Source organism: Chanos chanos, chromosome 9, assembly GCF_902362185.1.
Source record: "Chanos chanos chromosome 9, fChaCha1.1, whole genome shotgun sequence".
In the NCBI taxonomy this organism is placed as follows: Eukaryota; Metazoa; Chordata; class Actinopteri; order Gonorynchiformes; family Chanidae; genus Chanos; species Chanos chanos.
In genome coordinates, this window is record NC_044503.1 from 29,562,399 (window position 1) to 29,632,144 (window position 69,746).

General features: G+C 39.0%; 3 protein-coding genes across 3 annotated transcripts in view; all 3 read right to left on the reverse strand.

Moving 5' to 3' along the window:
* LOC115821035 (tripartite motif-containing protein 35-like) overlaps positions 1 to 498 on the reverse strand; it is a 5,773-nt gene extending 5,275 nt beyond the window's left edge. The window contains exon 1 of the mRNA XM_030784781.1: positions 442 to 498. Within this exon, the coding sequence (XP_030640641.1) occupies positions 442 to 498 (57 nt within the window). The remainder of the gene's footprint in view (positions 1 to 441) is intronic.
* Positions 499 to 1,422: 924 nt separating this feature from the next.
* LOC115821598 (tripartite motif-containing protein 35-like) lies at positions 1,423 to 10,711 on the reverse strand. The gene is made up of 5 exons (XM_030785408.1): positions 10,307 to 10,711; positions 5,861 to 5,956; positions 5,473 to 5,736; positions 5,136 to 5,235; positions 1,423 to 1,970 (listed from the first exon to the last, which is right to left on the reverse strand). Exons 1-5 carry the CDS (start codon positions 10,709 to 10,711, stop codon positions 1,423 to 1,425), a joined length of 1,413 nt encoding a protein of 470 aa, XP_030641268.1.
* A 16,731-nt stretch (positions 10,712 to 27,442) lies between these two features.
* LOC115821599 (tripartite motif-containing protein 35) lies at positions 27,443 to 58,065 on the reverse strand. Its single transcript, XM_030785409.1, has 8 exons — positions 57,661 to 58,065; positions 53,183 to 53,278; positions 52,828 to 53,058; positions 52,671 to 52,693; positions 40,341 to 40,459; positions 39,150 to 39,697; positions 31,359 to 32,196; positions 27,443 to 27,576 (listed from the first exon to the last, which is right to left on the reverse strand). Exons 1-8 carry the CDS (start codon positions 58,063 to 58,065, stop codon positions 27,443 to 27,445), a joined length of 2,394 nt encoding a protein of 797 aa, XP_030641269.1.
* Positions 58,066 to 69,746: the final 11,681 nt, after the last annotated feature.

Genomic DNA, 69,746 nt, shown 5'->3' on the forward strand with positions numbered 1-69,746 from the left:
CATCTTTCCGGGGGCGAAATTGAATTGTCAACCCGTTGTGCAAGCCCGAGACCTGAGGCCGGAAAGTTCCTTAGAAGCCCCCACCCTGGGCATCCAGAACCTCCTTCAAACTGTGACAATTTTAGACATCATGAAAAAAAACCATTTCTTTTCAGAAATAAAACATGTAAAATACACCAGCAGTGTGGAATCTCTTGTAAGAAGAATTAGATCTTTAAGAGACAAAAACTGTCGTTCTAATGTCAGACAGTGAACAATGAAATCTGCTTTATTTATTGTCGAAATAAAGCTTCTCTTCGTTTTGCACTGTTATTCTGCCATCTGCTGTCATAATTAGGTATGACGATCATATGCTCTATTTTGTAAAACACAAAAACACAAAATCACATGCAGTTGTAGGAAGCCATAATGCACAGTGAACAGTCATCTCAAAACAGACACCATCAGAGACGAGAGACTGGAGTGCCTAAAACTGGATTTTGTGTGTACAGTAGACATGAATACTCAACCACAATGTCTAATGTGTCCAGTCAGAGAATACCCTGGATCCACAGTCAGTGCTGAGATAATGTGATGGAGTATTCTGTAAAGGACACAGACAGATGGACAAGACAGAGCTGTTGACTTTGACCTTCACTTACTTATCTTACTCTTGGATCTCAGTGTTAACAGACAGACTGATTAAAACTTTGACCTTCACTGACTCATCTTATTCTTGGATCTCAGTGTTAACAGACAGACTGATTAAAACTTTGACCTTCACTGACTCATCTTGCTCTTGGATCTCAGTGTTGACAGACAGACTGATTAAAACAGGAGCCTGTGAACTCTGATCATTCTGATGTTCTTGGTTTAACCTGCAGCAAATCACTCAATACAAAGAACTGATCCAATGACAACATAATGAAGGATTAATAATGGCTTTATTCAGACTCATCACACACTATAACATACACAGTGTGTTTACAGTACAGTCAGTCAGACATACAGCACAATTACTGTCCAAATCAAACACATACATTACACACAAATCCAGTCAATGCAGGTAACATTATCAATGTGTCAGATGAGTCTTTACATAACTGATATGCTTACTACACATAATGATTGAAATAAAGCCATAACCCCTCAAATAAATAAATAAATAGAAATAAATTTCACTTTAAATCGAAGAAACTTTTCCATATTTTCAGATAGTTAACCTTGATGAGGAAAATGTTCCTCATTTCAGTTCAGATATGTACAGTCATCTTAAACATAAAGAGAGAATAAGGAACCTCCTACATTATAATGTATGATGCGTGTGCTCTTAGAAATACGAAACTGATCATACTGACCTATACACATTTTTAGAATTAGACTTCACAAACTGATGATTTAAAATGATGATTATAAATGCTCATTGATTATTGTACATTTGAACTAATTGTGTTGTTCCACTGTTACACAACACTTCACTGGTAAGACCCTCAGAGGAGAGAGTTTACAGTGACTGTAGAAGAATGGAAACATTCTCTCAGTAAAAGTGTGTGTGAAGGTGTGCAGGTGTGTGTTATTTAGAGGATCAGAGAATGAGAGTTTTCCTCTGTCCCAGTCCAGTTCCACTCTGATCCTCTGGAGTTTATTATTCACTGTCAGTGGAGTCCGTGACCCACCTAAGGCCTGTGACTCACACTGACCATTCTTATAGCGAACACGGCAGACACCAGTGTCAAAGAATGTCTTTTCCTCTTTCGTCTGGTTTGACTCTGTGGTCACACCCAAGGACCAGAATGTACTGTTCCCAACATCAACATCCCAGCAGTGTGTCCCTGAGTTAAAGCCCTCAGAGCCCAGGACACATGGATACCAATCAAATCTCTCTGGATTACTAGGAATCTGCCGTTTGTCATCACTGAATCTCACACTGGTCAGATCCTCAGACAGGATGAGATCTGGTGGTGCAGTGTTGGGGTCCAGAATCACAGGAGCTGAAGAGAGAGAACAGAGGCAAAGAGAGAGATTAAATATTCAATATATTTACATGTTCATAGTGTTACTAATTTATCTTCGCGGATTACTGAGCCTCCCATTAGTGAAGAAAATACAAAGGACAATGAAACCAGTATATTCATAGGCGAGAATGAAACCAGTCCTAAAAACAGAACCACTCATAGTGACAATGGCTTGTATTATGACAAAGTCAAGTGTGTAAATACATATAAACTACAGTGATGTCATTACTGAGAATACTCAATCAAATGTGTTAAAACATATGCACAGTTCTGTGAGAATGTGATGGTTGAGGAATGTGCCTGCAGGAATATGTCTGCAAGCTCAAATAAAGAAATATTATTGATCTGGTGTGACCTTTAGACCTGCTGTAACCTCTATATAATCAGGAGCATCTTTCACTGCTTGTACTGTCTGTAACCTTGGGCGACAATATCTTAGATTAGACAGTCAAAACTGATGAAAGGATGTCGGGCCATGACCATCTGTCACACTGTAAAATTATGTCTGTATTAAAGATAAAATCATATCAGACAAAGGGAAATTGCGAGAGAGCATTTGGGGTTCACTCTGCAGTTGACCTTCGAGAAGATGTTGTGTCAGAGTTCAAAAGGTTAGACAGACTAATTCCACCCCCACATCATGCCACCTCTAAAGTTGTTTGCGTCACTGTATAAATACTTTGTACTTCTCTCTGTTCGGAGACTGTGCTCATAATTGACAAGAGTGCACTCTCCCATGATCGTGCTATTGGAATGAAGGTAAATGATTCATCACACCTGAAGTTTGTTGTCTCTGAGACTTAGCAACTCTCCATAAGGAGACTCCAAACTTCCCTTACTACTACTACTACTACTACTAGACAACAACAAGAAGTAATACAATCATAATGTAAAAGAAAACACATTAGCAGACAAAACAATGACAACAAAGGCAGGATGAGGGGGATGGCGATGATGAGGAGGCTGACAGGGAGGGATGAAGAGGACAGAGGGGGGCAGGACATACCTGGGAGGAAGACAGCCACACTCATACAAGACAGTCACACATAAGCATAAGAGACACACAAACACAGAAGATGAGGGGGAAAGGAGAGCATTAGTGGAGTATCAGGACTTAATAAAGCAAATAAAGAAAGTAGTGCATAGATGCATCAACTCAGCGAAGCTGATGGCTGTGGAAGGCACAGGAGGAGCGGGGTCATGCAGGACAAGTAGGGCCAGGGAACACAGGGCAAGGGCACAAAGTCAAGCCGCCGACCTAAAGATGAGAGTCACATCTATGGAGCGAGAGAAAGACATCAACCACTCCCACAGAAACACAGGAGGACAGGTTAGTTATAGAGAACAACACGGTCAAGACAGAAAATAGAGGGGAGAGAGAGGAGAGAGAATCTGTGAGAGACATCTAAACCAGCAGAAACTAAACTAGACTATGACAGGAGAGCCTACAGGCAGAGACTAAAGGCTGATTTATACTTCTGCATAGGCTCTATGCGGAGCCTACGCCGTAGCCTATACGAGTGGCCTACGCTGTTGTGAGCATTTATACTTCTGCGTTGGTGTGTCTGCGTTGCTCTGTAATTACATCGCCAAAATGCCAAACAGCAAACGCCAAAACCCACGTGCTGGTTACAATAGGTAAGAATATCGTCAGCATAACAATGAAAGCTAATGTTATAACTATGAATAATGTCACTAAGAGGGAGCATGTAAATAGAGAATAGGAGAGGGCCAAGGACTGACCCCTGAGGAACACCATAGCTCATGCTATTCAGAGGTCACAGTATTATAGTGGACATACTGCTTCCTGTCAGGCAAGATTTAAACCAAGGGAGCACAGGCCACGAATGCCAGTTTGATTTTCCAGGCGCTTTAACAATATGGCGTGATCGACCGTGTCCAGTGCTGCACTCAGATCAAGTAAAGAAAAAAATAGAGGTGTTACTAGCATCCATGGCTAATAAAAGATCATTAGTTACTCTAGTAAGCTCGGTTTCAATAGAGTGACAACACCTGAAGCATTTAAGTAGAGGCCTGATCACAGCTGTTTTAAAAGCGGAGTGTAAAACGCCAGATTTAAGTGACATATTTAGAAGGTTTAGCATTTCTGGGCCGAGAACCGAGAAAAGCTCAGTGTAAAGTTTAGGGGGTAGGGGGTCAAGCAGCCAAGAGGCGGGAGCAGGAGAGTTACTTGAAAAATAATTAGAAAGTGTTCTGAGAGGGCAGCGGAGTAGGGAGAGATGACTATTTGAGAGACATCTATTCCATAAGCTAGAATAAGGTCTAAAGTGTTGCCATTAAAATGAGTGGGTTTCTGGACATGTTGGTTAAAACCAAAAGTGTCAATGATAGCTGTGAAAGCTTTATTAAGGGGATCAGAACTGTTGTTGATGTGGATATGAAAGTCCCCCAGTATAAGGATTTTATCCACTCTAGTTATAATAACTGAGATAAATTCAGAGAACTCATCTAGAAAATGACTATAGGGCCCCAGGGTGCGATAGATGGATCACTACTGTGAGGAAAGATGAGGTAATGCAATTAAATAGGATGCTATGCCATCACAAGTCACGACTAGCTGGCGAGCCAGAGGGCTAAACAACCAGATTTAGGGATGGGTACTAACTTTGGCTGGTACTAGCCAACTATCTTGCAAAGCAAACTATGCCTGTATTTCTCAAATGCAGTTAAGTGTGTATAACTAATTGCATTTCATTTTCACATGTTTGAAAAAGGGATTGTCTATGTGTTGTATTAGTTGTGTGTGTGTGTGTGTGTGTGTGTGTGTGTGTGTGTGTGTGTTTGTGGTACTAGTTGTATGTGTGTTGCAGGCTATTAGTTGTGTGTGTTGTATTAGCTGTATGTTATGAGTTGGGTTTAATCTGGTCTAACGTTCTGAGATTCTCCTCTAATCTCAGGTGTTACACCCTGAGATTAAATTCACACTGTTCAGTTATATTTGAGATTTGTGTTTCTGTTGATATATATCTTACCAACTGAATATGATTTTATTTTATGTAAAGACATTAGTCACATTTCTATGGTGTGGTGACTGTATTTCCCCTAATAACTCCAGTCTGGTCTTTGACCACTACCTTGCCAAAACTAAAAAAGTATAAAAACTACAAAAAAAACCCTCACTGTATTGAACAATGTCCTGCATCTTCTCCCACACTCTGAACTTCAGGTTGCCCAGGTGCTTTGCCACACTGATCAGTGCTCCTGAAACAGTCTCTGGATCCTGCAGTGTGTCAAGTGTGCATTCAGCTCTGGAAAAAAACATGACACAGTCAGAAGTGACAGACATTTGGGTTCAAACTCAGACCAACAAAAACAGGACATTGGAATTTTACCTTTTCACTATGGTCTTGAAGTCCTGCAAAAGGGCAACAGTTTTAAATGAATTCATTAGAGGTTTTTTATAGTATTTATACATTAATGTTTTTGTGGTATGTCTTTTCACAAGACTGAATGAGACAGGGAGACAGAATGTGTGTGTTTTGGTTTTTACCTTTAAGAGTGATGTGTCATCATTTCTTATCACATTTTCTATGGCTCTGACCGTCTGTGAGAGAGATGATATTTCACTGTTTATCTCCGCAATCTTCTCCTTCATCATCTGACTCTTCTGCTCCTCTTCCTCTCTCAGTGCAGTTATCCTGGCTGTCTCTTCATCTCGTAGAAACCGGTGAAGCCTCTTAAACTCCTCCTTAATCTTCCACTCTGTGTGTGCAGTCTGGTTCTGGAGAAGACACATTAGAATAAATTACAGTGTGTCCCATTCACAGAGTTTTCACACTTTTATTTAACCGTGCATCATGTAAAATCTAAAATTTCTATTATAAGCATCAGTGCTGTATTCTCACCTTAATATGGTCTGTTGTTTTATTCCAGTTTTGTTTCATGTCTTTAAAGATCTTCAGTTTGTCCTGTAAGGGCTTCAGTGCAGTCAGAAGTTCCTCCTAGAACACATCACTGTTTTAACAGAGCTGTTTGACCTGTTACACTGGTATTTATTGAAGATACAATCACTGAAAAGTGAAATGTGGAGTTCTTAATGATTAGAGGAGGTGGAATGTACAGAGGACACAGGCTTGTCCACATCTACAGTGTGGTGATACCTGGTCTGGACTCTGTCCCACTCAAAGGCCCAGTCACATACAACGACTCATTAAATAACAGTTCACTAATAGAAGTTACCAACGAGATCACTTCTCACTACATTATGAGATATGAGATTGGCAGGCCTGTAGTGTTGTAATCAAACAGAAATCAAACTTCTACAACTGGGATAGTTGTAACTTCACCACATTACAAAGTATCAACACTACATAACAATAAGTAACTGATTCTTTGCATTTATGCCCAAATATAAATACATACAGACATATTGTTGTGCCAGTGGTATAGGGAAATTCTGGTTAATGGTTCACTGTGAATATTAGACTTCAGACTAATATCACTTAGCAGTAACCATAACCTTATTTCTGAGCCTGAACCCGGTGAAATTACAGTTATTCTGAAAACCTCTATTTCTAGCCTAGCGCTCTGATGGGGTAACAGCTAGTCAAAGGTTTACTATCAACACTTGAAATACATATAGAAATTGTCCTTTAGAGAATGAATTGGGCATTTTACTATCTTATGCATTCAAGTTTTTACATTATTCACTAAAACTACTGTTACTAACATTATAATGTAGTAACTGGCATATAACCTAATAACGTATTACATAATGCGCAAAAACTTATGTTATATGTAACTTATATGTTACATTATGCGATCAGCATTTTTCTTAAATTATAGGCATATGATTAAATTACGTGTTTTTATTAAATTTTTTACATTATGTGCCTATATTACATTATGTCCAGTTATTACACTATTTGCAGTGGTTACGTTATGAGTTGCTACAGGCCGGGAGAGTCTCTTAGCGTCGCGGATCTTCTGAAGTGGTGAGGTTGGGCTGATTCTTTGCAGAGACGAGCAGGAGAGATCAGACAGGCTACATTATGGTTGGCACAACCGGAGCTCAACTGAGGTTGACTCCTTAGTTTGCTGCACAAAGCGGCACTGATTAGAAACACCTGTCGGCACTCTCCTTCTTTCTCCTGTTTTTAGGAATTTGTGAAGTTTCAAAACTTGGGATACTACACACACTATACACACACGGTACTTAACATGATAATAGAGCTTTGCGAATAGGATTTGGAAAGTTGGGTAGCCGTGGTGTAGAGCTTAGCAAATCAGGCTCATAACCGAAAGCCTTTTGTTTCAATTCCCAGGACTGACACCCACGACTGTGTACCCTTAATGATAGTAAACATTGCTGAAGAGCCCAATATCACTATTTATAGTCCCAAAGGGCTTTACATGTGTATAATGAAGTTAAATCAGAATTATAGTATTCATAAGTTAGAGAAAATAGATAAGGCTCAGTTGCCAGTGGACTTTTTAACTTTTAACCATTAATTGTCCAGAAGCTTGAGAGCGAAGGGTACGAGGGGGCTTATAGGGTGTAATTAAGTCAGAGAGGTAGGCTGGCACAAGCCCATGTAAAATTTTATATGTTAATAAGGGGACCATAAAATCTTCCCTTGCATGAATTGGGAGCCAAGGAAGGGAAGCCAGGACTGGTGTAATGTGATGAAACTCCCTTGTTCTGGTTAGAGTTCTGGCAGCAGCATTCTGGACCACCTGAAGACCACTGGTAATAGAGGCCGACAGTCCAGAGTACAGAACATTGCAGTAATCGAGGCAAGATGTGACGAATGCCTGAGCAATGGTTTCTGCATCAGCCATACTAAGAAAGAGCCTAATTTTAACGATGTTACGTAGGTGAAAAAGGGCAGTTTTGGGAGTGTTTTTGATATGAGTGACTAGCGAGAGACTAGAGTCAAAAATCACACCAAGGTTTTTAGCTGCAGAGTTTTGAGAGATGATACAGTTCTCAAAATGTAAGGTAAGATTGGTAAAAAGACCAATGACCAGCATTTAAGTCTTGCCTGTGTCAAGCATCAGGAAATTTGAGGACATCCAACCCTTAATAGCACAAAGACATGCCTCAAGGTTAGCCAATTCAGAGCGGTCATTGTGCTGGATAGGCAAGAAAATCTGATTATCATCAGCATAAGAATGAAAGTTAATGTTGTAACTACGAATAATGTCACCCAAAGGGAGCATGTAAATAGAAAATAGAAGAGGGCCAAGGACTGACCCCTGAGGAACACCATAGTCAAGCTCACGGTATTCAGAGGTCACATTATCATAGTGGACACACTGCTTTCTGTCAGACAGATCAGATTTAAACGAAGAGAGCGCCAGGCCACGAATGCCAATTTGATTTTCCAGGTGCTTTAACAATATGGTGTGATCGACCATGTCCAGTGCTGCACTCAGATAAAGCAGAATAAGAACAGAAGTAGCACCAGTGTCCATGGCTAATAAAAGATCATTAGTTACTCTAGTAAGTGAAGTTTCAGTAGAGTGAAAACGCCTGAAGCCTGACTGAAATATTTCAAACAGATTGTTAGAGAGCATATGGGCTATCAGCTGAGCAGCTACAATTTTTTCAGTTATTTTAGAAAGAAAAGGGAGATTGGAGATCAGCCTTTAATTATTTAAGGCTTCAGGATCAAGGTTCGTTTATTTAATTAAAAGCCTGATCACAGCCATTTTAAAAGCAGAGCGTAAAACACCAGATTTAAGTGGCATATTTAGAAGGTGTAGCATTGTTGGGCTGAGGACCGAAAAAAAGGTTAATGTAAAGCTAAGAAGGTAGGGGATCAAGGAGGTAAGACACTGGTTTACCAGAGTGCACCAATTTGGACAACTCCTCTAGGGAGATGAGGTTAAACTGAGTTAAAGGGTGCACATCAAGATTAATCTCAGGCGCATTGATGGAGGGCGTGCAGGCGGTCTGATTTAATTAATTAATTTGAATATCACGATGACTTAAGTCTATTTTTGGCGAGAAAAATCCCCAAAATCGTTAGCAGTAAAAGGGCTAGACTGAGCGGAGTGATTCTGGGTAAGTTTAGATACTGTATCAAAAAGGAACCTGGGGTTACTTTTGTTAACATTAATTATTTTCGAGTAAAACGTGCATTTGGCTGTGTAGACAGCCGTGTACAATCTATAAGGCTGTCGTGCCAGGCGAGGCGAAAAACCTCTAGTTTAGTTGCCCGCCAGTTTCGTTCCAATTTCCCACACATCTGCAGCGCGCAGGTTTCATTATTAAACCAGGGTGTTGAGTGTTTACGCCTATTTTTAATAGTTAGTGGTGCTACGATATCTAGTGCATAACGGAGGGTAGAATTTACTGTCCGTCAAGTCGTTCAAAGACCTTTGCTGATCATTGAAAGAGTTGAGAGCAGCAGGAAGCAGATCAGCGAGCGCAGCAGTCGTGGAAGCATGAATGCGACGGCAGCTGCGAACAGTGGTAGAGACAACTGGCGTGAACGGGAGAGTTACTTGGAAAGTAATAAGAGAATGGTCTGAGAGGGAAAGGTACTTAATCCCAATGCCCCCCGGACGCAAAGAACGCTGCTCATGCGTCTGGTGTGTGTGATCACTACTGGTGTATTGGATGGGTTAAATGCAGAAGACAAATTCACTGCTCACTGTTCACAATGTGTGTGTGTGAGATTTACATTTACATCCTTCTTTTTAACCGGATGGACCTGTTCCAGATTTCATGCTGTTCCATATGTCATACGACACTGGCTGTAAACTTTCCCTTGAGATCAAAGTAAGATAGAAGTATTTAGCTCCAGTACATTTTATTTTGCGTTGAATTTATTTTCTTTTGGTTTATCAACTTGTTACAAATGAATAGATTATTGGTGGTACAGTTTAATATGCTCCCTAACATTATAATCATTCCTACAGTGTTTCAAATCACCTTGAGATACAGTATTCTTCCCTCGCTCTCCCTCCCCCCCTTTCTCTTTCTCTTTCTTTCGCTTGTTCTTTCTCTCTTTGTTTGTCATTAGGTTAAAAAAGGCAGAGTTTGTAAAAAAGGTAGAGCTTGCAAACCTTCAGCTCATGCATTCCAAACTGACATAGCCATTAGTAGCAATATGCTAGTTTTTTATTGTTTGTCTTTTAAGTAAGGTTAGATAGGAGAACATGTGAAACATTTATTAGCCCATGTATTGCAACATAAAAAGTCTCTCCTCCAGTTGCTGCCCGACAATATTTACTGAAATGCACACACACACACACACACACACACACACACACACACACTTTGTCCCCCTCATTTTTTCCTCCTTGTGAGAAAATTGAATATGAACAAGTAGATTTCTTACCCTGTATTCACAAGCTGCTTCATTAATGGAACAGAATTTGTGATTTATGTGTTTATCTGAGGTCTGACACGCCTCACACACAAGCTGTTTATCCTCCAGACAGAAGAGTTTGAGTTTCTCACTGTGGAGACTGCAGGTCTCCTCAGATCCCACTGAAGATTCCTCAAAGCTTTTCTGTAAGAAAGTCTCACACAGGTTCTTTAGAGCCATGTTAGGTGGAGGCAGGTCTCTTGAGGATTTTCTCTTACAAACTGGACACTCCTTGGAATCTTTGTTTTTCCAGAACTGCTGCAGACAGTCTTTACACATACTGTGACTACAGGACAGGAGAACAGGATCACTGTAGATGTTACGGCACACAGGGCAGGAGAAATCCTCTTCTGATAGCAAAGCTTTGGAAGCCATTTTCTCAGACAGGAACACTTGATCTTCTGTATTGTCAGTGTCGACTGTTACATTCCTTTAGTTTTGTTTTTATAAGTCCTGTATCGTGTGAATGAGTCCTGTATCGTGGAACTGAAAAGACTGAACTTTACTTCCTTCTCTTAGGGAGGCTCCTGGAGAGTGGAGTTTAAATGAAGATTGTGATTAGCTGCTGTTCTGAATGAGCGTAATGACTGAATATGTGTCTATGGTGAATATTCTCTTAGTCTGCTGATGGGTCATGTTTAGTCAGCTCTGTGTGTTGAAGTCAGTTGAAGTCAGTTCTCATCCCAGTCACATCAAACCAACCAGTGAGTGACCGGATCAGAGTTACTAGAGAGATTTGGTGTGAGGAGTTGATAAATTTCCTAGCTACTGTAATCTGAGAGGGTTGCATCTGTAACAGTGGGCTGACTTATGGATAGCAGTTGAACAGGTTAGATGGAGGAAATACCTTACAACTCAGGATGTGAAAGTATGAGGAACAAGTGATCAGATTTACAGCAGTTTGACGAGTTAAAAAAAAGCACGTCTTTGTCTTGCTTATGAAATACACAATGCTAACACTCAGTAGTGCTTTTTCTGACACGACTGGTGTAATTAATTGAGAAAATGATGTCAAACAATCATTTCGCCAACAATATGAAATTTGGATTGAAAAAAAGAGCAGGTTGTCTGTCATGTTGTAACAAAGGAGAAAAACTCAGACCAGTGGTCACATATGAATCCCCAACACCCTCTCTGTGCGTTTGACACTCACATTAATTCACTTATCAAACACTTTTGTTCAGGGCAAGTGTTCACAGTTTGGTTGTCAACTGAAACATCACTTTCACCATTGTGTGAATCTGGTCGGTCTGAATGATTAAATGGAAGAATCAGTTTAACCGTCCTCAATGAACAACCTCAGACTGTTCAGCCTAGATCACAAAACTGTCGTGTAAGTCTGTGCTGAGTTAAGTATACTGTGATCAAAAGATAATGCGTGAGAGGTCGACAGTATCTGCTTGGTCTGGTCTGACTGGTTACTTTAGTTGCAGTTCATATAGAAATATTTGTTGTTATCTGTGATTCTTTCTCACAAACTTCAACTCCTCAAAACTGGCAAAGAAATTTCAGATTCACAGACCTATCAGTTAAATCAATCTTGTCAGTGTTTGAAATAAATGAAACAAAATGGAAAAGTCTAAAAATGAAATGTTCACTACATTCACACAGTTAACCTTAACTGACTGTAAGGGTGGCAAGCTGATACAGTGCTGTGCAGTGAGTAAACCTCACTCCTCGACACCCCAAGGGGCGCGCTAGCAAGCAAGAGTTTTAGCCTCCTTGCTAATGTGCCTGACTTCCTTTCCTGAGGTCGCAAGTTCGAGTCTAGGGCAGGGCTGCGTTTGTCTGTATAAACAATGGAGATTACATGACCAAACCATATATCCTAATGATAGTGTATAATGAACCTAACCGACCAAGCCAAATAACCTAAAGACAGATTATGAGCAGATTATTTTAACATGTCTCAGTTAAAAATCACTCTGTGCTGAGTTTGTACCAGTGCAGGTGACTGTTTTTTAAATGTGTGTGTTGGTGATCCAGCACTGGGGTCTTTCTTTCACCAACAGGGTCCTGTCAGTTCCATATCTTTATATTTGGGTTGGTTCCTGTCATTGTCTCTTCACCCTTGTCAACACAGGAAATCTCTCATTGACTTTCCCTTTGTGTGCAGAATAAACGTATGAGAGGTTTGACTAATCTAACTCTCTTATTTATTTTCTCATTACGCTGGCTGATCATTTCTTTATGAGGATTCACATGAGTCAGTTTTTCATACAGGAAGGTATCTCTTAAAAGACTGGTTAGGCAAACAGGGCCCAGTAAGAATTGAACCTTTGGCTATTACTCAGTCTACAGTGAGGGAGACATCACACTTCATGAAGTCCTGACCCTCACGCGTGTGTTAGGTATAAGAAAAGACTGAAGTCAGAGAGCTGCCTGGAGCAACGTTTTTTCTGACTGAAGCACTGTAATTGCAGTAGTCATAGTAACCACTGGCAAGTGGTTAGAAGGATGGATAGAAACTGATATATGTGATGTTACATCACGTAATCAGGAGAGAACGTTTTGTGGTTTCTGATCGTGGAAAAAAAAAACCTCTTCACAGGAGAAAAAAGAAAAATAAAATAATTTATGACACATTTCTTTAGGGGTAGCCTCTGTTATTCGGTATATTGAGGTGTACAGCAGATTACATGTTGCGAAGTTTTGAACACTGTTAAAATAAGGACATTTACAATTTAAGGACATTTGGAGTGTAAAACTTTATCATTTTGACAGACATGAATATGTTGTTTTACAGATATGGATTGTTTAATAACTACAATCATATTTATGATCCAATGAGGAGCCAGTGAGACAGTTTAGCAAGAAGATGGCTGTGATAGATCATTTGAGATAAAGTCTTTGAGAAAAAGCATGTTTTTTTCTTTTGATTTTGCTGTGTATCATTTAATTTGAGTGCTGAGTGCTATAATGTAAATTTAATCTTATCTGTACAATATAATTTTAGACAACGAAAAGATTCAGTCTGTGTTTCATGAAAATGTGAAATCAACACTCTTAAACCACATACACTTTTAAATCAGACATCACAAATTTAAATGTCACATTAATACAATGAGGAGCCAGTGAGATGGCGGAACAAGAGGAAGGTTGTGGTAAGGTGACTTGAGATGAAGTCTTAGGAAAAAAAAGCTATGATTTTATTTGACTTGATTTTGTATCTGTTTGACTCTGTGGTCACACCCAGGGTCCAGTATGTCCCCAACATCAACATCCCAGCAGTGTAGTGCTGGTAGTATACTTTTTTTCTCCAGTGTATGAAGTCAGGCAGAATGTCTGTTAGAGGAGAAAGAAACAGGTTGTCAACTATGGCCTATGGAGAGACAAGCTGTTATTCCCTGAGACTGTGTTTTAATCAAATGTGAAGTGAAATTTCGCTTCGCTTTCCTCGAGCTGGTTTGATCACTTGCCTGAAAAATGAACAACTGAATTTTGTGCCATGTCACAGCAAGCATTTCTGATTACCTCCAATCAGATTACACACAACCAAAGAGGTTTCTGGGAAGGGGTCATAGTTTCTAGCGTTGTTCCGCTATCAAAAGTGTGTGAGAGAGTGTGTGTGTGTGTGTGTGTGTGCGCATGTGCGTGCGTATGTGTGTGTATATGCAGATAAAAGCACCACTAACACTGTGTGTCTATATGTGCTATGGAGATGATAGGACACTTAACCGAAACCAAACGACCTGTCGGTGAAAATTCAAGAATATTTATTACAATTATTAAATAGCAGCTAAATAACTAACTAACTAAACCAATAATATTAAATATCTTTGTTCAAGTAATTAAATCCCATTAAATATTAAAATGGCATTAGTTAGATAAAGCAGGGAAATGGACTTAACATTTACGACAACAATAAACAGAAATAGCCTAATGCCCACTCACTCTCTCATTCACTCTTTCAAACTACAACTACGGTAAAACATCTGTCGATAAAGATACAAAGTATAACATCCTCTAATCAACGTTAGTAATTACAGTATACAGTTAATGATTCTTCTCGCAAGTGAGTCCGTCCAATATGTATTGGCCCGTGGTCCACAGAATATCCGAAGACAGGCAGGTATGTAGTAAATTAAAAAAAACAAAACAAAAATTGGAACCCAGTGCCTTGAAAGTCTCTATGACTTGTAGAGAGAGGAATCACTGGTAGATGTCTGTGGATGGCAGGGCAAGAGGGTGACAGTGCCCGCGTCTTTGGTTGCCACGGGATGGACTCCAGCAGCTCCTTCCACCGATGTTGTCAGCCAGCGGCCCCGTCTCTCGCTCAAACAGCATTTCCATGGTCTATAGTGATCCACAAGCACTATATAAATATATTGTAAAAAAAAAAAAAAAAAGAAAAGAAATGGTTGAAAAATGTATTTAAAAAGTGAACAATTTACATAACATAAATAAAATTGTTACAATATAATGTTAATCACTCTATATGGGATTAACTATAATGGGATTAACTATTATGACAACAGTGATGACAATTAATGTACAGAAAAACAGTATTATTATTGTAAATCTATATGTTTCCCTCCAAAACCTTTGGCGGGCACTAGATTTAAGATTGTAGGCAATTATTGTCTTTCATTAAATCACCAACTAGTAAATGCTCTTGCTGTTGCGCTCCTGTGCGGGAAATGCAAGAGAAGCCAAACGAGAAAGAAATCTGTTTGGGTGAAACAGTACCTACGTTGGATGGAGCAACTTAGGGAGTACCATCGCCTGGTAAATGAGCTGCGTCTGAACAATGGTGAAAATTTCAGGGAGTATTTCAGGGTCTCACTCATTCAATTTGAGGATAATGTTATGTGTCTGGAAAATAAGTGAAATCAGTTATTTAATGTTTTAATAGGTCGGTGGAGTGAATAAAGAACAGAATTCTGGGAGTGTGTTTGTTTTAACCTTGAACATTACAAAGTGAAAGTGAACTTGACTTTGCAGGAGTCATTAGAGGGAAGGAGCTATCAGAACATGGCATCTAAAGCTGTAATATCAGTGGAAGATTTAACCTGTCCTGTGTGCTGTGACATCTTCAGATATCCTGTTTTCATGTCCTGTAGTCAGAGTGTGTGTGAGTTTGTCTGCAAAAGTTCTGGGCAGCCAAAGGATTTCAGGAGTGTCCTGTTTGTAGGAAAAGATCATCAATAGATTTACCTCCTTCTAACCTGGTGTTAAAGAACATGTGTGAGACTTTCTTACATGAGAGAAGTCAGAGATCTTCATCAGGGTCTGAGGAGATCTGCAGTCTGCACAGTAAGAAGCTCAAAGTCTTCTGTCTGGAGGATAAACAGCCTGTTTGTTTGCTGTCTCAGACTTCACAAAAACACAAAAATCATGAATTCCGTTTGGTAGATGCACATGATAATGGGGTAAGACAAAAACTGTGGTAATTAAACCCTACACTAAACTAACCACAAATCTTTTATTTATGTATTGCTTAAATATATAAAAAAAAGAGGAAAGAGAGAGAAAGAGAGAGAGAGAGAGACAGAGAAATTATATTTATTTTAAAGGATACTGTAAAACTGGGAAAGAAATAACACCTGCATATACAGAGAGTCAATAAGCTCTCTAATACAAAAACTTTAAAATTTGTGGAACAATGAAATCGGTACACTTAGGATGTTATGTTGTATAGCTAAAATGCTGTATTTTGGTTAGATATGAATACTCAGATATTAATCACATGTGAGATATTAGTTAGATATTAAGTTAGAAGTTAGACACATAATATATATATATATTGTGACTCTGTGGTGTGAATCAAGTATTTACCTCAGTCTGTTTCTCTAATGTTTACTGCAAAAATGCTGATTAGTGTGGAATAATGAACAAACAAACAAACAAACAAAGTCTGTGTGTGTGTATGTTAGGGTCCTATTTGCTGATATTCGATTCTATACTAAAATCATTAAGGTCCTTGCTCTCTGGTCCCTGGTGGAAACAGTATTTTAAGATCTCTCTATATTTTCATAGAGACTTCATTTATGTTTTGTCCTTATGTTTTACGCTTCTTTGCTGTTAGGATGAGATCTGACTGGTCTATGTGTATTGTGAATAGACTCTATTAATTTTAATGTGCATTGTGTTAAGATTAAAAAAAAAATTAAATTTTATGATTTTTCTCAAAGCAACAGGTGGCATTATAGCACAGCAAATGATTCACAATGCCAGTCATTTAAGACCAACAGCTTTTCTTTTTTTTTTAGTTAAATTTTCTACAACAACAACATGCATCCTATAGAACTAAGAACACTGACATCACATGACCTTGTATAGTTATACCGTATGGAACGCTAACATCACAATAGCTGGCATTCATATAGAATTAAGAACAGTGACATGACAATACCTACCATTCCAAAAGAACTAAGAGTACTGACATTACAATACCTAGCATTTCTATATAACTAAGAACACTGACATAACAAGAACTTGTATAGCCATACAGTTTGGAACACTGACATCACAATAGCTGGCATTCATATAGAATTAAGAACACTGACATTACAATACCTACCATTCCAAAAGAACTAAGAACACTGACATCAAAATACCTACCATTCCAAAAGAACTAAGAACGCTGAAATCACAAGACCTTGTATAGCCATACCGTTTGGAACACTGACATCACAATAGCTGGCATTCATATAGAATTAAGAACAGTGATATCACAATACCTACCATTCCAAAAGAACAAAGAAAACTGAAATCACAATACCTAGCAGTCCTATAGAACTAAGAATACTGACATCACAATACCTAGCAGTCCTATAGAATTAAGAACAGTGACATCACAATACAGCATTCCTATAGAACTAGGAACACTGATATCACAATAGCTAGAATTCATATTGAATTAAGAACAATGACATCACAATACCTACCGTTCCAAAAGAACTAAGAGCACTGACATAAGAATACCTAGCATTCCTATAGAACTAAGAACACTGACATCACAAGACGTGGTATAGCCATGCCGTTTGGAACACTGAAATCACAATAGCTGGCATTCATATGGAATTAAGAACAGTGACATGACAATACCTACCATTCCAAAAGAACTGAGAACACTGACATCACAATACCTAGCATTCCTATAGAACTAAGAACACTGACATCCCAAGACCTTATATAGCCATACCGTTTGCAACAGTGACATCACAATACCCACCATTCCAAAAGAACTGAGAACACTGACATCACAATACCTGGCATTCCTATAGAACTAAGAACACTGACATCAAAAGACCTTGCATAGACATACGGTTTGGAACAGTGAAATCACAACACCCACCATTCCAAAAGAACTAAGAGCACTGACATCACAATACCTGGCATTCATATAGAATTAAGAACAGTGACATCACAATACCTAGCATTCCAAAAGAACTAAGAACACTGACATCACAATACCTAGCATTCCTATAGAACTAAGAACACTGACATCACAATACGTAGAATTCCTATAGAACTAAGAACAATGAGATCACAAGACCTAGCATTCCTATAGAACTAAGAACAATGAGATCACAAGACCTTGTATAGTCATATCCTTTGGAACACTGACATCACAATAGCTGGCATTCATATAGAATTAAGAACAGTGACATCACAATACCGACCATTCCAAAAGAACTAAGAACAATGAGATCACAAGACGTAGCATTCCTATAGAACTGAGAACAATGAGATCACAAGACCTTGTATAGTCATATCTTTTGGAACACTGACATCACAATAGCTGGCATTCATATAGAGTTAAGAACAGTGACATCACAATACCTAGCAACCCAAAAGAACTAAGAACATTGACATCACAATACCTAGCATTCCTATAGAACTAAGAACACTGACATCACAATACGTAGCATTCCTATAGAAAGAAGAACAATGAGATCACAAGACCTTGTATAGCCATACAGTTTGGAACACTGACATCACAATAGCTGGCATTCATATGGAATTAAGAACACTGACATCACAATACCTACCATTCCAAAAGAACTAAGAACAATGAGATCACAATACCTAGCATTCCTATAGAACTAAGAACAATGAGATCACAAGACCTTGTATAGTCATATCCTTTGGAACACTGACATCACAATAGCTGGCATTCATATAGAATTAAGAACACTGACATCACAATACCTACCATTCCAAAAGAACTAAGAACAATGAGATCACAATACCTAGCATTCCTATAGAACTAAGAACACTGACATCACAAGACCTTGTATAGTCATATCCTTTGGAACACTGACATCACAATACCTGGCATTCATATAGAATTAAGAACAGTGACATGACAATACCTACCATTCCAAAAGAACTGAGAACACTGACATCACAATACCTAGCATTCCTATAGAACTAAGAACACTGACATCACAAGACTTTGTATAGCCATACCGTTTGGAACAATGACATCACAATACCTACCATTCCAAAAGAACAAAGAGGACTGACATCACAATACCTGGCATTCCTATAGAACTAAGAACAGTGACATCACAAGACCTTGTATAGCCATAACGTTTGGAACACTGACATCACAATAGCTGGCATTCATATAGAATTAAGAACAGTGATATCACAATACCTACCTTTCCAAAAGAACTGAGAACACTGACATCACAATACCTAGCATTCCTATATAACTAAGAACAATGAGATCACAAGACCTTGTATAGCCATACAGTTTGGAACACTGACATCACAATACGTAGCATTCCTATAGAACTAAGAACAATGAGATCACAAGACCTTGTATAGCTATACCGTTTGGAAAACTGACATCACAATAGCTGGCATTCATATAGAATTAAGAACAGTGACATTACAATACCCACCATTCCAAAAGAACTAAACACACTGACATCACAATAGCTGGCATTCCTATAGAACTAAGAACTCTGACATCAAAAAGCCTTGTATAGCCATACCATTTGGAATACTGACATCACAATACCTAGCATTCCTAGAGAACTAAGAAGAATGACATCACCAGACATTGCATAGCCATACCGTTTGGAACAGTGACATCACAATAGCTAGCATTCATATATAATTAAGAACAGTGATATCACAAAATCTACCATTCCAAAAGAACAAAGAAAACTGAAATCAAAATACCTAGCATTCCTATAGAATTAAGAATACTGACAAAACAATACCTAGAATTCCTATAGAATTAAGAACTGTGACATCACAATACCTAGCAGTCCTATAGAATTAAGAACAGTGACATCACAATACGTAGCATTCCTATAGAACTAAGAACACTGATATCACAATAGCTAGAATTCATATTGAATTAAGAACAATGACATCACAATACCTACCATTCCAAAAGAACTAAGAGCACTGACATAAGAATACCTAGCATTCCTATAGAACTAAGAACACTGACATTACAAGACCTAGTATAGCCATACAGTTTGGAACACTGAAATCACAATAGCTGGCATTCATATGGAATTAAGAACAGTGACATCACAATACCTACCATTCCAAAAGAACTGAGAACAATGAGATCACAATACCTAGCATTCCTATAGAACTAAGAACACTGACATCACAAGACTTTGTATAGCCATACCGTTTGGAACAATGACATCACAATACCTACCATTCCAAAAGAACAAAGAGGACTGACATCACAATACCTGGCATTCCTATAGAACTAAGAACACTGACATCACAATACCTAGCATTCCTACAGAACTAAGAACACTGACGTCACAATACGTAGCATTCCTATAGAACTAAGAACAATGAGATCACAAGACCTTGTATAGCCATACAGTTTGGAACACTGACATCACAATAGCTGGCATTCATATAGAATTAAGAACACTGACATCACAATACCTACCATTCCAAAAGAACTAAGAACACTGACATCACAATATGTAGCATTCCTATAGAACTAAGAACAATGAGATCACAAGACCTTGTATAGTCATATCCTTTGGAACACTGACATCACAATAGTTGGCATTCATATAGAGTTAAGAACAATGACATCACAATACCTAGCATTCCTATAGAACTAAGAACACTGACGTCACAATACGTAGCATTCCTATAGAACTAAGAACAATGAGATCACAAGACCTTGTATAGCCATACAGTTTGGAACACTGACATCACAATAGCTGGCATTCATATAAAAATAAGAACACTGACATCACAAGACCTACCATTCCAAAAGAACTAAGAACAATGACATCACAATACCTAGCATTCCTATAGAACTAAGAACACTGACATCACAAGACCTTGTATAGTCATATCCTTTGGAACAATGACATCACAATAGCTGGAATTCATGTAGAATTAAGAACACTGACATCACAAGACCTACCATTCCAAAAGAACTAAGAACAATGAGATCACAATACCTAGCATTCCTATAGAACTAAGAACAATGAGATCACAAGACCTTGTATAGACATACAGTTTGGAACACTGACATCACAATACGTAGCATTCATATAGAATTAAGAACACTGACATCACAATACCTAGCATTACATAAGAACTAAGAACAATGACATCACAATACGTAGCATTCCTTTAGAACTAAGAACAATGAGATCACAATACCTAGCATTCCTATAGAACTAAGAACAATGAGATCACAAGACCTTGTATAGCCATACAGTGTGGAACACTGACATCACAATAGCTGGCATTCATATAGAATTAAGAACACTGACATCACAAGACCTACCATTCCAAAAGAACTAAGAACACTGACATCACAATACCTAGCATTCCTATAGAACTTAGAACAATGAGATCACAAGACCTTGTATAGCCATACAGTGTGGAACACTGACATCACAATAGCTGGCATTCATATAGAATTAAGAACACTGACATCACAAGACCTACCATTTCAAAAGAACTAAGAACAATGAGATCACAAGACCTTGTATAGCAATACAGTGTGGAACACTGACATCACAATAGCTGGCATTCCTACAGAACTAAGAACACTGACATCACAATACCTAGCATTCCTATAGAACTACGAACACTGACATCACAATAGCTGGCATTCATATAGAATTAAGAACACTGACATCACAATACCTAGCATTCCTATAGAACTAAGAACACTGACATCACAAGACCTTGTATAGTCATATCCTTTGGAACACTGACATCACAACAGCTGGCATTCATATAGAATTAAGAACAGTGACATCACAATGCCTAGCATTCCTATAGAAGTAAGAAGACTGACATCACAAGACCTTGTATAGTCATATCCTTTGGAACACTGACATCACAATAGCTGGCATTCATATAGAATTAAGAACACTGACATCACAATACCTAGCATTCCTATAGAACTAAGAACAATGAGATCACAAGACCTTGTATAGCCATACAGTTTGGAACACTGACATCACAATAGCTGGCATTCATACAGAATTAAGAACACTGACATCACAATACCTGCCATTCCAAAAGATCTAAGAACAATGAGATCACAATACCTAGCATTCCTATAGAACTAAGAACAATGAGATCACAAGACCTTGTATAGCCATACAGTTTGGAACACTGACATCACAATAGGTGGCATTCATATAGAATTAAGAACACTGACATCACAATACCTACCATTCAAAAAGAACTAAGAACAATGACATCACAATACCTAGCATTCCTATAGAACTAAGAACACTGACATCACAAGACCTTGTATAGTCATATCCTTTGGAACACTGACATCACAATAGCTGACATTCATATAGAATTAAGAACAGTGACATCACAATATGTAGCATTCCTATAGAACTAAGAACAATGAGATCACAAGAACTTGTATAGCCATACAGTTTGGAACACTGACATCACAATAGCTGACATTCATAAAGAATTAAGAACACTGACATCACAATACCTAGCATTCCTATAGAACTAAGAACACTGACATCACAATACCTAGCATTCAAAAAGAACTAAGAACACTGACATCACAATACCTAGCATTCCTATAGAACTAAGAACACTGACATCACAATATGTAGCATTCCTATAGAATTAAGAAAAATGAGATCACAAGGTCTTGGATAGCCATACAGTTTGGAACACTGACATCACAATAGCTGGCATTCATACAGAATTAAGAACACTGACATCACAATACCTAGCATTCCTATAGAACTAAGAACACTGACATCACAAGACCTTGTATAGTCATATCCTTTGGAACACTGACATCACAATAGCTGGCATTCATGTAGAATTAAGAACAATGACATCACAATACCTAGAATTCCAAAAGAATTAAGAACACTGACATCAAAATATCTAGCATTCCTATAGAACTAAGAACACTGACATCACAATACCTAGCATTCATATAGAACTAAGAACACTGACATCACAATACGTAGCATTCCTATAGAATTAAGAACAATGAGATCACAAGACCTTGTATAGCCATACAGTTTGGAACACTGACATCACAATAGCTGGCATTCATATAGAATTAAGAACACTGACATCACAATACCTAGCATTCCAAAAGAACTAAGAACAATGAGATCACAATACCTAGCATTCATATAGAACTAAGCACACTGACATCACAAGACCTTGTATAGCCATATCCTTTGGAACACTAACATCACAATAGCTGGCATTCATATAGAATTAAGAACAGTGATATCATAATACGTAGCATTCCTACAGAACTAAAAAAAATGAGATCACAAGACCTTGTATAGCCATAGCGTTTGGAACACTGACATCACAATAGCTGGCATTCATACAGAATTAAGAACACTGACATCACAATACCTACCATTCCAAAAGAACCAAGAACAATGACATCACAATACCTAGCATTCCTATAGAATTAAGAACACTGACATCACAAGACCTTGTATAGTCATATCCTTTGGAACACTGACATCACAATAGCTGGCATTCATATAGAATTAAGAACAGTGACATCACAATACCTAGCATTCCAAAAGAACTAAGAACACTGACATCACAATACCTAGCATTCCTATAGAACTACGAACACTGACATCACAATATGTAGCATTCCTATAGAACTAAGAACAATGAGATCACAAGACCTTGTATAGCCATACAGTTTGGAACACTGACATCACAATAGCTGGCATTCATATAGAATTAAGAACACTGACATCACAATACCTAGCATTCCTATTGAACTAAGAACACTGACATCACAATACGTAGCATTCCTATAGAACTAAGAACACTGACATCACAAGACCTTGTATAGTCATATCCTTTGGAACACTGACATCACAATAGCTGGCATTCATATAGAATAAAGAACACTGACATCACAATACCTAGCATTCCAAAAGAACTAAGAACACTGACATCACAATACCTAGCATTCCTATATAATTAAGAATACTGACATCACAAAACCTTGTATATCCATGCCGTTTGGAACACTGACATCACAATAGCTGGAATTGATTTTGTACTAAGAACAATGACATCACAATACCTACTATTCCAAAAGAACTAAGAACACTGAAATCACAATACCTGGCATTCCTATAGAACTAAGAACAGTGACATCACAAGGCCTTGTATAGCCATACCGTTTCGACCACTGACATCACAATAGCTGGCATTCATATAGAATTAAGAACAGTGACATCACAATACCTAGCATTCCAAAAGAACTAAGAACACTGACATCACAATACCTAGCATTCCAAAAGAACTAAGAACACTGACATCACAATACGTAGCATTCCTATAGAACTAAGAACAATGAGATCACAAGACCTTGTACAGCCATACAGTTTGGAACACTGACATCACAATAGCTGGCATTCATATACAATTAAGAACACTGACATCACAATACCTACCATTCCAAAAGAACTAAGAACACTGACATCACAATATGTAGCATTCCTATAGAACTAAGAACAATGAGATCACAAGACCTTGTATAGTCATATCCTTTGGAACACTGACATCACAATAGTTGGCATTCATATAGAGTTAAGAACAATGACATCACAATACCTAGCATTCCTATAGAACTAAGAACACTGACGTAACAATACGTAGCATTCCTATAGAACTAAGAACAATGAGATCACAAGACCTTGTATAGCCATACAGTTTGGAACACTGACATCACAATAGCTGGCATTCATATAAAAATAAGAACACTGACATCACAAGACCTACCATTCCAAAAGAACTAAGAACAATGACATCACAATACCTAGCATTCCTATAGAACTAAGAACACTGACATCACAAGACCTTGTATAGTCATATCCTTTGGAACAATGACATCACAATAGCTGGCATTCATATAGAATTAAGAACACTGACATCACAAGACCTACCATTCCAAAAGAACTAAGAACAATGAGATCACAATACCTAGCATTCCTATAGAACTAAGAACAATGAGATCACAAGACCTTGTATAGACATACAGTTTGGAACACTGACATCACAATACGTAGCATTCATATAGAATTAAGAACACTGACATCACAATACCTAGCATTACATAAGAACTAAGAACAATGACATCACAATACGTAGCATTCCTTTAGAACTAAGAACAATGAGATCACAATACCTAGCATTCCTATAGAACTAAGAACAATGAGATCACAAGACCTTGTATAGCCATACAGTGTGGAACACTGACATCACAATAGCTGGCATTCATATAGAATTAAGAACACTGACATCACAAGACCTACCATTCCAAAAGAACTAAGAACACTGACATCACAAGACCTTGTATAGCAATACAGTGTGGAACACTGACATCACAATAGCTGGCATTCCTACAGAAGTAAGAACACTGACATCACAATACCTAGCATTCCTATAGAACTAAGAACACTGACATCACAATAGCTGGCATTCATATAGAATTAAGAACACTGACATCACAATACCTAGCATTCCTATAGAACTAAGAACACTGACATCACAAGACCTTGTATAGTCATATCCTTTGGAACACTGACATCATAATAGCTGGCATTCATATAGAATTAAGAACACTGACATCACAATACCTACCATTCCAAAAGAACTAAGAACAATGAGATCACAATACCTAGCATTCCTATAGAACTAGGAACAATGAGATCACAAGACCTTGTATAGCCATACAGTTTGGAACACTGACATCACAATAGCTGGCATTCCTATAGAACTAAGAACAATGAGATCACAAGACCTTGTATAGCCATACAGTGTGGAACACTGACATCACAATAGCTGGCATTCATATAGAGTTAAGAACACTGACATCACAATACCTAGCATTTCTACAGAACTAAGAACACTGACATCACAATATCTAGCATTCCTATAGAACTAAGAATACTGACATCACAAGACCTTATATAGCCATACCGTTTGCAACAGTGACATCACAATACCCACCATTCCAAAAGAACTAAGAACACTCACATCACAATACCTGGCATTCCTATAGAACTAAGAATACTGACATCACAAGACCTTGCATAGACATAGCGTTTGGAACAGTGAAATCACAACACCCACCATTCCAAAAGATCTAAGAGCACTGACATCACAATACCTTGCATTCTTATAGAACTAAGAACACTGACATCACAAGAACTTGTATAGCCATAGCGTTTGGAACAGTAACATCAAAATACCTACCATTCCAAAGGAACTAAGAACACTGACATCAAAATACCTACCATTCCAAAAGAACTAAGAACAATGACATCACAATACCTAGCATTCCTATAGAACTAAGAACACTGACATCACAAGACTTTGTATAGTCATACCGTTTGGAACACTGACAACACAACAGTTGGCATTCATATAGAATTAAGAACAGTGACATCACAATACCTAGCATTCCAAAAGAACTAAGAACACTGACATCACAATACCTAGCATCCCTATAGAATTAAGAATACTGACATCAAAAAGCCTTGTACAGCCATACCATTTGGAATACTGACATCACAATACCTAGCATTCCTATAGAACTACGAACACTGACATCACAAGACCTCGTATAGCCATACCGTTTGGAACACTGACATCACAATAGCTGGTATTCACATAGAATTAAGAACACTGACATCACAATACCTACCATTCCAAAAGAACTAAGAACACTGACATCACAATACCTAGCATTCCTATAGAACTAAGAACACTGACATCAAAAGGCCTTGTACAACCATACCATTCGGAATATTGACATCACAATACCTAGCATTCCAAAAGAACTAAGAAGACTGACATCACAAGACCTTGTATACCCATACCGTTTGGAACACTGACATCACAACAGCTGGCATTCATACAGAATTAATAACAGTGACATCACAATACCTAGAATTCCTATAGAATTAAGAACAGTGACATCACAATACCTAGCATTCCAAAAGAACTAAGAACACCGACATCACAATACCTAGCATTCCAAAAGAACTAAGAAGACTGACATCACAAGACCTTGTATAGCCATACCCTTTGGAACACTGACATCACAACAGCTGGCATTCATACAGAATTAAGAACACTGACATCACAATACCTAGAATTCCTATAGAATTAAGAACAGTGACATGACAATACCTAGCATTCCTATAGAACTTAGAACACTGATATCACAATAGCTAGAATTCATATTGAACTAAGAACAATGACATCACAATACCTACCATTCCAAAAGAACTAAGAACACTGACATCACAATACGTAGCATTCCTATAGAACTAAGAACACTGACATCACAAGACCTTGTATAGCCATACCGTTTGGAACACTGACATCACAATAGCTGGCATTCATATGGAATGAAGAACAGTGACATTATAATACCTGCCATTCCAAAAGAACTGAGAACACTGACATCACAATACCTACCATTCCTATAGAACTAAGAACACTGACACCACAAGACCTTGTATAGCCATACCGTTTGGAACACTGACATCACAATACCTAGCATTCCTAAAGAACTAAGAACACTGACACCAAAATACTAATTATGCGACGCTGCGTACCAGACACTCATTGAAAAATTGACAACTGGTGTTAGGGTTCGCCAATCCTCGGTTGCCCTACATTTTGCATACAGACGCTAGCCTCCATGGTCTCAGTGCAGCCCTGTATCAAGAGCAGGATGGTCAGGTGAGGGTTGTTGCTTATGCCAGCAGAGGATTGTCCAACTGTGAAAAGAGATACCCTACTCACAAACTAGAGTTTCTAGCCTTAAAGTGGGCTGTAGTTAATAAATTCTGTGACTACCTCTATGGAGCTGAGTTCACTGTCATGACTGAAAATAACCCCACTGACATATATACTCACATCCTCAAAACTTGATGCTGCAGGACACAGGAGTCTTGCTGCCTTGTCTAATTTCAATTTTAATTTATTGTTACACTGTATTTGAATTTTTATTTTGTTACGGGAAAAACATTTTCTAAGTGTACGTCGCAAGTGTGAATTTATGTATTTCATAAATTAACAGTTAAGTTTTCTTGCATTTTGTTCTTTCTAAGTGCATCCCTTGTTCAGTTAAAGAAATAGCGAGAGAGAGAGTTTTTTGTAACTATGCTGAAAGGTTGTAGAATTGACCATAATGAACGTATTCTGTGCTATGCATATTGTTAATTCCGCTGGGTCTGGCTCGCCATCTAATATACTGTCTAGTTGTGGTAAAAGTCTCCTAAAAAAACAATCTGCATGGCACAGAATACGTTCATTATGGTAAATTCTACAACCTTTCAACATAGTTACAAAAAACTCTCTCTCTCGCTATTTCTTTAACTGAACAAGGGATGCACTTAGAAAGAACAAAATGCAAGAAAAATTAACTGCGTACCAGACTCGGGTGTCCACTTTCCACCAAAGGGCTTCTTGAGATCAGCGTTGGTAAAGGATTGGGAAATTTTTAACTTTCTCCTAGGAGGAAGGTAGCCAACGGTAAGATCATTAAGAGGCTTGGCGATCTACTCCAAGGTCGCGGTGGCAGGAGGCTGAGGAGGGTAGCCCAGACATCCCTTTCCCCGGCTACATGCACCAGCTCCTCCTGGGGGATCCCAAGGCGTTCCCAGGCTAGCTGAGATATATATTTCTCCCAACGTGTCCTGGGTCTTCCCCGGGATCTCCTCCCAGTTGGTCGCGCCCAGAACACCTCCACAGGGAGGCGCCCAGGAGGCATCCTGACTAGGTGCCCAAACCACCTCAACTGGCTCCTTTCAATGCGGAGGAGCAGTGGCTCTACTCCCAGCTCCTCCCGGGTGTCTGAGCTCCTCACCCTATCCCTAAGGGTGCGCCCAGCCACCCTGCGGAGGAAGCTCATTTCCGCCGCTTGTATCCGTGATCTCATTCTTTCGGTCACTACCCAGAGCTCGTGACCATAGGTGAGGGTTGGAACAAAGATCGACTGGTAAATTGAGAGCCTTGCCTTCTGACTCAGCTCCTTCTTCACCACGACGGTCCGGTACAACGACCGCATGACTGCCGCCGCCGCTCCCCGATCCGCCTGTCGATCTCCCACTCCATTTTACCCTCACTCGTGAACAAGACCCCGAGATACTTGAACTCCTCCACCTGAGGCAGGAACTCAGTCCCAACTCGGAGGGGGCAAGCCACCTTTTTCCGGCATAGGACCTTGGCCTCGGACTTGGAGGTGCTGATCCTCATCCCGACCGCTTCACACTCGGCTGCAAACCGCCCCAATGCGTGCTGGAGGTCACAGTTTGAGGAGACCAAAAGAACCACATCATCTGCAAAAAGCAGAGACGCAATCCTAAGGCCACCATACTGGACACCCTCCTCACCCCGACTGCGCCTTGAGATCCTGTCCATGAAAATTAAGAACAAGATCGGAGAAAAGGTACAGCCCTGGCGGAGTCCAACACTCACTGGGAATGAGTTTGACTTTGTGCCGAGAATACGGACACAGCTCTCACTACGGTTATACAGGGACCGAATGGCTCGCAGCAGCGAACCTGGCACCCCATACTCCTGCAGTACCCCCCACAGGACACCCCGGGGGACACGATCGTAAGCCTTCTCCAGGTCCACAAAACACATGTAGACTGGATTGGCAAATTCCCATGACCCCTCCAGTATCCGTGCAAGGGTGAACAGCTGGTCCGCTGTTCCACGGCCAGGACGGAATCCACATTGTTCCTCCTGGATCCAAGGTTTGACAATCGGCCGCAGTCTCCTGTCCAGTATCCTGGAGTAGGCTTTCCCAGGGAGGCTGAGTAGTGTGTTACCCCGATAACTGGAGCACACTCTCCGGTCCCCTTTTTTAAAAATGGGGTAATCTGTACCCATCTTCTCAGATTTCACTGTAACGGTATTGGATACAGCAATAGAGCCAGATACCAGACACAGCGATGACGTAATTTTCGCTGTAAAACCGCGGAAAAATCCAAACTCTTCAATTCTACAACTCCCTAGCAGCAGCTCGCTAGCAGCGGGTGTTTCTAGCGGGTGTTCCTGCCTGCATACAGAGACTCCGTTACTCCCTGGTATTTGACCTCTGGGGCAAGTGATCCTACCTGGAGAAAGAGACACTGTTTCTCTGCCAAAGAAAAGGACAAGGAAACAACGAAGCGAGATATTTGTACGGCCAAAGTTTTGATGTACTTTCTCTTGCACAGTTGCAACTTTAACTTCAACCGGCTAATTACACTGTAACGCACACAGTATTCGACGGACGAAAAGACGACCGGATCCCTTTTTATTTCTTTAAACATCGATTAACTAAATCAAGAACCCTTCAAGATCATCGTACAAGCCACCGAGCCCTGAAGATCTTCAGGTGACAAGGAAAGGAACTTCTCCCTGGACCTGCGAATTGTACTGCTCATCAGGCCACCAAAGACGCACCTTCAGTCGCCACGCAATGAGCTATTCAAAGTAAGGCTGACATCTGGGCACACTTTAGTCTTATATGCAGTTAACGTGAAAGAAGTGTTGCTATTTGAATTCTTTTATGATTTAAATGTACACACAGTATTTCATGTACAATATGGTTTTTAACCGTATTTTCTTTTGGTTACAACTAATGAAGGATAGATCTGGCAGGCGTTCTTTCTCTCTCTAACTCCCTTTTTCTGATTGCACACCTCCGACATTGGGATTGCAGCGTGACTTAAGGGTTGGGTAGAGTTGTTCAGTTTAGGGCCTACTTACTTGAGACTAGCTCTCAAGTTAGAGATTCTTTGTTCTCTCGCACACATGCGCTTCTCGTTGCCCATCCCCACTCTAGTTGGTGCCTAGCACACACGCTTGCGCACTACATCCTCATACCACGCATACCTCTTGCCTGTGCGCCTGCGCACAGCCTCTCTCCCTCGCTCCTCCTCCTCTTTTCTGTGCGCCTGCGCACTGCCTCTCTCCAAAGAACTCCTCCCTCTCTCTTCAGTGCGCAGCTGGGAACACGCCCACATACACGCACGCTCTCTCTCTCTCACACACACACACACACACACACACACACACACACACGTATCTCTGGTCTGACACTCATTCAGTCCTACACTGAATACTTGTACATAGACTCATCACCATTTTGTTACCATTTAAGCTTTGATCATTCTATTTGCTGCTGATTATTGATTGTACCATATCAGTATTAGTTTGCCAAGTAGCATTGATTATGTTAATAAATAGTATGTTTGAAATAAACTGTTGTGCTGTCTGTTTCTGCTGCAGTATTCACTGAATGTCAACCTCTGCCATCAAAGTACTCCCAATTACCATCATCAGCCGGGTTGTTCATGAGTGTTATGGATTTAGTAGTGTAATTGTAATACATTAGTACTGCAATAGCACAGTGTTAAAGCTAGCTTATCCCATTAATCTTAGTTGTTTAATTAATAAAATATTGAACACCCAAATTAATGGTTAATAAATTATATGAGACTGATTTATTAATCCTATCACACCTACATCTTTTGGTGTCCCTGTGTTAGGATTGCAATTGTACCTGCATGGCGATGCATTCGCTCAAGTTTTGTTGCTCTCCTGTCTTCCTCAGCCCTTAGTTGCAACAACAGCTCTGCAAAATCAGGAGGTGTCCTTGTCCTCAAGTCAAGCTGCAGTGTAAGTATGAGGGAGTGATCCCAGCAGCCACGTTGAACCTGCTTCAGTAGCTGGCGATTGGAAGACTTCTGCTTTATTCCGTTCCTCCTGACAGCGGTGCTAAGGAGCGTCTGCAGTCTCTGTAAATAGTCAGAGGCTTTCTCACCTGGGTTTTGGTGCGTGTTTAAGAACCTGGCAAAGATTTCATCACCATCTTCAACCAACCCATAAGCTGATTCAAGTAGCTTTACATAGTCTCTGGGATGAGCTGCAGACCCAAGCTGCTTCACCACATCTGAGGCAGGTAGCAACAGACTCTCCAAGATTTTTCTCTGCTGCACATCTAAGGGAATACAATCTTGAAACAAAAGATCAACATGAGTGCACCATGTATCGAAATCAGCGTCACCTGGAGGCTTGGGCAATTTACCAGAGAAGGAGCCCAGCCATTTTGAACGTGTTGTGAAACCATCATTTTTGATGACATGCTCAACCACGATGCACTGTATCTCAGGTGGGTTTAGGTCGTTACTGGTAAGTATATTAGACCTGTCAGTACAAGCTTGTTGCCTCATTGAGGAGCTGGACTTGGTGTCTGACTGAGAGGGAAACTGTTGTGGTGCAGGCTTACTGAACTCCTTCTGTCTTAATGATTGTTGCAGGATGGGACTGCTGCTATGATCAGACTGGGCATCTTCAGAATCGGTGATGTCACTGCTGTCATCAGAATCGGGGGGGGACCTCTGTATGAAAATTGGGACGGATCAGCGAGCTGTAGCAGCACTTTTACATTGTCTACACGCCACTTAACTGTTGCATCCCTAGCAGTCTGGGGAAATCAGATTTTAAAAGAGCAACTGGTTTGTTAGTGTCAAACTCCACAATCACTGCGGACTGCCCTGTCTGCTCTGCAGTGGGTCTTACTCTCACTACTTTAACAATGGCCCCATACTTAAAAGTAGCAATTATGTCATTATCTGAGTCTGAGTGAGTAATGCCTAAAACAGAATGACCTATGTGCTCTAACATTGTAATGCTTCTCAATATCCTTAACACTCATGTTTCTCAATGTTAAAAGAAAATAAACTGTAATAAAAAAATGATTAAATATTGCTTTACACTTAGTAAAAGATACAAAAGTAATTTAGCTGCCCTTATCCTCCTGGCTGGCTTGCCACAACTTGCTCATGTAACGTGGTGGTCTCTTCTCTAACTGATAACTAACGGGCACAGCAAAGTTAACACTACGTCTCTAGGTTCGGAAAGGAGGATAGTAAGCGGGCAGAAAAGCACAACAAGAAAATGGTTTGGTAGAAAACAGGTAAGTATGTATTAAAGGGACAGAAATATATTCACTTAACGGGTTACAAAACTGATAATGAGGCTTCGGGGAACAAAATAAAACAAAAAAATAAATAAATACAAAAGAATAACTCCTTTCAGTCCCACAGTTGCTACCCAGGTAGGCTTCTTTGCTGTAGGCACAAGTCCAAGTGTATGTGGAAATGTAAATGGGATTGTATGTGAAAAAAAAAAAAAAAAAAAAAAAAGAAAGAAGAAAAAGATAGAGTAGCAGTGCACTGTCTGAGTCTCTTAGCTGATGGAAGTCGTCTGACGACAGGAACTCCTCACACTATCTCGGCATGCGCTCACCGCTGGGTCTGGCTCGCCATCTAATATACCGTCTGGCTGTGGTAAACGTCTCCTAAAAAAAACAATCTGCATGACACAGGATATGTTCATTATGGTAAATTCTACAACCTTTCAACATAGTTACAAAAAACTCTCTCTCTCGCTATTTCTTTAACTGAACAAGGGATGCACTTAGAAAGAACAAAATGCAAGAAAACTTAACTGTTAATTTATGTAATACATAAATTCACAATTGCGACGTACACTTAGAAAATCTGCATTTTCTTTCCGTAACAAAATAAAAATTCAAATACAGTGTAACAATAAGAGAGCAGGGTATAGATCTACACATTCAAAAGGGTCTGTTAGCATACATCCGATCACTCGACACACTAGCACACACACGCATAAAGATTACCAGCCTTACACAAGTTCATACAATCGACAATCATACAACACTACTCCCGCCCCCCCCCCCCCCCCCTCAAAGAAACTCGTACTCCTTTGTACGCAACGAATTTAGTCCCAGGTCTATCACTGACTTAACTATACAAATACCATGCTAACATGACTAGCGAATTAGCTAGCATAGCACAGAAAAGAAACAACTCACCTGAGTTTCGCTCAACAAATGCAGACGTGGGAAAAGTTACCTTACACGTTGCGCTGACACAGTTATCGTGAATTGTGTAATAAAAACTGACTGATTCAATTTACTGACTCCTGTATGACATACTAATAGGCTTTTTTTTTTTTTTTAAATGTCCGTTAATCAGTTCAACTCCTTCATGTATACTGTGCTGTCGGTATTCTTTTCGGAAGTGCGCCCTCTGCAGGAGCTATCTATAACTGGCTTACAGAGTATGGAATTAATTAATGTGGGTTACAAATAGAACTAAGAACACTGACATCACAATACCTAGCATTCCTATAGCACTAAGACAACTGACATCACACTCTCATTCTCTCTTTCCCACTCTGTCTCTGTCTTACACACACAAGCACACACAAAACACACACATGGCGACACAGAAGCCTTTCCTCCAAACGGTGTGAATGAAGTCATAGATGGAGTCACAGTCAAGCCACTACTATGTCAACAAGAAATGGTAATGGTATGGTAATAAACCATGCTCTTAGTAAACTTTATTTCCAAAACGTTATCCATATTCAAGGCTGGGCCAAGCAGAGTTCAATACGACATTATCAGGCTACTGTGGACAAAAACGGAACAAAATTCAGAAAACAGGCCAGAGTCAAAACTTAGGAATTTGATCATTCTTTTACGTGACATACAATGAAAGAGATGAAAAGTTTAGTGAAAACTTTTAGAGGCAACAGAGGTGGAGTGTTTGTCTTTGTGCTACTGCATATTTATGTATAACTAATAATGCATACTCTCTACAACAGAGTCATTTCAGTAAGGAATGTTCTCATATTCAGATATTGAGTGATATTGACTGTATAAAGCATTGTCTTATGATGATTTGATACTGATCTGACTTTCTGAGGTCTAAATACAGTGCTATCACTGTGTTAAAATGGAGTCCAACCTCAATGCAATGTCAACCCAAAGACATCAATAAAGGTCATTACTGGTGGTTTGATGTGTCTCAGTGATTAAAGCTTTCCATATATTAATCCTCTGCTCAAACGGAATGAGAAACGCACAAATCACAAGCACACTCCATGCTAGATGAGGAGGGAGTGGTAATAAGCCCTAAGCGTCTTAGGTTACTCTGCTTATCTGTTTCCTGTTGGACCTTTGCTACAGGAAAAAGTTCACAGGCACACACACAAAAAAAAAAGAAAGTAAAGAAAGAAGACTCGGTGAGTAAATAAGACACCTCTCCTTTCCTGTTGGACCTTTGTCACAGGAAAACAATTCACACAAAAACCACAGAGAGACCAATCTGATCGTATGTTCTTAATCATGTGATCGCTCATCTGTGGCCTGTCGTTCTCAGAGTGGACTAATTTAAGTCGTCTATTCACACAAAGTCACACAGATAATTGGAGATTGTAGAGCCCTGACAAACTCATCAGAGCTGATATACATTTTACTGCATCATCAGCAGTAATTAATAGGACAGAATGGAGTTGACTGAGGGAAACATATAACAATACAACACTCTCAGTTCTCAGAGTCCTCTTGGACTTTCACTACTGACCATGAATGGACTGTGGTAAAATGGAGATATAAAGAACCCGAAACTTTTCAACCTCAATGCAATCATTTCAATACTGCACATTGTTTCCTTTAGATGTAAAAACTGACAGTAAAACGGACCATAAACACAATGAAAAGACATGAATAAGTAGAATTTATTAATCATTTATTACATCATCACTGATGCACAGAGCAGATCTGGTCTCCATGTCACTGCACTATATCACTCTCCTGTTGGTTTAACATGACTAACTTTAATACGCAGTGACTGCGAATATTCTGGTCTAAACAGTGTGTTTGTGATGGAGCTGAACAAACAGTTCCACAGATTCATCCACTGACAGTGTCTCTGTTTATGTGAGCTTTGCATTAGACAATGTCAAAGTTTCAGGACGTGTACTGACTACACATCTTTCACACTGAAAACTATATCCTGACTTCACTCTGCAAAAAACCCTAAGTGATTGAAGGTAACACATATCTGTTTTTAGCTCTTCATGGATCATCTTAATGAACTTCATTTGTAACAACACCCACCATATCAACTCAGACATCTCATTAATATCATCTTTAATGAGCCTTAATCAATATGGACCTAATACTACTGACACAGTGTCATGCAATCAGAATCCTCTAATAATCAGACTCGAACCTCTGACAGGTTCTAACAGAAATAGGGAAAAACAGTTCAGTGATTTTCCCCCAGTGATTTTGATCCACTTCATTCTTAAAATGAGGGAGAGCCAGTCAGAATTGCCCTTTACAAAAATTCAGCACCTCACACATTTTACCAGAGAGAAGGAAAAGTAAAACTCATTCTTTCAACATCTTCAAGAGTTAGTTTATACCAGTTTAATTTCAAAGAGAACAGAATAGAAAAGACAAAAGAAATGAAAGCGTTTAACTTGAGCTAAATTCCAGACATATTTTCTTCACATCAGAATGAAGCACAAAGCAGAGAGATTCCTGTGATTGCTGTTTGACAATGATAGTGAAAGTACAGTCATCACTGATGAATCCATTACAGGAGATCAAGTATTACTGTGTGAGAAAATGGCCTCTTAATGATCTCTGTCAGGTGAGTATTCCTCCTGTTCTGTGTGGTGTGACATCTTCAGTGACCCTATTCTTCTTTCACGTAGTCACAGTGTCTGTAAAGTCTGTCTGCAAAAGTTCTAGAATGACAAAACATCCACAAGGTGTCCGGTTTGCAAGAGAGGATCTTTACAAGACAATCCCCTCCTTAACCTTGTGTTAAAGAACCTATGAAAGACTCTCTTATCAGAGAGAAGTCTGAGATCCACATTTTCAGGACCCAGGGCTTTAGGTGTGATTCTAGAATCAACACTCAGGGCTTTATATAAGATTCCAGTACCAGCACTCAGGGTTTTAGAAAGGATTCGAGAATCAACATTCTCGGCTTTATGAATGATTCTAGAATCAGCATTCAGGGCTTTATAAATGATTCTAGAATCAGCACTTAGAGCTTTACAAATGTGATAGACAGCACAATAACAGCAGCAACTAACTAACTAACTAACAGCAAAATGGCACTACACACACACACCCACACCTTGTAATATTGTATCAGATAACTATTACATAAATGTATGGAATAACAGCTGTAACACTCGCCCTCTTACTGGTTTAGTCAGTTCTCTAAGTGAAAAAAAACCCACCCTGGTGGGACAACATACACACACACACACACATGCACGCACGCATGCACGCATGCACTTACAGAGACATGCACACATGCACTCATACAGACACACACACACACACACTAATGGTGGAAATACCCAACTGTAATGGTAAACAATATTATGGAAGTTGATCAACCTGCATTCAGTCAATGTGTCATTCATTTCCGCTTTGATAGTCGGTGATTGTTTCATTAGAACATTCCATCATTCAGCACAATGTTTTGATTGTTTATTTATTTGTGGCTACCATGTTTCCAAAGGCTTAAATTCCGGAAGAAGTCTTAATCAGACTCGACTGAGAAAAGTATCTGAACAAGACCAGGTAAGACTAGTTCAGCTTGCACCGGTTTAGGAGTAGCACCTGCTACCGTGCGACTACCTAGGGTTATGGCTACTGCTGTTTTGCCTTTACTTCACTTTTGTTTTATAACGTTTTGTCTACCGTTTATTGTTTTACCTGACCAGATGGGCAGACTGATCAGAGTTTGCTTGTCTGAGTTTGTTTGGCTAGTATCATCCTGCTTTGGTTTATTGTTTTGCCTGCTTTACTGTTTATTGTTTTGTCTGCTTTGGTTTATTGTTTTGTCTGCTTTACTGTTTATTGTTTTGCCTGCTTTTCTGTTTATTGCTGAGCTTTGTTTTAAACCTGCGTACTTGGTAAACCAACTGCAGATGCACTTTCCAGTATTAGTTTCTTCATCTTTAGTAGCAAAGTGATCTGTGATGTGTTTGGCGATCATGCTGCGGCAGGAGGTCTCAAAGCCTGGTTTCCCATTATTAATCCTTGCCACTGAATACTTCATTGGTGTGCTTTTCTTGCACCTAACCCCTTTGTGCACCTCTTTTTGCAGTGTGTGTATGTGTTTGTGGTTGCGAATGTATGTGAGTGCGTGCATGTTCACTATTCACGTGTGGCGGTGGTAAGTATTCCTCTCTTGAATTAGGTAAGCCCCCATTAGTTCCCTCTGCAGTCGGCCTGCCTCTGCCTCATTCCTTCACTTCACCTAACAGTCATATTGTGGCGGTTTGAAGGTATTGAAATACCCTGTTAAAACCCCTCTTTCATGCCCTTATTACGCATTTAAGGTGCTACTTCTTGTACATTAACCCCCTCTCTTGCAGCCTTTTCTTCTGTTACAGCAAATTAATTATTATTACTCTTGAAAACCACATCTCTGGCCTCTTTTACAACAAAAGACCTGTGCAACATTTTCCATTTCTTAAGGGATTAGGTATAAAACTCTCTTCGTGCAAAATTCCTGAGGTGGCGTTGCCAATATCCACGTTGTCCCGGGGGAACCTTACTTAGGCACATGTAGGCACAGCTTGGAAATGAGTAAATATGCATACATGTTGTTTTTACAAAATATATATGTCGCAATGGATTTGTCAGAAAAGCTGTGTCGGATGTGTAGACTTTTACAATATATAGCGTAGCATATGAAGGGCTGTATTTTCCCCCCATTTTGTTTTTCATGAATTACAGCACAAAAAGAACAAAAAAGCTTCTTTTTGGCAAATTGACAGCTGTATGGAGTGTGTAGTTTATTCACAGTAAATACTTAAAAAAAAATGAATCATACATTATATCAGACAGATACACGATATTGACTGTATGAAGATATGAAAAGTGTACTGACTAAACAAATACATAAGAAAGTACTTTTCCAGCTCTACAGTATCCTATGTGTCGAGATGCTGTAACCCTTTTTACACAGCCTGTTCAAGCAGGGGATGTTGTGCCTTTATTCCGCCTTGGCATTTTTTGTTTCCATTTCAAGTGGAGAGATATTTGACTGACAGCCTAGGACAATAGCCTAGGTGTGATCCCAGCCCCCTCCTAACGACCGCATCATGAATCGCTTAGTCAGCTGACCAACTCAGAAGTTCCCTTCAACGTAAGCTAATGCGTTGGAAGTAGCTTTATCATTCAAAGGCTTACGTCACATTTGGCTTACATTTCTGGCAGATGTCATAAGTTTTGTTCCCTGAACATCTGCCAACTTGATACAAATGAGGAAATGGTCTCGGGCATTTTCTTTGTGCCACTGTCAACTGCAACTGTCTGATGCATTGTGCTCAGAACGTAAAACACTAACTGTGTTTTTACAAATCACACTCACAAATCTAATCATCAAAAATTTAAATTTCATATTAATGTGAAGCTTTTTCTCAATTATCATAATACATTAGATCTTAGGAGTTCCACTGTGACACAAAACTTCACTGGTAAGATCCTCAGAGGCGAGAGTTTACATTTACAAGAGAAGAATGGAAACATTTTCTCCGCAAAAGTGTGTGTGAAGGTGTGTAGGTGTGTGTTATTTAGAGGGTCAGAGAATGAGAGTTTTCCTGTGTCCCAGTCCAGTTCCACTCTGATCCTCTGGAGTTTACTATTCACTGTCAGTTGACTATCTGACCCTCCTGAGGCCTTTGACCAGTATTTACCATCATATAACCACATACTCCAGACACCAGTGTTAAAAAAGGTATATCCCTTCCTCTGGTTTGACTCTGTGGTCACACCCAGGCACCAGTCTATATTGTCCCCAACATCAACATCCCAGCAGTGTGTCCCTGAGTTAAAACTCTCAGAGCCCAGAACACATACAAATCCATCAAATCTCTCTAGATTATCAGGAAGCTGCTGATAGTCATCACTGAATCTCACACTGGTCAGATCCTCAGAGAAGATAAGATATGGTTTTGCAGTGTTGGGGTCCAGAATCACAGGAGCTGAAGAGAGAGAAGAGAGACAGAGGGAGAGATTGAATATTCAATATGTTTACATGCTTTTATTGTTATTATTAAATGGCTTTGTTGAATATTGGATTCTGATTGGTGAAATATGGTATTCTGTGGCATTGTTTCTTTTAATGAGAGCAGTAAAATCCTTTTTAAATCAATAAAACATTTTTAAACCAATATTTTGTGGCAAATCATTGATTTCCTTAGCTTGGCGTTGTGGATCCCACACCACCCTTTTGGGGTTTATTTCGTAATAATGACCAGCTCATGTACATTATTCCTCACTTAATTTTTCTTCACTGATACTGGGATTCACAGTTGTGAAGCAAATGGAAAAGGGAGACAATGAAAACAATTCTAAAACCAAAACATCCTTTATAAAGCAGTGGTTTGTATAAAGATGAATTCAGTTATGTAAATACATGCGAATTACAGTGATGTCATTACTGAACTTATTTAGCCAAATATGTTAGAGAATATTGCACTGAGATAATTGTTTGTGAGTTTTATTAGATATATGTGTGTTATTTTTGGTTGTATATGCTGTATTTGTTGTGTTTGTGTGTACATTACTGACTTACTGAATCTATTGATTTTCTTTTCCTTTTAATTCTCTCTTAAGTAAACTCACTGTACTGAACAATGTCCTGCATCTTCTCCCACACTCTGAACTTCAGGTTGCCCAGGTGCTTTGCCACATTGATCAGTGCTCCTGAAAGCATCTGTGGATCCTGCAATGTGCACTGGGCTCTGGAATAACATTCAGGAGTCAGTATAGCTGTGGGTTTTGTATCACAGAAAAAGAAGAGAGTTAAGAGACAGGTTACTTACCTTTTCTCTGTTTCCTCAAAGTTCTGTGAAAAGAGATGAGTTATTAACCAGGTATCTAAAGTAGGTGTATGATTTATTACAGAGAAGCACAGACTGCCAGATAGACACACACACACACACACACACATATATATATATATATATATATATATATATATATATATATATAGAGAGAGAGAGAGAGAGAGAGAGAGAGAGAGAGAGACTTACCCTCAAAAAAAGAATGTCATTTTCACCCATCTTGTCTTTTATGACTCTGATTGTGTCTGAGAGAGAGGAAATCTCTCTGGTCACTTTTTCAATCTTCTCCTTTATCATCTGACTCTTCTGCTCCTCTTCCTCTCTCAGTGCAGTTATCCTGACTGTCTCTTCATCTAGTAGAAATTGATGAAGTTTCTTGAACTCTGTCCTAATCTGTGTCTCTGTGTTTTGGGCCTGAGTCTGTTAAGAAAACATTTTAATCAGACTTGGTGTTTTCATGAAGGAGCTGGTTGTCTGACATAAAGCCATGGGATTCTAATGACTTTGTCTCTTCCTCCTTTTAGTTTAGTCAGTTAGTTTAATGTGTTACTTAGTTTGTATAAATACCGCTGTTGTTTCATTGTTCCCTTTTTGAGGTCTTTGTAAACACCAAGCTCTACGTCCCTGAATTTGTGAAATTAGTCACTGATCTTTGTACCAATGCCTTTCAGTTTGTTTGAGTATTTTGTATCTAGTCCATTGTTCCTGTTTGATTGTTCTGCTCCTTGTGTCCTGTGCCAAACTTGATTTCAAAAAATTTTCAATACATTTCTTTGAATATCCATTGCATCCAGCCTCTTCTCCAGACCATGACAGACATGTTGTCAGTGTAGGAGAACAAGACAAAATGTAACATGGGCCAGTCATGGCGTAGACTTTATTTTGATCCTTTTTTTGGCAGATTGATTCTGCAGTAATGTAATTGATACTTCAGTGTTCAAACATTATTCTTTTAATAATTACCATTAAAAATTCCGATACATAGACACACACACACACACAGACAGAAACACACTCACAGAGAGAGGGAGAGAGAGAGCCCACAGCCCATGACTGCAGATACAGTATAGTAAGGTATTAATTTTCACAGACAGGGCTAAGATTATGACACTGCTTATATTTGTATGGTAAGAAAAACAGATATGTATAATGTTTGATCACCTGTCAGGGTTCCTGCATGAACTGTTTTCTCTGCTGTGCCCCTGCTGGTCATTTCTGGTGTTAGCTGTTTGTTTTTGTTTTTTTGTCATGTGCTTCTGTTTAATTTGGTTTTCCATGTGTTCTGGCCCCGCCCCTCACATATTGTGTCATTGTGCTCACCTGTTGCTTGTTGGAGTTGTATTAGTCTGTCTGTTGAAACCCTGCCTTTGTCAGTTCATATTGCTTTCCCCCCCAAGTGTGTCGTATTAACCTTCTGTTATTCTGCTTGCCTTCCGTGTTTGACCTTTGCCTGTTTTTTTGACTGTTTTTGCCTGTTGGATTTTGCTTCCTCTGCCTTCCTGTCTTGCCCTGCACCTGTTTTTTGAACCCTCTGCCTGTCCCTGGAATTTGCCTTTGTCTGTTGTTTTGGATTGTTCGTCTGCCTCTGACTGCTCTTGATATGACCTCTGCTTGTTTTTTGGATTCCGCTTTCTGTCAAGTGTACTGAAAGACTGTTGCGTGGCACGATAAAATTCTTAATTCATTCACTGGCGAGTCTGCAACTGAGTCCTAAGTTTTCCCTGATATCACCCTTCTAATGACTAACAGATAATATAGTTTATTAAAGTGATGAAGAACTGCAGTTGCTGTGAGTCAGACATAAGTCATAACTCTACAATAAGAGATTTATAACACTGTATTATAACTGACCTACACAGAACAAACAATGATAAACACCATGTAGATTCATCAGGAGATTAAACACAGTCTGTCATATCTGTCATGTCTGACTCCACCAGTGTGAGGAATTCATTTCTGATATGGGCAAAATGATTCTTCTCAGCAAGCAACAGAGTCTTTGCTTATACAAATTAGTATTTAGCAAGTCTTGTGTCCCACTCTCTTCTACTTATAAGTCATGTTTATTTTTCTCACCTTAATGTATTGTGCTGTTTTATCACAGGTCACTTTGACTTTTTTAAAGAGCTCCAGTTTCTCCTGTAAGGACTTCAGTGTAGACTTCAGTTCCTCCTGGAATAAAACTACACTTTAGTGTCCATGTAGTTCATTTAGTTACATGTGTTTATGTCTGGCATCCAGAACTTTCCTCTATAACAAATATAAACAGCTGTATTTCTGGTTTTATTTGTTTATTTGAAATCAAGTTTCCAGATGCACTGATGTTCTTTGATGTAAAAATATTTAAAACTTCATTTAAGAAATCTGAATGACACAAAGTATTTCTCACCTTACAACCATGTGAAGCTTCATCTACTGGACGGAATCTGTGGTTTGTGTGTTTTTCTGAATCCCGACACACCAAACACACAGGCTGTTTATCCTCCAGACAGAAGAGTTTGAGTTTCTCACTGTGCAGACTGCAGAACTCCTCAGACCCTCTCTGACTTCTCTCTTCTAAGAAAGTCTCACACAGGTTCTTTAACACGAGGTTACGAGGAGGCTCAGATGTTGACGATTGTATCATGCAAATTGGACATTTCTTGACTCTCTTTCCTTCCCAGAACTGCTGCAGACAGACTTTACACAGACTGTGACCACACAACAGAACGACAGGATCCTTGTAGATGTCAAAACACACAGGACAGTTTAAATCCTCTAATAGATTAGAAGCCATTTTCTCACAGTAACACTTGACCCTCTGTAATGGCAGCACTGACTTTGAGCGCTTAACAGCAATCACAGGAATCTGTTTGTTTGGTAAGTTTGATAAGTCATTCCCCTTTTTCTCTTGGACATCCAGCGGAGAAAGTTCTAAAGAGGTACATATCGACAGACTTGATTTTATTCGTTTTTCAGATGAAACGTGTCAGGAGGTGAGTTTAAATAATCATTCTGATTGGCTCTCCTACATCTTAAAAAATGAAGTTCATCAAGATGTCTCATAATGAAGTAAAAATAGCTTTATTGTCTTCCTACAGTGAGGCTGTGTCGGTGGGTGGAGTTTAGATAAAGGACAGAGACTTCAGCAGCCCTACACAAAATTAAATAAAAATATAAATATGTAAACAGTGTAATCATCTTAAATATTGCTGCCTCTGCATGTCAAGGAGTTTTTTTTGGCTCTGGATTTTTTTTTTTTCATTTCTTGTTTTTTTGTGGGATTCAACCATGTGTCACACTCAAGATCCTGTCTATACTGTCCCTAAAATCAACATCCCGAAAGTGTGTCCCAGAGTTACTTAGATAGAAAGAAAGAAAGAAAGAGAAAGAAAGAAAGAGACTACTGTAAGTCAGGTTGGACAGATACACATTCCAAACCAGAACCAGGTGTGTCTTTGTTTGCTTGTGTGTGCGAGCTCACAGATATTCTAAGCTTAAGCTTATATAAAACATTGTGTGCGAAGAATTCACACATCCTGTGTGACATACAATGAGGAAAGTCTGAGTTGTCAGTAGAGATGCACTGGTGCCAGTTTTAGGAACTTTCTGAAAACATGATGAATATGAATCTTTTGATATTGGGAAATATAATTTCTTTTCATAAATAAAATATGCAACATATGTAGCAGACATACAAACTGCATCAACATCTCAGAGTAAACAGAGGCATCAGTAAACCTACAAAAATGAAGTAAAAAAATATAATTATGTAAACAGTGTAATTATCTGAAACATTTCTGCCTCTGCTTAATAGGAGTGTGGTAAAGTATAATGAAACGACCCCAATAAACAACCAAATAACCAAATAAGATCTAATATGGGGTGTTGGGTGTAGACTAGGGAGAGACTACCAGCTCTAACTGTGCTGTACCATTCTTACACAATACTTCATTGGCAATGGAGTGACCACTTATTCTAATTTTTTTTTCCATTTGTGAGCCTCAGTTGGTGTTGACTAGGGAATCTATTGACACTTGTTTGTTGCAAACAAACGAGGTCCAAATGAATTTCCAAAAATAAGGTCTGGTTTATTACGGACTTGAAATGTTACAGGTCGTTTAAACAGTAAAATAAAATGAAATTAAATATAAGAAAAACCAGAAACTACTAGGGCACAGGAGAAAGAAGCCAGCAACTGAAAGGTCAAAAGCTGTGTGCTCTCAGTCAGCTACACCGTCTGCCTCCTCCTTTTCCTATATAAAAGACCTTTTGACCTGTAGAGGGGGATATATTAAATGATCAAATAAATGGCTCCTTCAGGCAAGATCCTGCAATGCTAAGGAAGTGACCAGTATAGAGACTAAAACTGACAGTTTCCTCTATCCCAGTCCAGCTTCGCTCTGATCCTCAGGAGTTCTCTCTTTCATTCACTGTGGGAAACAGTCACGTCTCTTCTGCTGGAGGTTGTGTCCAGTGATGACCATTCACGTATAGAATACACCAGACATCACTATGAGAGAACATCTCTCCTCTATTCTGCTTAAACTCTGTTTTCACACCCAATATCCTGTACTGTCATCATTATCAACATCCCAGCAGTGTGTCCCTGAGTTATGGCCCTCAGAGCCCAGAACACATGTGTAACAGATGTTGTGTGACAGGAGAGAGAGGGAGAGAGAGAACGGATATCTATTTTTCTTTTCTTTTTTTGTCTGTTTTTATGTCCCTCTACTTTAGAGGTTACTGTGGATCATTACATTGATCAGTGCTCCTGAGGGTATCTCTGAATCCTGCAGTGTGCACTGGGCTCTGGAATAACATTCAGGAGTCAGTGCTGCTGTGGGTTTGTTTGGTTTTATAGAGAATGTGAACTAAGAGACAGCTTGCTTTCCTCTAATATGTTTTGCTCAAAGTTATGTGAAGAGATACCAAATGGAATAATCACTGTGTAATAATTACCTACTGAATATTTGAGAAAGAAAGAATGAAAGAAAGAACCAGCAAATCAGGTTGGAAAGGTATTCATTTCAAAGCACAGCTATGTGTGTTTTTGTTTACCTCTGTCATGTTTGACTGGGTGCCTTCATTGGTATTCTAAGTATTATACTTATCTGGATCATTGTCCAAAAAGTATTCACACATCCTGGCACATACCCTGGGAAAGTCTGAGTTGTCATTAGAGTGCACTGTTTTAGGAGGAACTATCTGTAAGCTTGATGAATATGAATGTGTCCAATTCAACTCTTCAACTGTTTCTTATTATGATAGTGTTTCATTGTTGATAAGAAGTCCTGTAAAAATAATTACTGACATTTTGAAATTTTTCTTATTTTGTCATCCTCTTTTACAGTGGAGATTTGGTGTTTAATAATCCTTTCTCGTAATGAAGATTTAAAACAATAATTTATATGAAAAAATAAAATGTATTGACTTTAAACAGAGACACCATCTTTCAGATGTGGCTGTGCTCTGTCACTGTTAAACTACACTTCACTGGTAACATCCTCAGAAGAGAGACTTTACAGACACTACAGAAGTATAGACATATAGTCTCAGTGAGTGTGTCAAACTGTCTATGAGTGTGTGTACTGTATATGTGTATAGCTGTGTATGTGTGTGTACTGTATATGTGTATAGTTGTGTATGTGTGTGTACTGTATATGTGTATAGTTGTGTATGTGTGTGCACTGTATATGTGTATAGCTGTATGTGTGTGTGTACTGTATACTATATAAAGTTAAAACTAGAACATGAAGATGTTTTAAAACTCTCTCTCATCAAACACTGGCTGATCTCAGATCAGCTGCATCATTCGTCTTTAGGAGGGAACACAGAGATCACAAGAGAAAGAATTTGCCTGGAGGCAGTTTGGAAACTAGATGCATGTACAAAACCAAGAGTCTGTATTGAAGATCAAGAGCTGGTGAAGAGAAAAGAGGGTGAGCAGATGGAACAGGGGAACAGACTAGGGTTCTCTGACTAATGAACAGGGCTTGTCTTTAACTTGACTTCGAAACGGGAACTTGGTCCAGGAACACATTCAGTCATGGAGCTTAACTATGGTAACTAAGGTACTCCAAGTAAACAAGCAAAGTAAAGACTTTGCACAGAACCATCAGAAAGTTATGGCTACATACACTGCTTAGCCAAAAAAAAAAAAGAAAGTCACACACTCTAATATTTTGCTGGCTGAGATCTTGTTGACGACAGGAGAGTCTAACCACTCTGTAAAGTCTTCTCCAGCACATCCCGAAGACTTTCAGCTGGGTTAAGGTCAGGACTCTGTGGTGGCCAATTCACTCTTTCACAAGTTGAACCCAATGAATCATGGCATTGCTGTCCTGGAATATGCCCGTGCCATCATGGAAGAAAAAATCCACTGATGGGACAACCTGGTCAATCAGTACATTCAGGTACTCAGCTGACTTCATTTTGTTGCCACATAAGGTTGCTGAGCCCACATGTGATCAATTGAAATAACCCCAGATCAAAACACTGCCTCCAGAGGCTCCAAATCCAAATGCCATCTTTTTTTTTTGGCCAGGCAGTGTATGCATATGTTATGGGTCCCAGGACTGGAATAACCGTAACAAATGATTTGAATTCGTTGTTGTTCGCCTCTCTGAAAAACACTAATGTTCCGACTGAAAGAGTTAAGACGTGAACCACCGTTTCTCTTCTCTTCTCTTCTCTTCTCTTCTCTTCTCTTCTCTTCTCTTCTCTTCTCTTCTCTTCTCTTTCATTCTCTTCTCTTCTCTTCTCTTCTCTTCTCTTCTCTTCTCTTCTCTTCTCTTCTCTTCTCTTCTCTTCTCTTCTCTTCTCTATTTCCCCTGCCTTAGGAAACCTGGGTGCAACACCTGCTGGGTTCATTGGTTCTGCTCCTCTCTTTCCAGCTAAACTAAGGCCTAATACTTGCTTTTTGTTGCTTATAGTTAGCAACTTATAAAAAAAAAAACACTGAATGAATAAGATACATCAATAATACTTAATTTAGCAATATTTATATGTAGGAAATATTCTTCTTCTTCTTTTTTTTTTTTAAGAACACAAAAGTGTTCACATATTTTAGGGTGCACCACACATACCGAAAATGAGACTTGATTAGAGAACAGATAATTAAATGATTAACAGAGCGAACCAAATGAAACAGGACACTGACTCAATGAAGACAAGCTGAATGCTAAATATCCAGTGTGACAAAATCATATACATGTTGAAATGAAAATGACAATACATTCAGACTTGGTTCATTACATTTAAAGATTCCTCAGTCATTCAACTGAATCCTATAATTTACTAGAACACTGTTAGTTCAGGAACCAAATACCCAAAATATTTTCAGAAATATAATTGTATTTATTGTATCTTTGAAATCTATCATTAAAGTATAGGCAGTCCCTGGGTTACAAACGAGATCCGTTCCCTAAGTCTCTCTTTAAGTCGAATTTGTAGGTACGTACGGTTCCTATTTAGCATCAGTTAGTGAAAGGTTTGTCTTAGTATATAGTATATGTTACCTCTCTATGCCTATAAACACTTAAAAAAAACACTTCCAAATACATTAAAACATCTTAAACATAACGCCGTCCGCCAAGTCGGAGCGCATTGCCGTTAACACTGTGTTGAGTGTGTAACTTTGTATTTGGCTTAAATTCAGCGTTCTCCTCCCTCGAGCCAATGGACCGCTGAAGCCGTGCAATTTTTTCATGAGCGTCACAAAGCAGTTTGTGTGTTCATTCTTAGGAACCACTGTATTCAAATCAAATTTGTAATATAATAGGCTTTATGGCAGTCCGTTCGCAAGTGCGAGTTGTCCGTAAGTCGGACGTTCTTAACCTGGAGACTGCCTGTGAACAGTATTACTTGATTTACTTTTGTCATGCCCTGGTTCCCTCTGTCCTGTTCTGCCGGCCATTTTGTTAAATTAACACATAAATTTCCTGATGTCTTACTTGGTGAATCATTAGTTCCACATGTTTACTGTTTGTCTAGTTTTGTGTTGTCCAGTGTAAATACTCCTGGTTTTCCCGTGTTTCTGGGGGTGGAATTGAATTGTCAACCTGTTGCGTAAACAGACCTGAAGCATGAAGGTCCCGTAGAGCCCCCCCTCACTTTAAATAAACCTTAAAGTAACATTCATGCACCCAGAACTTCCTTCAAACTCCGACAATTTTAGGCATCAGGAAAAAAACATTTCTTTTCAGAAATAAAACATGTAAAATACACCAGCAGTGTGGAATCTGTTGTAAGAATAATTTGACCTTTAAGAGACAAAAACTGTCGTTCTAATGTCAGACAGTGAACAGTGAAATCTGATTTATTTATTGTCAAAATAAATATTCACATTACTGTGTTGTACTACCATCTGCTGTCATAATGAGGTATAACAATCATTTGCTTTATTCTGTAAAAGACACACACACACACACACAAAAAGAATCACATGCAGTTATTGCAGGCCATAATGCACAGAGAACAGTCATCTCAAAACAGACACCATCAGAGACAAGACACTGGAGTGCCTCAAAATGGATTTTGTGTGTACAGTAGACATGAATACTCAACCACAATGTCTAATGTATCCAATCAGAGAATACCCTGAATCCACAGTCAGTGTTGAAATAGCGTGATGGAGTATTCTGTAAAGGACACATACAGATGGATGAGGCAGAGATGGAGACTTTACATTACACACTAATCCAGTCAATGGAGTAACATTATCAATGTTTCAGATGGGTTTTTATGTAACTAATATGCTTACTGCACTTTATGACTGAAATAGTAAATATGACTGAAATTGAAGTAAATAAATAAATAAATTTCACTTTAAATCAAAGAAAATCCATAGTTTCAGAGACTGATTCTTGATAAGGAAAATGTTCCTCATTTAAGTTCAGATATGTAAAGTCAACTTATACATAGAGAGAATAAGGAAACTCCTACATCATCAGAACTCTGTCCTGGTGTGATGTGAATGGAAATGAAAGACACTGCTGTTATGATACTGTAGTTTAATAACACCAGTTGTGTGCTCTTAGAAATATGAAACTGATTATAGTGACCTGTACACATTTTTAGAATTATACTTCACAAACTGATAACGATGATGATGATGATGATGATGATGATGATGACGATGATGATGATGATGATGATGATAAAAGTCATACCTTTACTTCTGACGTGAAATTGTTGCTCATTAATTACTGTACATTTGAACTAATTGTGCTGTTCCACTGCTACACAACACTTCACTGGTAAGATCCTCAGAGGAGAGAGTTTACAGTGACTATAGAAGTATGGAACCATTCTCTCATTAAAAGTATGTGTGAAGGTTTGTAAGTGTGTGTTATTTAGAGGATCAGAGAATGAGAGTTTTCCTCTGTCCCAGTCCAGTTCCACTCTGATCCTCTGGAGTTTATTATTCACTGTCAGTGGAGTCCGTGACCCACCTAAGGCCTGTGACTCAAACTGACCATTCTTATACCGAACACGGCAGACACCAGTGTCAAAGAATGTCTGTTCCTTCCTCTGGTTTGACTCTGTGGTCACACCCAAGGACCAGAATGTACTGTTCCCAACATCAACATCCCAGCAGTGTGTCCCTGAGTTAAAGCCCTCAGAGCCCAACACACATGTATACCAATCAAATCTCTCTGGATTATTAGGAATTTGCCGTTTCTCATCACTGAATCTCACACTGGTCAGATCCTCAGATAGGATGAGATCTGGTGCTGCAGTGTTGGGGTCCAGAATCACAGGAGCTGAAGAGAGAGAACAGAGGCAAAGAGAGAGATTAAATATTCAGTATATGTACATGTTCATAGTGTTACTAATTTATCTTCGCGGATTACTGAGCCTCACATTAGTGAAGAAAATACAAAAGACAATGAAACCAATATATTCATAGGCGAGAATGAAACCAGTCCTAAAAACAAAAGCACTCACAGTGACAATGGCTTGTATTATGATAAAGTCAAGTGTGTAAATACATATAAATCACAGTGATATCATTACTGAGAATATTCAATCAAATATGTTAAAGCCTAACCACAACGTAGAAAATATTTAAACATTAACACTGCCTGAACGTATATTCTCCCTAATCAAGTCTCAAGCTGCAATACTAAGGGTCATTTTCGAATGAACAGTGAAAAATATCGAAGAGGAAGTTCTGTGAGAATGTGATGGTTGAGGAATGTGCCTGCAGGAATATGTCTGCAAGCTCAAATAAAGAAATATTATCGATCTGGTGTGACCTTTAGACCTGCTGTAACCTCTATATAATCATGAGCATCTGTCACTGCTTGAACTGTCTGTAACCTTGGGTGACAATATCTTAGATTAGATAATCGAAACTGATGAAGGGATGTCGGGCCATGACCATCTGTCACACTGTAAAATTATATTTGTATTAAAGATAAAATCATATCAGACAAAGGGAAATAGCGAGGGAGCATTTGGGGTTCACTCTGCAGTTGACCTTCGAGAAGATGTTGTGTCAGAGTTCAAAAGGTTAGACAGACTAGTTCCACCCCAACATCATGCCATCTCTAAAGTTGTTTGCATCACTCTATAACACTTCAATGCTTTGTACTTCTGTCTGCTCGGAGACTTCCCTCCAGAGGAAGGGAGAGCGATAAGAAAAGGTTTGGTCGCCAGTGGACTTCTTTTTAACTCTTGTAACAACTAATATACCAGTAGATTGAGATAAAATATTGGGGTGCAGGGTGGGGTTATAGGTTGTAATTAAGTCGGACAGGTAGATGCAAGCCCATGTAAAAATTTATATGTCAATAAGAGGACCTTAAAATCTGCCCGTGCATGAATTGGGAGCTAATGAAGGGAAGCCAGGACAGGTGTAATGTGGTCAAACTTCCTTGTTCTTGTCAGGATTCTGGCAGAAGCATTCTGGACCAGCTGAAGACTTTTACAGGCAGTCAGACCAGAGTACACTATGAGAGTGTTAGAGTAAAGATGTTATATTACTCCATCATTTAATATTTTTTTAAAATAGCAAAGTTTTTGTATCTCTCACTGGCTGTAATATTGCATTCAGTGGTTTTATTGCATAGGAAGATGTTTGTACCATGTTGACTTCAGGGTGTTCTATCTCTGTGTGATACCTATTGAGCCTGTTTTTCATTCGGTAAAAGGAAATTTGCAAGTTACACCTTGTAATGGCTTGATTTGTCGCATAAGAGATAACGTCATCTTGTTCTGTGTGTCTGGACAAACCATTAAACTTAGTTCCTTAGCTCCCAGGGAGGTTTTAAATTAAATTTAATTAAACATTATGCTATCACAAGTCACGACTAGCTGGCAAGCTGGAAGGCTAGGTAAACGGATTGAGGGATGGCTACTAACTTTGGCTGGTACTAGCCAACTATCTTGCAAAGCAAACTGTGCCTGTATTTCTCAGATGCAGTAAAGAGTGTATAACTAATTGCATTTCATTTTCACATGTTTGAAAAAGGGATTGCCTATGTTTGTATTAGTTGTGTGTGTGTGTGTGTTTGTGGTACTAGTTGTACATGTGTTGTAGGCTATTAGTTGTGTGTGTTGTATTAGTGGTATGTTATGGGTTGGGTTTAATCTGGTCTAACACTCTGAGATTCTCCTCTAATCCGTGTTACACCCTGGGATTAAATTCACACTGTTCAGTTATATTTGCAATTTGTGTCTCTGTTGATATGTATCTTATTTACTGAATATGATTTTATTTTATTTCATGTAAAGACATTTGTCGCATTTCTATAGTGTGGTGACTGTTTTTTTCTATCTATATTACAAATACATCTCTCTCTCTCTCTCTCTCTTTTTCACAATTTGTCCATCCCATAATAACTCCAGTCTTGAGTTGACCACTATCTGGTGGAAGTGATAAAAGCCTTTAAAAACCATAAGAAACTCACTGTATTGAACAATATCCTGCATCTTTTCCCAGACTCTGAACTTCAGGTTACCCAGGTGCTTTGCCACATTGATCAGTGCTCCTGAAACTGTCTCTGGATCCTGCAGTGTGTCAAGTGTGCATTCAGCTCTGGAAAAAAACATGACACAGTCAGCAATGACAGACATTTGGGTTCAAACCCAGACCAGCAAAAACAGGACATTGGAATTTTACCTTTTGATTGTGGTCTTGAAGTCCTACAAAAGGGCAAAAAAAAGTTTTAAATGAATTCATTAGAGTTTTTCGCAGTATTCATATATTATTCTTTCTGTAGTGTCTTTTCATGTGACTGAATGAGACAGGGACACAGAATGTGTGTTTTGGTTTTTACCTTTAGGAGTGATGTGTCATCAGTTCTTATCACATTTTCTATGGCTCTGACCGTCTGTGAGAGAGATGATATTTCACTGTTTATCTCCGCAATCTTCTCCTTCATCATCTGACTCTTCTGCTCCTCTTCCTCTCTCAGTGCAGTTATCCTGGCTGTCTCTTCATCTCGTAGAAACCGGTGAAGCCTCTTAAACTCCTCCTTAATCTGCCACTCTGTGTGTGCAGTCTGGTTCTAGAGAAGACACATTAGAGTAAATTACAGTGTGTCTCATTCACAGAGTTTTCACACTTTTATTTAGACAAAAATCATGTAAAATCTAAAGTTACTATTATAAGCATCAGTGATTTATTCTCACCTTAATGTGGTCCGTTGTTTTAGTCCAGTTTTGTTTCATGTCTTTAAAGTTCTTCAGTTTCTCCTGTAAGGGCTTCAATGCAGTCAGAAGGTCCTCCTGGAACACATCACTGTTTTAACAGAGCTGTTTGATCTGTTACACTGGTATTTATTAAAGATACAATCACTGAAATGTGAAATAAAAAAAGTAATAAAAACTCATAATATAATAATATGTCTATAATGTCATAAAAATATTGATTGCATGATGTAACATATATTTTTGCACATAATGTAATATGTTATTACGTTATATATGCCAGTCACTACATTATAAAGTGAGTTGTTTTAGTGAATTATGTAATAACTTGAATGCATGATGTAATAAAACATAAATTGAGAAGCGAGGAAGCATTTTTAAATGTGATAGACTGGTAAAATATAAGTTTCACTTTTTACAGTGTCTACTGAAAGGACCGGACAATTAAGGTACTGCTGTTTCAACACTGCTGCTTGATGGTAATTTAAATTTCTAATAGCCTGTTTTTCAAGTAGTTTAGAACAGGACCATGACCATATTACACAACATAATAACTTATCCCCATTATTACAATTTCTTATGCTGTTCAGCAACAGCCAGTCAAGAATGATCATCCAAAAGAATTGACTGCCAATGAGATAGCCAGTCATAAAAGAGGAAGCGGGATTTATTTTGACAGAATAGGCTGTCTTTGATCACTTATCCCAAATAAGTCAGTTGAATGGGATGATTATTCTACTTGCTGGTTTGTTATTTTATTGGACATTACAGTGTTATATCAGAGAAACAGGTAAGCTAGCACCCTACTCAGCAGAAGACCTCTGAAAAACTTTTTTTTTTGTCATGGACGTCATGAAGTTCAGACTCATCTCATCTTCCGCCACTTATCCGTGACTGGGTCACGGTGGTAGCAGGCTGAGGAGGGTGGCCCAGATGTTCCTTTACCAGGCCACATCCACCAGCTCCTCTTGGGGGATCCAAGATGTTTTCAGCACAGCTGAGATGTACAATCCTCCCAGCTTGTTTTGGGTCTGCTCTGGGGTCTCCTCCCACTTGGTCGTGCCCAGAACACCTCCAGAGGGAGGCGCCCAGGAGGCATCCTGGCTAGATGCCTGAACCACCTCAACTGGCTCCTTTCATTGCGCAGGCACCTTTCAAACTCCCTCGGGATCAGGGAGAAGCTCCTCTGGAGGTGTGAGTTGAAGACCTTCTAAACAGGGTCCTCAGCCATACGTTCCCAGTTCAACCTCACTACCTGCTTGGGTTTACCAGGTCTGTCCAGCAGCCTGCCTCTCCATCTGATCCACCTCACCACCAGGTGGTGATCAGTTGACAGCTCTGCCCCTCTCTTCACCTGAGTGTCCAGAACATATGACCACAGGTCTGATGAGATGACTACAAAGTCGATCGTTAACTGTTGACCTAAAGAGCTCTGGTACCAGGTACACTTGTGAGCTGCCTTACACTTGAACATGGTATTTGTTGTGGACAACCTATGCCTTACACAAAAGTCCAACAACAAAGCACCACTCGGGTTCAGATCAGGTAGGTTGTTCCTCCAAATCACCTACTCTGAATTTCTCCATCATTGCCAATGAGAGCACTGAAGTCTCCCTCTCTGTAGAACTACAGGGTCTACAGATGGTGCCTTCACTAGGACACTTCCCAGTGCCTCTAGACAGGGTGAGTACTCCGAGCTGCCATTTGGCACATACGCCGTCATGACAGTCAGAGATTTCCCCCCGCAACCTGAGGTCACACTGAGGTGGCCCTCTTGTTCACTGGGACGAACTCCAACACACTGGCGCTCAGTCGGGGCCTAACAAGTAACCCCACACCTGCCTACCACCTCTTACCCCAGACCACTCTGGAGAAGGATGGAGTCCAGTCCCAATTCAAGAATTTGGTTCCAGAGCCAAGCCTGTGCGTAGAAGTGAGCCCAACTATATCCAGTTGGTATTGCTTAACCTCCTGCACAAGCTCTGGCTCCTTCCCCCAGAGAAGTGACATTCCACGTGCCAAAAGCTAGTTTCTGCACTGTATGTCCAGTGTGCAGGGGCCTCCGACCCAACCTGCCACAAGTGAGGCATCACACCTGGCCCCTATTTCTCCCCTCGCAGGTGCTGGGCCCACAGGAGGGCAGTCCCATGTGGGTCATTCAGGCTGAGCCAGGCCGGACTCCATTTCAGGTCCGACCACCAGGTGCTTGTCTGCGAGCTCCCCTCCTGGGCCTGGCTCCAGGAAGGGGCCCTGATATCCCTTTTCCTGGCAAGGACTGTTCGTAGGGGCTTCATGAATCGCTTTTTGTCTGGCCCCTTACCTGAGACCTATCTGCCTTGGATGACTCTACCAGGAGCTACATGCTCCAGACAGCACAGCCCCCAGGGTCACAGGGGCACACAAACCCCTACACCATGATAAGGTTGCAGTTCCAGGAAGAGCAATTTGAACTGTTACTCACTTTATAGAGTTGTAACTGGCATATAATGTAATAACGTATTACATAATATGGAAAAATGTGTTACATTATGCGATCAGCATTTTTATTAAATTATAGGCATATTATTACATTGTGTGGTTATTACAGTATGCACAATCATTACATTATGAGTTGCTACATGCCAGTTGCTACATTATTATGTTAGTAAAAGTAGTTTTAGTGAATAATGTAATAACTTGAATGCATAAGATAATAAAATGCCCAAATCATTCTCTAAATGACCATTTCTAAATGTATTTCAAGTGTTGATAGTAAACCTTTGACTAGTTCAGATGATAAAACAAAATTATTTCTAGCTAACTAAGACTATGGCAACTACACTCTCACATGCCCACTTAATTTACTCCATGGAATTTTTCTACAGCTAAATATGAGTTTTACTATTTTTTTTCTAGAAAATTCCAACTCTTCAAATACAACCCATTTTCTGCAATAGTATAAAAAGTAACATTGTGAAAGACAGCAGTAGCTAGGTTATTACTATAAAGATGAATATATACCTGGTTACCTGTTTAAATACTGCTTAATAATCAGAATTGTCAATGCCATGTGACTACTTTGAGGGAAAAAAAGAATAGATAGACAATAGAATATATTTTTTGTTTAATTCATTATTTAACACTCATCTTTTTGACGAATTAACTGCTAAACAACTTTTCAATGGGGTAACAGTTTCCGACTGTATGTGCCACACAGAACATAGCAAGGTAACCAGCTAATGTTACCTCCAACTAAATTATAATGGTACTCAGTTTGAGCTTCCCCTCCTGGAGCTCCAGGAGCTGAAGAGCCTTTATTACATTATGTGCAGTTATTACAGTATGCGCAGTTATTAAGTAATGAGTTGCTACAGGCCGGGAGAGTCTTTTATCATCTTTTACTTCCTTAGTTTGCTGAGCGAAGCGGCACTGATTAGAAATACCTAGAAATTTCTCCTTCTTTCTCTTGTTTTTACAGATTTATGAAGTTTTAAAACTTGGGACACTACACACACCACATACACATGATTAACATTTAAATTTAACATTTAAATCAAATATTAGGTCAATTGTGTTAGGAGAATAAATATGATTATTTACGAACAAGTAGGGAAAGCACTTTTTTTTTGGTTATGTTGCGCGTGACTTGAGAAGACTAACCGGATGCACCTGTTCCAGATTTCATGCTGTTCCATGTCATACGACACTGGCTGTAAACTTTCCGTTGAGATAAAATTAAGATAGAAGTATTTGGCTCCAGTACATTTTATTTTGCGTTAAATTTATTTTCTTTTGGTTTATCAACTTGTTACAAATGAATAGATTATCGATGGTACAGTTTAATATACTCCCTAACATTATAATGATTCCTTCAGCGTTTCAAATCACCTTGAGATACAGTATCTCTCCCACGCCCCCCCCCCTCTCTTTCTCTTTCTCTTTCTTTTGCTCTTGCTTTCTCTCGTAATTTTTCATTAGTTCTGCACTTTAAAAAGGTAGAGTTTGCAAACCTTCATCTCATGCATTCCAAACTGACATAGCCATTAGTAGCAATATGCTAGTTTTTTTTTTAATTTATCTTGTAAGTCAGGTTAGATAGGGGAACATGTGAAAACCTATAACTACATTAAACAATACTGTTTTCCTTTGAGGTAGATATAAGTTAAATGGTAGCACTAGCTCAATAAATGGACTGAATGAGGATTCATGAATACAGTACTACACTTTTCTTTGAATGTAGGTGAAATTGTAACTAGTCTATGTGTTTTGTTTTATTTTTAATGTTATGGGTTTCTGTATTTATGATATTTTCGTATTGTCAAATAAAATTTTGCTGTGAGAAGCGACACTGAATAGAAATACCTGTCACCTTTCTCCTTCTTTCTCCTGTTTTTACAGGAAATCTTATCACACTTCTTTCCCCTCATTTTTTTCCTCCTTTGAATGTGAGAAAATTGAATATGAACAAGTAGATTTCTTACCCTGTATTCACAAGCTGCTTCATTAATGGAACAGAATTTGTGATTTATGTGTTTATCTGAGGTCTGACACGCCTCACACACAAGCTGTTTATCCTCCAGACAGAAGAGTTTGAGTTTCTCACTGTGGAGACTGCAGGTCTCCACTGATTCCACTGAAGATTCCTCAGATCTTTTCTGTAAGAAAGTCTCACACAGGTTCTTTAAAGCCATGTTAGGTGGAGGCAGGTCTCTAGAGGATCTTCTCTTACAAACTGGACACTCCTTGGAATCATTGTTTTTCCAGAACTGCTGCAGACAGTCTTTACACATACTGTGACTACAGGACAGGAGAACAGGATCCTTGAAGATGTCACGGCACACAGGACAGGAGAAATCCTCTTCTGATAGCAAAGCTTTGGAAGCCATTTTCTCAGACAGTAACACTTAATCTTCTGTAATGTCAGTGTCGACTGTTACATTCCTTTAGTTTTGTTTTTATAAGTCCTGCATCGTGTGACAGCATAGAGCAGAGGTAATTTGTTTTACCTGGAACTGAAAAGACTGAACTTTACTTCCTTCTCTTAGGGGTGCTCTTGGAGGGTGGAGTTTAAATTGAGGAGGAGTCTGATTAGCTGCTGCTCTAAGAATGAGCATAGTGTCTGACTATGTGTCAAAACTCATTGAATGCTCACTTAGTCTGTGTATATTAGTGAGTTATGTGGGGCACTGCTGATGGGTCATGTTTAGTCAGCTCTGTGTGTTTAAGTAACTGAAGTCAGTTCTCAACCTAAACCAACCAGTGAGTAACCAGGTCAGTTAATAGAGAGATTTGGTGTGAGGAGGAGCCTATGAATTTTACTCCTGGTTCCTGTAATCTGAGAGTAACAATGGGCTGACTTATGGATAGTAGTGGAACAGGTTAGATGGAGGAAATACCTTACCACTTGGGATATGAAAGTATGAGGAACAAGTTACAGTCTGATTTACAGCAGTTTGAGTTTAAAGCACGTCTTTGTCCCTCTTATGAAATGCACAATGCTATTGCTAACTGAGAATATGATATCAAACAATAATTCCGCCAACAATATGAAATTCAGACTGAAAAAAAGAACAGGTTGTCTGTCATGTTGCAATAAAGGAGAAAAACTCTGATCAGTGGTCACATTTGAATTCCCCACACCCGCTTTGTGTGTTTAACGTTCACATTAATTCACTCATCAAACCCTTCTATTCAGAGCAACTGTTCACAGTTTGGTTGGTAACTGAAACGTCACCTTCACCATTTGTGTGAATCTGGTCAGTCTGAACGGCTAATTAAGAGAGTCAGTGTAATCGTCCTCAGTGAACAACCTCAGACTGTTCAGCCTAGATCACACACTGTTGTGTAATTCTGTGCTGTGTTTAGTTTACATTGATCAAAAAAGATTATAATGTGTGAGAGGTTGACAGGTATCTGGTTGGTCTGGTCTGACTGGTTACTTTAACTGCAGCTGCAACCAAGCAACATAATGTGTCACAGTTGTTTACATCCCACTGCAAGCTGATACAGACATTGCTCTATGAGACCTTCACGATGTGCTTAACAGTCCCCTTTCCAAACATCCAGATGCTGACCTGATATTGGCCGGTGACTTTAACAAGGCAAACTTGAAACGCGTCATGCCAAACCTCCACCAACATATCTCATTTCCCACCAGAGGAGAAAATACACTGGACCACACTTGATGTCAGAAATTATAGTAACTTCTGACCAGACATGGTTCGGGAGTGAGCAATTGGCAACCACCACAGACAAAGGGGCCTTTAGCATCAACACCAAGATTCTGATTTGCATTGGGAGCATAGGTTGATGTTGCAACATTGTAAACCTATTGTCTTTTGCCATTTGTTTCATGGTATAAAAGGCTGATCACAGTAACAGTTCTCTGAGTTAGAGCTCACTCGAAGCTGAGTTAAATCAGAGCAGACAGAAATGTTGCCGGATTCCATCTCCACCAAATAAAGCTTGTCTCCAAGCACACTTTTAGTCTGGTTTGTTTGTTTTTAAAATCATAAGAAAATCCAACAGTGAGACGAGAATGGGAAATCTTCTTAACAGCTCAGACAGGCTTAGCACCTTGACACCAGCTCTTCTCTGAACACAGCTGGAGGTGTTTTATAAGATTTGGAGTAAATAACACCATTACTATAATGTTTTCATCAGTGTCTAAATCATGTCCCCCTTTCCTGCTGCCCAGACTCAGACACAATGTTCAGCTGTCATAGAGATGTGTAGAGAACTTAAACAAACATTATGACTTAACAGTAAAAGTGTGTGTGTAGGTGTGTGTTATTTAGAGGTTCAGAAATTGAAAGTTGTCCTCTGTCCTAGTCCAGTTCCACTCTGATCCTCTGGAGTTTATCATTCATTCTCAGTGGAACAAATGACCCTCCTTAGATCACTGACCAGTATTTACCATCATGATACCAAACACACCAGACACCACGGTTAAAAAATTCCCTTCCCTTCTTCTGGTTTCACTCTGTGGTCACACCCAGGGTCCAGTATGCACTGTCCCCAACATCAACATCCTGGCAGTAGTGTACTGCTGCTCGGAGATTTTTTTTCTTTAGTGTGTCAGGTTTAGCAGCATGTCTGTTAGAGGAGATCCAAACAGGTTGTTCACTGTGGCCTGTGGAGAGACAAGCTGTGTGTTGTTCTCTTAGGATGACAGACATCTGGAGAGAAAATCCAGACAGCGCTCGGGGTGAATTGGATTGAAGCCTGTGTGTTCCTCTGGCTCCGTAGGAGAGGAGATTTCTCCCGGCCTCTCAGACACTCATTTTAAGAGGTTTGACTGACTACAGTGTGCGCCGCATAGTAGGCGTAAAAATGTTGAAGGATGTGTTTACATGCAGTGTCTTTTTCATGAAAAACGCTGGCCAAAGCTTTTTTTCAGGTAGAAAAAAACACTGGCTGCAGTTTGTTCCAAAAATCAATTGAGACCGTCCTCTGTTGCCATAACAACAGCGGCTAACAGGCTAGTTTTGCTAACGACAAGCAGTAAACACAAACACCAGAAACTCCTAGGATTCATCCAATTGAACTCAACAGCGTCTTCGTGATGATCATTATGATACAGTTTAACTGTCATGTTTAGTTCACTGTGCTCAGAAACGTCTCTACTGCTCCCAAACTCCACTTTTGGTGGTTGTTATGTTCTGTGTTTTGTCACCCTCTAATGGAGATTCTTCAGTTCTGCAGTTTACTATTCATGAATGTTACTAAGATATGTTAGTTCTAAAAGTAGTATATATATAAAGTTGTCTCTGCGACAGTTCTCCTATTTTTATGCTTCAGTCTCTCCGTTTTCTTCAGCATCTTCTGAATGTCTGAATTAGAGTTTCTGTTACCTTATCATTACATATGGGTTGTAATGTACTTAGATACTGTTTTGTGTGATTCGTTGCTGTTTGTTATGTACGATACAACGTTCACTTTTGTGTTACATTGGCCTTTCCCTATAGTCACCCCTTGCTACACCCTAATTACTGCTTCATATAACTGAACACGCCAGACACCGGGCATGATGAATGTCTCTCCCTCCCTCTGGTTTGTCTCTGTGCTCACACCAGTGTTGGGGTCCAGAATCACAGGAGCTGAAGAAAGAGAACAGAGACAGAGGGAGAGATAGAATATTCAGAATGTTCACATGTTTATATTGTTATTAATTTATCTTCGCTGATTACTGAGATTCACAGTATTCAGACAGTGTGTTAAAGAGTACTACACTTAGATAAGTTGTGTTTATGCGTTTTATTAGTGGTCTGTGTATTATTTTAGTAATGTGTGTGTGTGTGTGTGTGTGTGTGCTGTAGCAGTTATATGTTTTGAATTGAATTACAAGTGTAAATATTGTAGCGTTTCTTGGTATCATTTTAATTGTTTGAGTGTTTTTTCTTTCAGTTGTGCGTGTTGTTGTTGTATGTGTGGTATTTGTGGCGTGAGAGGTGTACAAACTGTTCGTGTTATATTTGTCGTGTATGTATTGTATTAGTTATGTGTGTTGTATTAGTTGTATGTTGAGATTTGGTTTAATCTGTTCTAACACTCTGAGATTCTCTTCTTATTCCACCCTGTTACAGTCTGGGTTTAAATCCACATATGGGAGATTTGTGTTTTCTATAGATATGTACTGTATTTCATTTACTCTGTATGATTTTATTTTAAGATGAGCTGTGTGGTGTTTTCAGTCATTCCTGGTGTCTTTACATTTGTCTTGTGTTTTGATCAGTGTGTTGTGTTTCTGACTCTTCTACTCCTCTTCCTCTCTCAGTGCAGTTATCCTGACTGTCTCTTCATCTCGAAGAAACTGATGAAGTTTCTCAAATTAACTTGTGTCTTTGTGTTTCTGCCCTAAAAACCAACCAAAACAAATAAACAAAAAATGGCTTGATGTTTTCATTTTACATAAATATTTTAGCAGCTGCCTGTTGGCTCTATGTCAGACATAAGTTATAACAGTTATAACTGTACAGTAGGATGTTTATAACACTGTTTCATAACTGATTTGTGCAGAACACACAATGATAAACATCATGTAGATTCATCAGGAGATTAAACACAATATGTCATATCTGTCATGTCTGACTCCACCATTATGAGAAATTAATTTAAACAGTCTTAATGCTGTGATTGCCCTCAATATTTGAGTAAAACATTTTAACTAGCAGAATGTTTACATGTTATGAGAAATGCATTTATACAAAAAGATATGAATCTGATTAAAATAATTTTTAATGATTGAGTAAGAGACAAGCGTGATCCACTCTTCCCTCACTATGGGTCATGTTTAAGTTTCTCAGAATAATGTTTTCTGCTGTTTCATCACAGGTCACAGGTCTTTTTTTTTTTTAAAGGTCTCCAGTTTCTCCTGTAAGGGCTTCAGTGTTGTCTGCAGCTCCTCCTTGAATAAAACTACACTGTAGTGTCTATGTAGTTCATTTAGTTACATGCGCTTATGTCTGGCATCCAGAACTTTCCTCCATAATGAGCATCGCTGTTCTGTATGAATAGCTTCATTTGTTCTATTTTAAATGAACTTTCTTGTAATTTCAGATGAACCTATATAATATTACGTTGAAGAAATCTGATGAGCAGCTTCATCTACTGGACAGAATTCATGGTTTGTGTGTTTGACACACCACACACTCAGGCTGTTTATTCTCCAGACAAAAGAGTTTGAGTTTCTCATTGTGCAGACTGCAGAACTCCTCACACCCTGATGAAGATCTCTGACTTCTCTCCTGTAAGAAAGTCTCACACAGGTTTTTTAACACAGGGTTGGAGGGTAGGAGGTTCATCTGGTGAAGATCTTCTCCTACAAACCGGGCAGTCCTGAGTTCCCTTCTTTTTCCAGAATTCCTAGACAGACTTTACAGACGCTGTGGCTACATGATAGGACAACAGGATCCTTAAAAACATCGCAGCAGACAGGACGGGACAAATTCTCTTCGGATGATTGAAAAGCCATGTTGTAACAGGTCTACTCCTACTGTGACTCTCTGTGTTTGAGTTTAACTGTCTCCACTGATTTTTAATGAGATAACAAACTCAAAGGAACCTTTCTCTTCTGCTCACAGTCTATTCTGATCTATAGACTCTGTAAACCCTTTTGTCTGTGTTTACTTAATAAAAATTAAACTTTAACATAAGTTTTATTTGTAAGGTAGAGCTTTTCTTGCACTCCCTGACTTACCTGTTTCTCCCAAAGTGTGTCAAAGGGCTGGAATTTAGCTGAGGGATTCTGATTGGTCTATGATTTCTTTGTTTTGAAACATGTCAGAGGTAGCCAAAATCCCCCCTAGACGACTAAATGTCATCTTCTTTAGGCCTTTAGTAACCTTTCAGTTTAATATTCAGTTCAAATATTCAGGATGGGGAAATCCTGTATAAGTACTCCTACAGACAATGAGAACTGCTCAGACTTTAACTGTAGAATATAATATCAGTAGAAAAAAACAAACAAACTATAAAATGCATTATAGAAAGCATAATAATTTATAGTTACCATATCAGACCTTTCATATACTCATGACAGCAGCTTTGAAACACAGTGACTTTATTTTTTATTTGTTTATTTTTTATAACCATATGTGCAAAAAACATATATTTCATAAACACATTAATATTAAGCCAAATGTAAAGTTTTAAGTAATCACCTTTCGCTTATATATGACTTTAGACTTTAAATTTGTTATCAGAAAGAGATTCTAGAATGTTTGCAAGTTTATTTCAGTCTCTGGTTATACAACATAAATAAGTAAATGTCTATTAAGAACGAGAACTGTAAATTAGCATAGTAATAAGCATAGGTTTTGTTCTGATTGTGTGAGCTATAGTCATATTTAAATTTCGTTACAGTTTGTAAACCCAGTGTTGGTTTCTTCTCTATGGCTAAAAAGGATGGCAGTCTCCAGCCATGAATCGGTTGCAGAGGTGTCTGGTGTATTCCTGTCTGTCAGTGTTTCCTGGGCCCTGACTGGGTTCCTGATATGATATGACTGCTCTCAATAAAAGGTCCTGGTTTTGCACATCCATCCAGACTCTCAAACTTTGTCTGACAAGTACCAAGGGGAAATTGTTTTAAAAATTCATATACATGAACTAAACACAACATCCCTCTAATCCATCCATTTCAAAACAACACTGAAAACAGATTCAAAATATAAGATTCATATGCTGTCACCTGCATTAGGCCTACACTCTGTACTCCATATAATTTATTAAAATTTAGTAAATGTATTCTCCACAGAACCTGTCTTCTAATGTAAAAGGAGATATAGTACGTGCGGTAGAAATATCCTTAAGGCCAACTGTCAAGGGCGAGACACAAAAAAGCTAATAAGCATTATATCAGTTATATCAGTTTCTACTTTCGGATTAGAAATAACATGAACGAGTGAGACAATAACAGCAGAAACATTTCACCCTAAACAGAGACAGTATCAGATTTAACTGTGCTGTTTCACTGTTACACAACACTTCACTGGTAAGATCCTCAGATGAGAGAGTTTACAGCGATTATAGAAGTATGGAAACATTATCTCAGTAAAAGTGTGTGTGAAAGTGTGTATGTGTGTGTTATTCAGAGGATCAGAGAATGAGAGTTTTCCTCTGTCCCAGTCCAGTTCCACTCTGATCCTCTGAAATTTGTTATTCACTGTCAGTGGAGTCTGTGACTCTCCTGAGGTCCATGACCAGTATTTATCATCATATAAACACAACCCCCAGACACCCCTGTTAAAGAATGTCTTTCCCTTCCTCTCATTTGACTCTGTGGTCACACCCAATTCCCACAGTGTACTGTCCCCAACATCAGCATCCCAATAGTGTGTCCCTGAGTTAAAGCCCTCAGAGGCCAGAACACATGAATGTCCATCAAATCTCTCTGGATTATTAAGAATCTGCTGTTCCTCATCACTGAATCTCACACTGGTCAGATCCTCAGACAGGATGAGTTTTGGGTGAGCAGTGTTGGGGTCCAGAATCACAGGAGCTGAAGAGAGAGAACAGAGACAGAGGGGAGGATGAATATTCAGTATGTTTACATGTTTATACTGTTATTAATTTATCTCACAGATTACTGAGACTCACATGTGATGTATAAATTATGTGTGTTGTGCTAGTTGTGCAGGTTGTATTATGTGTTATATTAGCTGTGTGTGTACTGTATTACTTGTGTGTGTTATGTAGGTTTTGTGGGTTGTTTTAGTTGTGCCTGTGTGCGTGTGTGTGCGTGTGTGTGTGTGTGCTGTACTAGTTGTGTATGTATGTTGTGTTAGTTGTGTGTGTTTTGTATTAGTTGTGTACTAAGAGTCGATTAAATCTGGTCTAACATTCTGAGGTTCTCCTCTTATTCCACCGTGTTACACTCTGGGTTTAAATCCTCCCTGTTCAGTCATATGTGAGATTTATTTCTCTATTGATATGTATTTCTCGTACAGTATATAATTTTATTTTATTTTACATTAAGACATTAGTCATATTAGTATGGTGTGGTGACTGTATTTTTCTATCTAAATTACAAATACAGCTCTCTCTCTCTCTCTTATGCACATATTGTCTGTCTCATAATAACTCCGGTCTGGTCTCAGACCAGTATCTGATGAAAACTGTAAAACAGTGATCATAAGTGCATACGCAAAATGTATCACAGAATGACATTGTTTCTGTCTTTTCTCATCTTGTTATTTAATATCTCATTATTATTACATAAACTCACTGTATTGAACAATGTCCTGCATCTTCTCCCAGACTCTGAACTTCAGGTTGCCCAGGTGCTTTGCCACATTGATCAGTGCTCCTGAAAGCATCTGTGGATCCTGCAGTGTGCACTGGGCTCTGCAATAACATTCAGGAGTCAGTGCTGCTGTGAGTTTTGTGTCTCAGAAAAAGAAGAGAGTTAAGAGACAGGTTACTTACCTTTTCTCTGTGGCCTCACAGTTCTGTTAAAGGAGATGAGATAGTTTAATCATCAAACACCTACTGAATGTTTTTTAATTTTTAGGGAAACACAGCAGCAAGATAAAGAGAGACAGCTAGAGAAGGAATGAGGGAGGGAGAGGGTCTTCTCACCCTCAGGAATGAGATGTCTTCAGCTTTTATCTCCACTTCTATGACTCTGATTTTGTCTGTAAGAGATGAAACTTCTCTATTCATCTCCTCAATCTTCTCCTTTATCATTTGACTCTTCTGCCCCTCTTCCTCTCTCAGTGCAGTTATCTTGACTGTCTCTTCATCTTGTAGAAACTGGTGAAGTTTCTCAAACTCCTCCTTAATCTGTCTCTCTGTATGCTGGACCTGTACCTGAAATAAGAAATGTTTAGATTTGTGTGAGATTTGCTGATGTTGATCTCCTCCTTCTACATTCCATTAATGTGTTAAATGTTGTCAATATACATTCATTCCTCATTATTCTCACCTTAATGTGTTCTGTTGTTTTTTCACAAGTCAGTTTGACTTTTTTAAAGTTCTCCAATTTTTCCTGTAGGAGTTTCAATGCAGTCTTCAGTTCTTCCTGGAATAAAACAACAATTAATAGAAAAAAAGTCTCTAAATTTCATCTGTTTAGATGTGTGCTCTCCTTACAAACAATTTTCCCTAGACAGAAGGTAGATGCCTTCTCATGTTAGATTAATCAATGAACAAGATTTCAAAAATTTGAATTAGTGTACACACACACACACACAAACTGTAAGTGTCAGTTGTGCTTCCTATACATGTCATTCATGAAAGTATATAAAATTTCTGGACTGGCTGTCAGTAGGAAATAAAACACTGCTCTTGACTGGCCCGTTAGCCACTTATCAGGTGTTTGTATTTGGGAATAACAAGTCTAACTGTTACCGTCACATGTGAAATGTGAACAGGTCATAGTGAAAAGTTTGCATTTTCAGCTACAGATGTTCAACTATGATTTCACTCTGAATTTCTTTCATTTCATTCTTTTTAAAGGTAGTTGGTCCCAGACATTTTTCCATAGGGTTATTAAGCAGATAATAGGTTTAGTCTATTGTATGACTGCAACTGCTGTTTAAGCCATTGCTATTTTGACAGTATAGATTAAGTCCTAAGTATACACAGTGTTGCTTATTCCACCTCTCTCATATGTTCAGGGTGCACCGCTCACACTGTCTCTGTTCTGAAGGACGCCCATGTGAAATGCATTAAAATGATTTCAGTTTCATTTGGACCTGTAAATATACTTCAGTTTGCTGTGATAGAGTAATTTCCATTCTTGTATACAGTGGTGTCTGGTAGTTATTGTGATGCTGCTCTTCCTTTAGACACCACAGGTAGAGATGGAGTCAAGCAGAGGGTTAGCAGACATTTTATTTGTGTGTTTTAACCCTGTTTTCACCCCATTACAAAACAAAACAAACAAAAAACTTGCCGAAATGAAGATACCAGAAAATATGTCTTACCCTGTAACCAGGAGCAACTTTGTCTACCGGACGGAATTTTTTACACACATGTTAGTATGTTCCACAACACAGAAGCACCACAACAAAGAAAATCTAAAATTGTTGTAACCAATCTTATTTTTAAAAGAGTGTGAGAAGATATTATTATTTTTCTAAAAAAAACCCAACAAAAAAAACAAAACAAAAAAGAAACTTGCTAAAATGAAGATACCAGAAATATACCAGATATGTCTTACCCTGTAACCAGGGGTAACTTCGTCTACCGGACGGAATTTGTGGTTTGTGTGTTTTTCTGAAGTTTGACAAACCAAACACACAGGATGTCTATCCTCCAGGCAAAAGAGTTTGAGTTTCTCACCGTGCTGACTGCAAAACTCTTCAGACTCTGATGAAGTTTTTTTAATTTTGTCCTGTAAAAAAGCCTCACACAGGTTCTTTAGCCTGAGGTTAATGGGAAGGTCTGCTTTTGATGATCTTCCCCTACAAACTGGACACTCCTGAGTTTCTTTCTTTTCCCAGAACTCCTGCAGACAGACTTTACAGACACTGTGACTACAGGACAGGAGAACAGGATCCTTAAAAACGTCAAAGCACACAGGACAGGAGAAATCTTCTTCTGATAATTTAGAAGTCATGTTGTAACAGGTCCACGCCTTCCGTTTACTCTTTGTATTTCAACTTTACTTTCACTTTCTGACTATTGATTAGAAAACAAGTGGTAAACTAACAGAAACCTCTGGATCCTACCACTAGTATAGTCGGATCTGCAGACTCTGTAAATCCCTCGGTCTCTGTCTGCTTAACAATAACTAAGCTCTAACAAAAGTTTCGTGCTTTTTTTTTTTTTTTGCATTCCAAATAGGCTGGCACTTTTCTTCCCTCTCAGACAGTGTGCCAGAGGGTGGGGTTTTAGCTGATGGATTCTGATTGGTTCACAATTTCTTTTCACATCAAATAAGGGGCCCATGTTCAGAAAACAGAAGGCAGCTGGTTCATTTTATTTGAGCTTTTATAATTTGATTAACTGATTAAAACATCAGTGTTGTGATAGAAATAAGACTCTGTTGTGAATAGCATGGTTTAAAATCAGTTATAGAGTAATCAGATGAATCATGAAGGTAAAGGTGTTCCAAATGATCATTTCTCTGACCAGAATAAGGATGAAGAGGTCAGAACAGTAAAAAACACTTAGGTTTTTGTAAAGAGATTCAGTCATGTTAGGGTTCAGTATTTGAAAATGACTCTTTATAAACACTACAGAAAACTTCACTGGTACAATACTCGGAGGGCAGCCTTTACACTCATCATAGAAACATGGAAAGGCTTTTTCTATAAACGTGTGTTTGAAAATGTCTCTGTGTGTTATTTAGAGAGTCACAGAATGACAGTACTTCTCAGTCTAAACTCCACACTGATCCTGTGGAATCTGAGATGAGTCCAGAACTGTGCTGTAGAGTGTGAATTATATTCATCATCACCATTGTCCACATTCTCAAGAGAGACCATTCGTCCTCTTGTAGTGTCTGAGGTAAGACTCTCTTAAGAAAACGCTCTGAGACGTAATATCTTCGGACGAGGCAGTGGCTCTCTGTTTTATAGAAATGGCTTTCGGTATTATCCCTCCGAGATGCATGAAAGAGCGCATTAGGAGTTCTTTTGTGCCAACAGCCATCAGACTGTTCGACAAAGCCTGTGACTTTGTCCCCTGACTCAGCCAGCTCTGAGCCCACCCCCCACCCACACCTCCTGCTATATGTACTATACGTGTGTGTCAGTGGTGGCTGGTGACCAAATGTTTTGTTGAAGAACCAGTCCTCCATCATTCACTTTGACCTATGTATATTGTTTAATATTTTCATTCTTTTCTCTCCATATGTCAGTTAGATTGTATTCTCTGATGAATTTAGAGAGCACTTCTGCTGCATGTGAATGAAGTTCTCACACATTTCTGTCCACTGTAAAATTTAAAGTGCAGTTGTAATCACGCTTCCCAGGACAAGATTATAATTACACTCTTTTTGGAATATTTTTTGGAACATGTGGGCATGCAAGCCTTTTGTGCCCAGTATCCCCACATTCAAAACACTTTATGCTTCCCCTGTTCACATAGAGCATACAGGACCTCCCTTCACACCACACTC

Bases quoted from the DNA above. Each gene is read 5' to 3' on its own strand.
- LOC115821598 (XM_030785408.1), bottom strand. From the start codon at position 10,711: ATGGCTTCCAAAGCTTTGCTATCAGAAGAGGATTTCTCCTGCCCTGTG. The intron at 5,957-10,306 runs GTAAGAAATCTA...GATGTGTTCTAG, and splicing joins AAGCAGCTTGTGAATACAGG to GAGGAACTTCTGACTGCACT. The intron at 5,737-5,860 runs GTGAGAATACAG...TGTCTTCTCCAG, and splicing joins AAACAACAGACCATATTAAG to AACCAGACTGCACACACAGA.
- LOC115821599 (XM_030785409.1), bottom strand. From the start codon at position 58,065: ATGGCTTCCAAAGCTTTGCTATCAGAAGAGGATTTCTCCTGTCCTGTG. The intron at 39,698-40,340 runs GTGAGTTTACTT...CTCTCTCTTCAG, and splicing joins GCAGGACATTGTTCAGTACA to CTCCTGTGATTCTGGACCCC. The intron at 27,577-31,358 runs GTACAATTGCAA...CTCTTTTCACAG, and splicing joins GCGAATGCATCGCCATGCAG to TTGGACAATCCTCTGCTGGC.